We start from the raw sequence: 72,089 nt of genomic DNA on the forward strand, positions 1-72,089 counted from the left end.
GAAATACCAACCCCGGTTTGGTCTCTAATCCTGAATCACACAGTTGGTCTAAACCCTATTTGGCCATCAGTTGGCCTCTCTAATGACAATAAGAATATTTTAAACCATTCAAAATGATCACAGTTTTGCTTAGCTGCCTACGCTTTGCCATGGTTACGTGAAGAAGTATCTTCATGACACACGGTTGGCATTTCTTGCATTTGTTTGTTTGCTCAAGCTCCAGGAGGGCTATCGGTGATATACATCTGAGAGAGGAGGTTTGAGTTTACATCCCACTAGCCCCCAGACTGTTAATTTTAACAATATGAGTAAACTTGCCAGAGTTTCCACATTCAGCGTGTTTGGGGCATGCCAGGGTGGGGGTGGTACAAGGTGGGGGGGCTACAAAACAGCAGATGAAGGTGGTTGCATTGCCATGGGAACCAGACCGCCCGTGGGGAAGGAAGCAGATCTGGTGAGCTGGGGAGGGGGCACAGAAGACACACGTTATTATGTAGCTGTGTTTATTTTTAAAATTTTTATGGCATGGAAATGTCACCGATGCAGACTCTGACTTGGAGAGGACTAGCAGCAACCTTGGTTTAAAGTGTGCAGCTCTGCACTTGCCAGGATTATCCTCACAAAGTTCCTGGCTAGTATGTTTTCCTCTGATACATTTGTATATTAAAGTTGGTGACCTTGTGGATGTACGTTCTTATAACTGACAGCAGTTTCATCCATTGGGCATTTCATTGTCTGGATCCTGCCTGAAAAAGCAAGCAGATGGTTTTGGTTCTTATGAAAATTAAGATCACATCAAAGGCTGAGCATCTTTGGCATCCCCAGCCATCGCTTGTGTCATCTGTGTAGCTCCGAAACCAAAATGCTCTTCTGTCCATCTTTTTTATGACCCTTTCAGTTTCTCGAGCATAGAGATTTGGGATAGGTAAGTTATATGACATCTTCAGTGCATCACAGTGCAATATCTCAGTTGTGACTCAATCAACAATGCTTTCATTGCAATGAAACCTGCTAAGATTAAACTTAACCCCAGTGATTAAGTCATCAATATTATTAATGATTCTAATCAACAATCAGGAAGGCTAAAATTAAATAACAGTTCTAAACTTGCCTTGCATTTGCACTGATTTAGTCCGTTCTCTAAAGGGGAGTTGATGTCTTCTCTCTGGCAGCCATTAAAGATATTGATTGCAAGTGAGTACAAAGCTCATATTTCCTAATGGAAATATGCTGTGGGAAATATTATGAACATTTATTTAAGAAATTATGTAATACGGTAAATGCATTTGGCTTTTTTTTTTTTTGCACCTTTTTTAGACAATGGTGAATCACAGAAAAAGAGCATTTATCATTGAAAGAATATTAACTTAGTTTCCACCCAATTAGATCTTGATGCAAAATAAGATTCAATTAAAATGTACACAAACATAAAAAAATAATATCAAGTCAATAAAGCTTTAAAAAGTGTTCTTGAATTGCAACTTTCTTGCTATGCTCCTAAACCAAAGGAAACATTACATATGATTAGTAAACACACATACTGCGGTTACCATATTTGTCTGTTTTTCAGAATTACAAGATCTTACTGCAGTTTTTAGAGTAAAAAAGAAAAGTAAGTTCTGCTGAACTAATTTTCCAATTAGTTCATAATGTTGTATGAGCTAAGTATTGAAATAATTTCATTGAATGAATATTCTTTACACCTGCTAGTGGAGATACTGCTGCCAAAACCTGAAATACCGCTTCAATAAACTTTCAGTCTACTTAATGACTTCTCGCATTGATCCTGTGGTTTGGCCTATTTTAAGACTTCAGCACAAACATGAACTGCTTAAGACATTAAATGTTAAATTATGTTTTGAGAATTTTAATAAGTTGTAGTAAATTTAGAGCTTAATGTACATTGCTTTGCTTTAAATTTAATTTTATATAGGCTTGTTTTATGAGACTTATAAAAGAACATAAGGTTTTTTAAAATGAATTTATACACCTTTTGGAATGCTGATTTATCTGTTTCTGCACTTCATTATGTCCACAGATTTCAAATAGCACTGGACTGGGCCCTGTGTATTCTCTAAAACAGACTGCAGTGAATATTGTATTAATTATATCTATTTAAATACAAAGAAAGTCCTTGTTAATAGGAGGAAATTATTTTCAAGTTTTCAGTGGGACTAATAAAACCACACTATTGCTTTCCAAGTTACATGGAAGAACTTTTCAGCCAACACAACTCAAAGCCAAGGACCTAGATAAAATTATCTGATTTTACTTGGCATTTGTTTAACTGTTCTGCATATTGCTGAAGGCCATTTATTCTGACAAGAAATGTAAAGTAAACCAATAATAAATCAAAACAGCAGATAGGATACAGTTCTCTCTCCTTTTCTGATACTTTGGCAAGGTAAGGAGTGGTTTGTAGACTACTGAAATTCAAAGGGCTGGTTACAGTGGAAAAATATTTTTTCATTAGGAAAATTCTGTAAATTTCAGCATCTCAATGTGGTATGAAAGTTGTTCTTAATTACATATTTTTATGGTAACTAACTAGTAGCATGTACAGTCTGTTGCATATATTCAGCATTAACTGTTTCTTTTCAAATGAACCTTTTTTTTCCCCTTCTCTAGTTCTATAATACAGTAAAACATTTGGCATCAGGATATATATGTCTGATGCATATGCCTTTTATAATACAGTCCACTTCCTTGCTATAGACAGACCTTAACAATTAAATAGTGGTCAGTTAGTAAAGTTGCTTTTATAAACCCTGAAGCTTATTGGTTAACTGCACTGGATTATGAACACTTTAGATCGATGAGAATTAAATTTTTATTTACTAATTCAGATTTTTTTTTATTTACTGATTACCTCTTGTTCCTCTGCTTTCCTTTAGAAAAATAAAACTGTTTATTAAATGACTGGAATAACATTTAGAAGTTGACTTTGTTTCAGAAGAGGTGGGCAGAGATGTGTCAATGTTGGATCACTCCCTCCAGCCCTCTTCTGAAATAACAAGGGGTTTGTTACCTGTTGACCATTTGGTGACCACTTCATAGGAGGCAAAACAGGAAAGTCCTCTGCTGCACTTGATCGCACTCCCAGTTTTAAACAGAATGTAGTCCACCAGCTGACAAAAAATTTACAGGCTTTGACAATATAAATGGCTTTGTTACAGCTGAATATATCTACAGAAGCTTCAGTGAAGTTTTCTCCTTTAGATCAGCAGAGAAGTTAGCCTATGATTTACAGAAATTCTAATTTTTAAAAGTGTCAGTACTTCCATTTATAAATTTAATTGTAAAAATAATTTGGTAGACTGAAATAATGTGAAAAATATTTGTCACATGCTTTTTACTGCCTCGGATTTTTATAAGTAATCCCTCTTTACCAGGATGGCTGTGTGATTGAGTACAGGATAATTTATCGGTTTCACAGTATTTTTTTCAAAAAAACAACTTCTGTATCAAATTAGAAACTATGGAGGAAAATGTATGCCATAGCTTTCACAACCGCTTAAAAATCATCAGAATTTTTAACCTGGTAATGAGATACTGTAATATTTAAAAGCCACAGAGGAAGGATTAACACTGGTGGAATAGTTCAAACACGTTAGAAATTTTGTAATGTGAAAAGTCACCCCAATCTCTAAGCAGAGCAAAACAGCAACTTTATTTAAAATGCAAGACTAAAGAGAATTCTTTAAAATATATTGATAAAGTAAATCTCCACAGGAGCTTTGACTCCTGTGTGTGCATTGTAATGATGTTCGGGTTTTTTTTGTGCCAAAAAAAGAGAAATGCACAGTAGTGTAATATGGTTTTTGAATGTTGGAAAAAATAGAAAAATGAAGTAGTATTTAGCCGAATATAGAATAATAGACTCTACACATGTTAATTGACAATATCATGTCAATTTTTATATTGTTCCATTCTTTTGACACTTTTTCTTCACTAAGCAAATAATACGTTTTTACCTCAGCTATGTTATCTATTTTCATTTGCAGTAAATCATGTAGTCATCTAAATAATTTTAAAATTAAATCATTTTGGTTTAAAATTGCTGGTAAATAGTGGAAAAAAAGCTCCAGGAAAACATTTTCTTTCTAAACAGCCTGTTCTGTTAATATGTTGTTTTCATCATATCTTTCCATTTGTTTTTAATTACTAAGTACATTTCCCTGAAAAATATGATCTTTTGTGGGTTAAGGGTTCCTCTGCTCCTCCTGCTTCTTTCTTTCAAGCAGACATACTTCACTGTTTCTGGCAACCAGATTATCTTTAAAGCATCTCATGGTAGTGTTGCAAACAGTGAATACTGACTTCAAGTGAGAAACAAGCAAGCTTTTAAGCAACACAAAACCTGGATCAAATCTTGAGGTGGTGTAAACTGATATAGTTCTGACTTGAGCCAGACTTTCAGTTTTCCACTATCTGAGGATCTTATCTGCCTATATATCCTCATGCAAATATCTTCAGTAACTATCAAGAGAGGTGAAAACTGAAATTACGTAGTGGCAGAGCCTCTGTAAATAATAAAATTTCAAGCCTGCCATACAGCATTCCTTTGGCTTTTGTGGTTGACTTTGTACATATAATATAAGTATAATGAGTGTATGAGATGGGTTTCAATGAGAGCAATATCTGTATTGCATGAATTAACAGTAATTGTATCAGGGCTGGATGAAGTCTTGATCTAAATGGGAATGCTGCTTAGCTGCACAGTTGTGACCACATCATATGTGAGGGGAAAGTGTATTTTACTCAACGGTGCTAGTGAGGTTGGAAGGGAGAATTAAAGCATCTTCATTCATCTATAAGTAATATTTTCCACATAACTTTATTCATGGTTTATCTTCTATTTCAGACTTTAAGACGGCGATGTTGCAGACCAAGCTTTCTCCCAAAACTGAAAAAAAAGCAGCAAAAAATATTCTCCCCCAAATCTTTCTTTTGAATGTATTCCTTCCTTAGGAATTGTGTTAATTATGTGCTAATGTAGCCATAATTTTTCAGTACAAAATGTTAAACGGCATTAGGCAATGTTAGGCAGCTGGCTTCCCCAGCTCGTTTCCACTGCTGTGGCACAGATCTTGTCCCTGTCTTCCAAGCTGTGCTGGCACAACTGTTTGTGGGACAATCCTGTGAACTAGATTGGGGTGCTGTCTGCATTAAAATAATGCAAAAGGTACGATTTGAAACTGTCACCTCACCAGATAGTACCAGTGCCACAGACTGACCATGCTTCACTTAGCAAAATAGTCCTACTAAGGACAATTCAGGTGAGACCAGCCACATCAAGCTGTTTTATTCTTTATCAGCATCTAATGAATTTGTATTAAAAGCTGGCTAGATAGCTGGGAATGTCGGGAAGCCTGTATGCTAATTGCCTTTAAAAATAAATGCATCAGAGCCACTGGGGCATTTCTGTTGTGTTTTTAGATTATTCATATAAATTATGAGGTTATCAAATGCGAATGTGAAATTGTCAGGCATATGCTCAGATATCATCTTCCTAAGCTGTGCAATTACTCAGGATGTCATCTCAGTCTTCAAGCAACCAGAAACTTCTGTTTCTACATAAAACATCATCAAGGTATTAGAAAGCCTTTGGCAATATAACACAATTAAAATACCTCAAGCAGTGAAATCCATTAATATAAAAGAGGCTAAGTTCAAGAGAAATAGTTAGGGCATGTCTACTTGACAGTGACAGCAGCACAGAGCCCTTGCAGATTAAATCACCCTGCTGAGAAGCCATTGTAATGGCTACAGTACAGTGCCTGAGCTGCCACGCTTAAAGCGAATTTGGACATATCTGTGCTACACTTCAGTGGCTACAGGCAGCAACGGTCCTTCTTTTGTGAGTACAAATCATATCAAGGCAAGAATAGTACAACACAATCCAGGTGTTTATGTTACCAGCTTCAAACTCAGCTGTATTAGACTGAGTGTCCTCTTCTACTACTGACTCCCCCTGGTACCGTGGCTGAGTCCCTAAGCACACCTGGATGGACACACACAGTTTGAGCAGCTTGGATGTGAGCCGCCTCTGTTTGGGAAGTCAATGAAGCTGTGGTTATTATGGGGCCAAACCTGCTCTAATACATTCTGCAGGACCAATAAAACGAAAGAAACTTTCCCCCAACTCACAATTAACCATATTCGTTGAGATCAAGAATTCTCTGTCAACATGCTGAGTTACGAAAACAAATTATACAGGCTGCTTCGTAGCATTTATACATTACTTTTATAGTAAACCTATAGAGATAATGAAGTTTTCATCTTTTGAGCATGAAAAGGATGAGATACGCTGCACTGTAGTGAAACAGCTTTACTTGTAGATGCTTTGCTAAGCTATCTTCATAGATGATTCTTGAAAACAATAGTTAAATGTTCAGAATGGTATCCAGACAATTAAAATTCACATACAAAAATTATGTACTGGAAACTTTCACTTCACTGTTACTGCATTTACACTACGTAGAGTTTACATTACACACATAAAGAAAACATCTGTATTTTCTAATTATAGAGGCTTTAATAAACACCAGCTTCAAACCATGACTTCCTCTATATCCATAGAAGCACAGAATACACAACTGCAAGACGTTTCCACATGCTACCTTTCTGATGTGTATGGGACGTGGCCCCAAACAAGTAACTCTATGCAGATAAAGGTGGGGTCTGTATACACTTAATTCTTGAACTCTTCTGAAATTGCCAGCTGTGAGGATTTCTGGAATGGTAACATCCCATCATTGGAAAGAGAACAATTTATTTCATGTAAACATGTAAAGAGCTTACAGATGAAAATTGCTCTCAGTTGTTACTTGCATGGCCTGGCCTTGAAAGCATCATCAATTTTCATTTCTTTCTACATCATAACTGAATTACTCATTTCTCAATTAGTGTACCTATTACTCATTTCTCAATTAATGACCTTAAAAAAATGGTGGACCAGATCTTTCACTGCCATCCCACCTCATGAGGCTGTGCTTTTCAAGAGGGCAACATCTCTTGCCATCACAACAGTTATGAAAGAGTAGAGCTCTCAGTGGTGCTGTCCAGATGTATGTTTTACAGTTTTGTCCAGGCAAACTAGAGCTAAATATCCCTGTCTAGTGAAATTGTACCTTCTAACTTAGCATTTTGCCTTTTGTTTTTTCTGCCAGAGGGCCTGTCTGCTGTGGGCAATCAATTTGTTGTTGAAAATGATCAATCTAGCAATAATAATTGTACCTATAAAGCTTCTCCATGTTAGCCTTTGTCATTAACTGAAAAATATGTTTTTATATATAAAAGGTATGAATCTGTGTACCAGGTACTTTAATGAAATCTACATGTAATATGTGCTATAATTCCATTTCAGAAGTTTTTATGATTTGATCAAGTACCTAGTCAGAGTCTCTGGCATGATTTATTAGCTGGTTAATATTCATAACTATAGTTTCCTTTAAGTACTTACAGACTTTCTCATTAATACCTGTACAACCATCACAGTAGCTATTACACACCAGATGACAGTTGCCGAAATCATCTCGCCACCTGTAATGTAGCCTGGCATCCTGCAGGTCTCCACACTCATGGAGCTCTGAGAGCTGCCTCTTCCATCACGATTCCTTGTGCCCCCAACAGAGTTTTCATATCACCAGTCATACTCTGCAAACTGCTTTTTAGTGGTCTCCATACAGGTTTTGGCTCTCTCAAATTTGTCAAGTAATTCCTACCCATCCATTTTCGTTTGAGCTAAATAGAAGCTTTCTATTTGCAAAGTATGAAGACCGACTTGCTAAATAAGCAGTATTATAAATGAATGCTTGAAATAATGTGACAAACAATGATTTGAATGGCTTAAAACTTCTTTCATGATTTGTATGTAATCTATGTGTGAAATTCTAAATCTTTAGCTTCGGTGAAGAAGGTTTCTCACTGTTTGTCCTAAAATAAACTCAAGGAAAAAACCTCAGCTTCCAGCATGTTTCCAGAAATCTGCATTTGTTATGCTCCTACATCTTCTTTATCCTGTACTACTTCTTCACAGAGCCCTTTTCTTGCAGGTTTCCCTTTGAAATCTGGAGAGCAGACCACCTGCAGCAATGGAATTCTCCACTTCCCAACCTGAGCAGGGGCAGGGGTAAGGAGAAAAAAATTCCTGCCAGGTAATCTCTGTTAATTATAACCTCATTAGTAAACATTCTGTCTTTGGATTGACTGAAATCTGTTGCTTTGATTGGAATTTGTTTTAACTCTATAAACGACAATTATTATGATTCTTGGATTTGTGAAAGTGAATAGGAAACTGCCACACATGGTTTAAAGTGTGTCATCTTCATTTTACGCTTGGATAATTTCAGTTTGGTAATAAGACTAATGCTTAGCAAATTCAGCAGAGAGTAGAGTATAGTGGACAGAGCATGAATATTTTGTCATAACATCCTGGAATCTATAGGGAGGGTGATCGTGAGCCCTGAATCACAGTTAGGGGACAGTAACTGTTTGGAAATGTTCTGATGGCCAAACAGGTAATGCATTGCAGGGCAGCATTAAACGTGTTATCAGTAGAGAGCATTAAACACACAAGTATATACAGGACCTATGCTCTAGGAGGCCTCAGACTGGAGGAACGTTTGGTGAAAGTAGCCCCTTCCCAGCGTCTTTTCAGGTGCTCTTCATGCAGGCAGGGAGCAAGCTAGCAGCAGAACTGCTGTGCATATGAAGCAAATCATTGCTTCGGTCATAAGCCAGGCATATTCCAGTAGACCCCTGGAAGTATTACAGGCACTGAGTATATCCACAGTAAATCAGGATTTGCTGTGTCTGCATGGTAGGCGTGGACATATTTCATGAAAGAAGCCACTTAAGGCCCTAAGTGGCCCGGTGTTTGCAAAAGCCAGTCCATAGAGGGCTGTATGTGAGAGGCATTGGTTACTTTATACTTCTTCCCCTATTAAAAGGCAGCTGTGGTGGTGTGTTCCCAAAGGACAGCTGAGTTCTTATGGATTGGAAAAATCAGCTGTGAAATGACTAAGAAAAATTTAGTTGAATTTCCCAAAGCCAAAAATAGAAGCATGCTTATATAGTAAAGATAGACTGAATCCAGGACTTGTTTCTGCTATAGGTAACTAGCAGCAGAGTTGCATTTTGATGAGGAATTCTGTTGTTTGACTTCAACATCCCATTGTGGGGAACCCTTCATTTCTTTAAAGCAATGTTTTCTTATGATTAGGTTATCATTGATTAGGTTATGATTAGCTGTGTCAAAGTACAGCTTGCTGTCTGGCATAAGTCAAGCAAGGTAGACTTTCGCACCCTCTTCCTCACAAACAGGCAACCCATGTCACTGTCATCGGGTAAATAAGGCACACGCACACCACAGTGAGGCAAGATTCCTGAGTTAATCTTGAATCTGCAATTGATGTTCTGGTTGACTTTTTCAGAAGCTTCTTCGCGTTTCTTGGATTCTGTAAAACTGAGAGTGATAACATGTGATAGACTTTGATCTTGAGGATTTAAATGCTATTTGTTCCCCCAAATCCTTTGATATCTTCTTTGTTTTCATGCAGCAAATGTATTAGCTAATTTCTTTAAAACCACAGCCAGCTGACTGGTTATATTCCTGTCAATGTTAGTCACTTGCCTGACTTTTAACATGACTTATTACTCTTATAACTGATCTCCTATTATGTGCCACTTTGCCAGAATTCCTTTCTGAAATTGCCATTAGTGCTTAGGTAACAAAAGCTCAGCAACCTGTACATACTTCACATCACCCAAGAATCTAGCTGTCAGGGTTGTTATTCTTCTTAGCAGCTTTTCTACAGGTAAAACCAGCAACATCTTAGAGGCTTTTATCAATGATTAGCCTATTGTAGAATCTATTTCATGTACCGAGAAATGTGCTGTATACCATTTTGGAGTGGTATTGTGGTTTCATAACATCCTATCAGCATGTAGATACTGCAGTAAGAAGCACCTGATTCTGACTTTGCTCTGACTTTGTGCCGGCATAACTCCATTGCTTCAAATGGACAGAAGTGAAATCAGACTCAGGTCCAGAAGAGTTGCACAGATGAGCTGGTGGACTAAGCAGAAACTTTTGGATTTTGTTGGAAGCTATAAACATTCTTAATTCTGCAGGTAAATTTTAATTCATGTTCCTGGGCTTGTCCATAAATGTATTGCAGTTTTGGTGCTTGTCTTTTGCCTGGCAGTTTTATTGGGTTCCAAGTGTCCTCTTACCCAGCACCAGGAGAGTAATGAGTAGAGCAGTACCAAGCATCACTCATAGTGGGACTCTGCTGCTTTCATGATGTTACTGCTGCTCACGTAGCTTTTCCCAAATTAGCTTTGAACTAGCTGCTTGGGTCCCTCTAAGAAAATAGCTGCAACTGCACAGAAGATAGTGCAGCTGCCAGAGAGGTTTGGTACCTATCCAGCCCATCAGTCTATGCTGAGATCCATGTTGCTGCAGCTACACAACTGTCAGCACCTGACCTACTTAAATTAAAGTCAATTTGGGCAGAGTTCCGCAAGCTGCAGTCAACCCTTTTTGTTCGGGGTAGGTGAAGTCTCAGGTCCAATTATCTATCATTGCTGTGCAAAACACAGTATTATCCATACAGTCATACACTTCTATGCAATTATTTGCATCACTTCCTGTCTATATTACCACTAGTGTAAGTCTTAGTTAATGAGATGATTATACATTGGCAGCTGTTCACAGGTATTAATTTTTTAGAAATATAAAAGTTTGGTTCCCTAAAAAAAGTTTTTTATTGTGTAAAGATTAGTGAAGTCTGATGTAATAAGTTTTTATATACTGTTCCTCCTTTGTGGTGGCTAAGACTGTTTGTATTATCGAATATGGGTGCCCATTTTACGCTTTGTGGAACCTTATAGCCAAGCAAAATTACAATATATAGATCATTCTTAGAAAGTTAGAGTCAAAAAGATGCATCTGAAAGTATTTCCCTGGAACTACTCTGCACACCCAGCTTTAGATCTTTTTTTTCCCTTTTCCTACAGTCACCAGTCATTGCTGGCCCATATCATGGAACTGTGGTACTGTATTTGTGCTGTGCTGTATATCAACTGCTGTTTCTGCACTGGATGTCCTGATAATGACTTCCACAATTATCCTTAATTGGAAGCACTGCCAGTTTAATGAGTTTCCTGTTGACTATGTTGGCCTACCTATCTACTCTCCTCCTTGCAGCTCCAGTGGCCCTGTCCTCGACAGAATGAACAAATAATGCAGCCGTAAGGGTTTTGAAGTGTTGGAGAAGCTCGCCTCTCCTCTGCCGTTGTGAGCGGTAACAGACCCTTGACTGAAGCAGCACAGCGGTACCCACAGCACGACGTGTGTGGCTGAGATTGCTTGCTTGCTTCCATGTTCATCTCTTCGATAGTGTTCACTGTACTCAGCATTCAAGGCATATTAGAGAAAGCAGTAATAGCTTGGGTAGCCAGGTCCTCTTCTTGTACTTGTTGTGGTGATAAGAATTTAAGAAATTGCCTGCTGGCTTGGACTAGCCATGCGTTGTGTCTGTGGCTGGGGCAATCGGAGCGGCTGTTTGGGGAGAACACATGAGCCTGTCTCCACATCCTGCTGTTCATTCCGCTCCTGTTGCCCCAAAGTCAAAATTTTTGGATTAGGGATATCAAGGGAACATTTCTGTCTGTTCCTCTTAGTATCCGTTTATGGACCTGTTGTCCATGAATGTGTGCAGCTGCTTTTTGAACCTATTGATACTCTCTGCTTCCACAAACTCTTATGGCGAGTCTGGAGGGGAAAAATTCAGCTTAAAATACCATGGTTATACAAAGACAAGCAAGCTTTTTGAATGTTTTATGAAAGGTAATTTTCTACCATTAATATAATCTGTCAATACTTTAACTTTTTACTGTAGCGGATAGCTGCACAAACCATGAAATCAGCAAAGCAGAATGATACTTTTACCTATGTCATAAGACACTGAAACACAAGAAAGGCAGTGGTGGGTCAGATAAAGATACGGCCAGTTGTGGGTTTCTTCCAGTCTCCTCTTTCCAACACTGGCCTTGGTGCTTAAGGAGATCATAAGCAGAGGAAATACCTATAATATTACTTTCCCAGCACTTTTCCGAAGCTTCCAGTGATGTGCAACTCAAAGACATCCTGATCCAAAAGTGATAGTCTTTGGGTTTAATAGCAGCTTGCTGGATTTTTCTTTCATGAAAATATCTAGTTGCTTTTTGAATCCCTACAGTCTGGGCGTCCAAAACACTTTGTGACAGCCTGTTCCCTCCAGAGGAATTCTGAAGCTCTAGTATTTGCATTGAGTTGTTGTGAGCACCTTATGCGTGTATGGGAAATTGTACAGATAAACCCATGATTATTTTGAATAGAAAATTCAAAGTGTGTTTATGAGCTGTGAACAGAAAGAGGGAATGATTTGTTTTGATTTATTCATTTGAATTTTTTAGTAATGCTATTGACATGACATGCATGGACCTCCTGCCTGATTCCTGACTATAATAATAACGAAACACAAACAGAAGTAAGTATGGTGTATGGTTCCAAGCATATATGCAAGTTATGTCAGTTATACAGCTATAGGCATACACAGCTTTATATATGTGGAATCAAAAGTCTTTTTTATAGGCACAGCAGCTTGTTTGGGCAGATCCGAAGGTAGAACAGTGGATTAAACTTCTAAACACAACAGTCCTGGTTCTGCCAGACCCTTGAGAATATGCTGCATTTTAAACGAAGGTTCCTTCCTGCTGCAGCCTATATTAGTGCTTATGCAAGAAAGCCAGGCTTGAGCCTTCAGCCCCAGCGCTGAACTGGAGCCTGTCAACAAAGCTGGGATGGTGGAGGAGTGTGAGGAAGGTTTGTAAACAGCTGAAGTGGAGCCTTCTGGGTTTAATGTGTTCCATAACCAGTTCAAACAGGGCAGTGACTGAAAACCCCAGATGTCAGAGTTACACAACAGCTCCTTCAGAAAAGCAGCTTTAAGTTTTCAGTGGGCTTTATAATAAAGAGCATGCATGAAATGTTCACCCACAGATAGTGAAGTGTTTGCTTTGCTAGCGGTACTCACCCACCATCAGCTCTCAGCTCATCCTTTCATAGGGGGAGAGATGGATCTAATATTCTTCTTCATCCCTAATGCATGTTTTTACATTACCCTTATGTTATTGTGTGTGGGTTGTGTATAGCAGACTTAATGCAGCAATTTGCAGACCTGCATCAATTTAGTGCCTTTTTTTGTTCTTAAAGAAATGCTGTATTGAGTGCAAAGTTTGAGGCTTTTTTCCACCTGGGCTAAGGTTGAAGACTTTGAATGAAAGGAGGGTTTATTTTGAAACTAACAGAAGTTTGGTATTTCTATTCATACCTGTAGCTTCGTATCCCAGCAGCGTTCAATTGCATCTGATCTATTTCTGCCACCTACCATAGGATGTGATAAGCTGCATCCTATAAGCACCCATTTCTCCCCTCCTCTGAAGGGAGTCAAGACTCTAAGCTCAAACATCAACTCTTGTACCGAAGCTGTTTCAAGAATCTCACACCAGGTAACTTGGTTCTAAATTTTCAACATTTCTAAAATTCTCCTATGAAGTGCTGCAAATTTAGTGTTTCTAGTGGACAGTGAGGTCAGGATTCTTCCACATGGCACTTGTATTTAGCAGGATATTCTTCTTCTCTACCATGTTATGGGGCTATAACAGCACTGCTACTTATTTTACTGTCTTGCAATGACTGAATTTAAAACCTCCAGTCTTTTTAAATACAAGGTTGTTTTGATCCTGAGGAATGATTTAAAAGGACCAACACTGATCTATGTATTCTTATTTTCATTAAGACTAATGCTTTGGTTTGGTTAAGAATCTAAACCACAGTGAACACTATCATTAACATGGACTCACATAGTCTCTGTCATCAGGCTGTAGCTCTGCCATTCCTTCAAATCCAAGCTGCTATCTCCTCAAATCTCACAGTGCTGGGCCTGCTTAAAAGTGGAGTTCTGAATGCTGTAGGACAAAGATCTTCACCTGATATGCATTGCAAGGCTCAATGTGCCTCTGCTGCATCATAAATTCTCTCATTATCATGTACAAGACCCTTCAGCTTTGATGCTTCCCGTCTGCTTAGACCACCTTCAGACTGCCTGGAAGGTTTTGGCACAGTCAGGACTTAGCTGAGCACTGTCTGACGTCTTTTGCTTTGTATGTCTCACTGGCTTTTCCCTCTCTCTCTTTGACTCTTTCTGTCATTTATCATCAGTACGCTGATCTGTACCTATGTGTGCTAATGACTTTACCCCAGTGTTTTCATGTGACTATAGTAAAAAAACAAAAGTTAGTCAGGGTGTCACACCTCTCCTTCTCACACCTCAGTATTTCCCTTACCTACCTCTGCCTCACTAAAATAAATACTAATGACAACCTCTAAAAAACCTATCCACCAGTAAAAAACTTCTGCTGGGAACTGTCTGTAATTGCTGACTGATCTCTACTGGAGCACTATAAGAGGATTTTAATAGGGTTTTTTTTTCTATCAAGGCTTGGTCAGTAAGGCTTGACACAATATTTTTATTAATGAGGTGTCTGATTGTTCCATGGACTGTTTTTCATATTGTACTCACTGAACAGTGTAATATTCTAAAAAATGAGAGGACACATTGGATGCTGATTTGAATTTATTATAAATCAGCCATCAGTAGTCATATCGTCTTACCTTATTTTGCCAGAGAACATGAAAAATATAACAGAAATACAAGTTCTATTTCTGCAAGTGTGAGGAAACACTTCATTAAATGACAATTTCCCCTTCTGTATTTGATCAGCTGTACAACGCACTGCTTTCTCTTAAACGCCCCGGACTCAGGGAAGTAAGAGCAGAAGAATCAAACAGCTGTCCCTAGCTAGCAACAAAACTTGATGTGACAGAACATGAGAAAAACAACTAGCTGGGGACTGTTTCTGCAGTGTTCAAGCAAGTAAGGTGCTCGCAGTAATTCCTTTAGAGGCTTTCTGCACACAGGGTCTTGAACCCCTTTGTTAGTGTGTGTTGGTGTGAGGTTATTGTATGTGGTTCTCCACAGATTACTGGGTCCTACTCCACGCCCATGCATCAGAAGAAGCAACGTACCAGGGTGAAACCTACCCTGCAGACTTCATGGCACAAAGTCAGAATGACCCTCTGTAGCTTTACATTTTTAATATATGGAAGGGCTTCCATGTATTATGGGGTCAAAATCTTCTGCTGCTGCATCATCAACACAGTACTACCCATTGAACTGGATATGTCACTCACTTGGGGACTGAATTTGGGCTTGAATTGACTCTGTCAGTCATCTGGGGATGATGCAGGGGTTGGGAACAGTTAGTTGCAGGGCATGTGATGCACTTCCGTGTGTCTATTGTCTCACAGAACAAAATCAACATTTTGTCCTAGCGGAGATGAAAAGGTATTAATCAGTATTTAGCACAGCCCAAAATTTGAGCCTGGCTGAGGGGTACCTAAGCTATCCTGGCTGCTAATAGGCAAACCACAAACTCTTTATCTATTTTCAACAAATTTTAGTTATTCCATCATCTCTGTTTCCTACTTCAAATTGGAGCTAATATACCATGGGTACTAATTTGAAAGCAAGCTCATTTTTCTTCATAGGAAGACCAATCTTTTTTCTGTATAGGATTCTCTTCAGTGTTCTTGATGCGGGAGTGTGAAATGGTTTTTTTAAACAGGCGGGTTTAGCTCAGCACTGTAGTATACTGGCGGCTGCTGCTTTAGCCAGGTGGCCAGGACCCTCTTCTCTGGAGGAGACTTATGACAGCAGATAATGCTGGTGAAAGCCTGAAAGGATTGAGGAACATGATGAATTGCCCATTCTGCTCCCTTCCATATTATGCCTTTTTCCCTGGACTCTTTTGCGGGGGGGAAAGGCTGTAGTGTAGGAAGGAATAGGCTAATTCATCACATTTTTTTCAACACCTTCTGTTGACAAGGTCCAGAGGGTCCCTACTTGAAAACTAACAAGATATTCTTGCTCTAACTGAACTGGCAGAATTTCTTTGCCAGAGTAGAGATGCTTGTAGGGTCTAATTCATTTTTGGACAGTGAGTGCCTCTTCACACTGGGGCAACGCAAATGTTCCCACCTGTTTTGAGCCCATAGTCCTATACTGATTGTATCCCCTTCCATCTCCCTTTGAAATGGGAGGACCCTACACCAGAGCAGATAAATTGAGTTTGTTACTATTACTTAGCTTTCTAGCGACTACATGATTTATTATGACCTTTCTCGCATAGTTTTTTCTCTTTCAGAGAGAGCAGCTTAATATAACTGCAGGAATGACTGGATTGTGGTAAGGCGCACGTAGAGCTTGCACCGAAGGGTATCTTGAAAATGTTGACTTTTCCAAGAGCTCCTAAAGGTAGTGAGGGCTTACTTGAAGATGTAAAAAGTGGGCTGGGAGTCTGGTCTAAGCTATTGCAGAAATTGGTCACTGCATACATCTGCCTGGTCTCTAGCTGACAAGGTTTTCTTCAGCCTTAGTTGAACATATAGCTTAAAACCGTCTGGTAGGGTGACACCACAGAACTCAGCATGATCTACTGTCTGAATATTTATATCGGGTGAAGGTGTTGGGAGAGAAATGGGGACAGAAAAGCAAGTTTTGCAACTCCCGATGAACATCATCTTGTTGCAGTGAGGCTGTTGGTGGTGCCCAGTGTAACTAATACAAAAAGCAACTTGGGTGTGTTCACACAAGCTGTCATTAACACCTTTGGATTCCAGTTGTGTATCTTAAGTGTGGTAGCTAGTGTGTTTTGCTCTGATTGTTTTCAGACTTGGAGACTTCATAAGATGATGTCACATATGCCAGCAACAGGAGCTGTTTTTCAGTGTCTGGGCTCATCCCCTGGACAGATTCAAGCTGACACTCCAATGGGAAAAAAGCTCTATAAGTTATGGCTATTTTTCCAAAGCAGCTGATCATCCAAGAAAATAACATGAAATATTATTACTACTAACTATCCCTCCAATCTGGGGTTTATTCAGTGCTCTTAGAATTCAAAGTATAGTCTCCTTTTGACTCCAAATAATGTAATTCTTGTCTTTTGTAATAATTTTCTAATAAGCTACAGTCTCATTCAGTTAGCATGGTAAACAGTCCTATTTTGTGAACTCTGTTTTATTTTGAAGGTTCAACTTTCATCTAAATTATGAGAAATACATGAAAATAGCATCCTCTACTTATCAGCATGTAGATTTTTTTCCATAATTCATGTGAAATAAAAATAGAAGTAAGGTGAACGATGTGACAGAGTTAATGTAGTGCATAACTCTGGAGGCATCGCTGTCTGGCAGAACAAATCCTAATGAAATCATCATTCAGAGGAAACCTTGCTTCAAGTTACAGAATGAATATGAAAATGATAGATTAATATGCTTAAAAGAGAAGTAGATAAATAGACAGAAGGCATGATTGAATAAAATTCAGCTAACTTGGGTAGTTAGCATTTCATTTTGTACTTATAAATCCATGTTATAGATGCCTAGCAGAGACTTGGTATTTTCCCATGGCTTTCCATCAGTAAGCCATCACTGTGGATTTCTCTGCTGTCCCCCTGATGGATATCATATCACTGACTGTCCTGTGGCAACTACTCCCCAGCAATTTGGCACATCCATATTACTCACTTTTAATCAGATATAAGATATTTTCTTCAGCACGTGCTCTCATCCTCAGTAGGCTTTCTTTAAACTTACATGAATGTTACTAAGAACTGATTTAAGCCCAGTGTGGTAATAAAGGTATCCCCATTAAAAAAAAAAAAAAGGTAATTTTCTTGCAGTGTAGAATAAAACTTACTCACAGTTTTGATACTTTAAAGGACTGTTTTATCATCACATTTGATGGTTTTTTTTTCAGGAAGTTAAACGTATTTCACTTGAAGTGGCTTTATCTACCTATGTCCAAGAAGGCACAGCCTCATTCTTTAAGTCTGGCTCCTCCTGCAATTCAGGCTGTCCCATCAAGACTGAAATCAGACAATTTTCAGGGGTTTCCTGTTGTTGTTCAGAGAGGGATACTTTACTAGCTTCTCTTTCTGTGATGCTTGTAGTTCCTGTGCTCCCAGAAGAACGCAGGTTTGACTTAGGAGACTGCTGGTGTGGTGTCTGAGGAGTCTGTATCAATTACTGCACAGCTCTACTAAACTCCATGGGTTAGGGTCACCATCTGAATTTCTTCTCCCATGATGAGCAACTTCCTCTCACCAAGCACGGAAAGGCATCATTCAGTATGACTCTGGACTACAGTCAGGAGCAGTATTTTTATTTCCCTTGAGGAACAGTGGTGATATTACCCAGTTAAAATAGTCCAGGTTTTGATTTTTCATTTGAGAAACAAAATTATTCATGGCTCGCCTGAGTTATGAAAGATTTACTTTGAAGAACAATACAAAACTGCTGATGCAATTAAAATGAAAATATTATTCAGAGGTAAGGCTATAGGAAGAACAAGGATATATAAAAGCAATTTAATTTCACGGGTTTTGGAAGCATTGCCCTTCATCTATTTAAGATCTATTTTTATTAAAATTTTGCAGCCTGGAGGTTAATTCATTTTTTAATGTATGTTTGTCTTTCAGAAGCTTATTGATTTAAGCACCTGTTTGTATGGCAGCGATCTAGAAATATTAATTTACATGCACTCTATCTGCATTTCCTCTGCAAGCTACACAAATGGCTTTTTATGAAAGCTTCTTTCACTTGGTCGCTTTTTTGGAAAACTATGCTAAATGCAGATTGGTCCGCTAATGAATTGTTCCATGATCCTTAGGATAATGAAGTTTGTTTATGCAGGTCTGTGCCCTATGTCCTTTACCTTTCCCACTAGGCTCTTTCTGGTTCCCTCCCATGTAATACCCTCAGATCGCTTGCTCCACTGTGCTCTTCCTTCCCCCCCTTGTCCCTCAAAACCAACAGGTCTCACTGCGGGCCTTACCTTCCTTCTCCGGCTTGCTGGCTGAACCAGGGGCAGAAATACCCGCGGGCTGACTGGCTGGCTAGCACCAGCCTGCCTTGCTAGAAACAATAACTTCTCAAGTAAGTAGTGCTCTGTAGTGTTAATTAACAAGGTATTCATCTAATTCATACACAGTGGTAGCTCATACTGCGAGCCAAATCTTTGATTGACAAAGTCTTGTGTACTCTGGCTAAGCCAAGCACTTGGTTGATTTAAACCAGAACCTAATCCTTAAAGTGGAAGTAGTAGTTGTGTAAGAAACTGCTGGGTGATCTCATAAACTGAATTTATCATGTCTCTGATCCTGCAGTTTTCTACAGGTTACTATACTAATTCATTCTTACTTCAAGCCTGCCCTGCATTTCCATGCTGCTGCTGCAAAATGCCTCTTTCAGAGGTTCAGTATGTTCCAGGATTTCTTGGAGAAATCCATTGATGAGTTTAGTTCTGTTTTTGAAGCCAGGTGGCATTCAGATCCAGAAGAAGCTAGGCTTATTTTGCAGGTTATTCAAATATATTCAAAAGGGGCTGTTATAGCTCAAGTCTTAGTTTTAAAAAATGTATGGTTTCAAGCAGAGCCATGTGTTTACATGTGTTTACCAAAGTGCCTGAATGTATCATGCCAAATATGAGCCTAAAACAGTAAGAAAAGGAAATTTGTTTCTTCCAGTTTTGCCAAAACTTGTTATTCTTGTTGCAAACCACACAATATTTGCTGGGTTTACATATCTATTCTTTGAGTCATGTGAGTATTATTTCTTACATTCCTTACCTTCCATTTAAAATGCAAACCAAATTTTGTTCTCACAATTACTCCAAGCATTCCAAACCAAATAAAACCCAAGCCAGGCTAAAACTAGAATGAACCCAAAAGCTCAGAAGCCCAAAGTCTAACAAGAAATCCAGATGGGCTCATACTTAAAGTCAATTTTTTTAAAGTTGATTTTAAGTTATGATTTTAGGGGCACACTGACTCATGAGTTTTGATTGCAAGAGACCAACAATAGCACCTTATTATCATGGGGTTATTAAAATGAAGAAAATAACTAACAGTTCCTATCTCGTGGGCAACCTTCAAGAAACAGTCACAGTCAATGCTTGTGTTTGCTAAGATAATGGCAATGTGGGAATGGACATATTAGGTCATCAGTGGAGATGATTATATTCAGCTATCGCTACTCAAGTCCCTGTTAAGTGTTAAACAGAAAAGAAAGCACACGCTATGGAGTTGTTAAATTGAGTCTGCCCGGAGCCCCGCACAGACCCAAACCTTTCAACTTCTTGAAAGTTACGTCCATCTAGTGGACACAACTCGATATTACAGCAGCAAAAACCGACGGCTTCATAAACGGTACATTGTCTAGATTGTATAAACACTTTTTTTTTTTTAAAGGAGATAGGTTTATTTGCAAATTCTTGAAGCTGCGAGAGATGTTCCCTGATGGAGTGCGTTCCTCAATAAGCCCATTATTCTTGATGGAGATATGTTCTCACTTTGTTTTCAGATTCTTACCTACATCCTACATCAGAAATAGTGTGGCCAGCAGGAGCAGGGAGGTGATCGTGCCCCTGTACTCGGCACTGGTGAGGCCGCACCTTGAATACTGTGTTCAGTTTTGGGCCCCTCACTACAAGAAGGACATAGAGGTGTTGGAGCGTGTCCAGAGGAGGGCAACGAAGCTGGTGAAGGGCCTGGAGCACAAGTCTTATGAGGAGCGGCTGAGGGAACTGGGGTTGTTTAGCCTGGAGAAGAGGAGGCTGAGGGGAGACCTCATCGCGCTCTACAACTACCTGAAAGGAGGTTGTAGTGAGGTGGGTGTTGGTCTCTTCTGCCAAGTAACCAGCGACAGGACGAGAGGCAATGGCCTCAAGTTGCGCCAAGGGAGGTTTAGATTGAACATTAGGAAAAATTTCTTTACTGAAAGAGTGGTCAGGCCTTGGAACAGGCTGCCCAGGGAAGTGGTGGAGTCACCATCCCTGGAGGTATTTAAAAGACGTGTAGATGAGGCGCTTAGGGACATGGTGTAGTGGGCATGGTGTGTTGGATTGACGGTTGGACACGATGATCTTAGAGGTCTTTTCCAACCTGTATGATTCTATGATTCTATGATTCTATGATCCTGATGAGGCTGCTGGCGTTTTCTTCAAGTTCAAAATCTGGACTTTGGCTGGTTCCCTGCTGATAAATTTAGCACCAGAGAATAAGTGGAAATTTTGGAGAAGAATGATTGATTACTGTCTGAGAGATGTAAACTATATAAATGAATTAAAGGCGCAGTTCTGCAATCCCTCTCCATTTGCTTCAGGAGACATTACACCAGGAAGACTCCTGAGAGACTTAAATGAATCCTCTTGCTTGTGTGCACTATATTTTGCTGCCTAGGAGATGTACAACTGGCATATGTAATAGCACAGTGTACCTGAACTGTGTTTAAAAATAGGAATCCTGTGAAACAGAAAGGTAAAACCTTGAATTAGTGTGATTAACAAACAGGTTTTCATATCAATTTTATTTATGAAGAATAATTGAAAGTATCCCAAGTCCCTCTTGGGACTACTGTAACCCATGGAAGTAATCTTAGGTCAGAGAACAAGAAACAAATCACAAAACCCTTTTGAAAATGCCATGTGATTTGAGACCATCTAATCAAAATTATTCAAAAGTAAAGTGTTTTGCAGCACCAAACCAGTGTTGGACTGCCAGAAATGGGAATCCTGCTGCATTTCACATCTTCCCCTCATGTCAATGTGGAAGGCTAGCACTGTTGCTGCCTATATGCTGCAGTATCTACACTCCCTGGAGCCTCTCTTTACCTGTGCTGCCTGTAACTGATAGATCCATGTCTCTGAATCCTAGTTAACACAGTGATCATCTACTTCGGTCGCTTAACAGAAGGGCCGTGACCACTGTGCAACTGGAAACTGGTTGCAAGTCTTGCTTTGATGGCCTCTGAGCACTGAGTGTCCTGCTGTGCATGCTCTTTTTCTCCTTCAAGTACCCATATCAGGCTAATTAATTATCCAGTGAGCTGTGTTGCCCCTAATGCTTTGCAGAATGGGTAGGGCAGCGTTCCCGACCATTAATTTCTCTTAAAATTTGATGTTCGCAATTTGACAAGACATTTTCTTCTTGTGATATGTTTTGTGTGCTTGTTACAGCAAAGAAGTTCCACTGAAATGGAATACCTCTAGCAAAAAGCTTCAAGGTTTCCAGCTCAGCAATTCTGTATGAAAAACACTTACACATTCTCAACAAGTTTTAATTCTAACAGCCTTTTAAGGCTGCCCTAAACAGAGAAAGTCAACGAAACCCTACTCAAGCTGTCATTTGGACAATTCAAAAGCATAATAAATAGTGAGAAAATTGGTAAGTGACGTGTTGGTGTGTGTTGGTGCCTAACTATATATGCAATGGCTTAACTTTCTGATTTGACTAACTTAAAATTCACTATGTGCACTCAGCTTTCTTTTTTTGAGAGGGAAAGCCATGAATGAATGTAACAACTTTAGTCTCTTTCGCACATCAAAAAGGTTAGTTATTGCTGTTAATACTAGCATTCATAGAACACCAATTCTATTCCTTGCATATAGCAATAGAAAAAACTACTATAATACCTGAGCACCTTCCAGCTGTGCACGCTAATGTTTACATTCTCTTCAGAGAGGTGGAGGTGTGAAGGGAAAGAGTTGGTTCAATTCTGGAATAGCTATACATGTCGCTGTGTATGTTTTAGAGAAAGCAATTCCTTATATCTGATGGAAGCAATATTGACATTTGCAAGGACTCCAGGGGAGGCTGTTCCCTTTTTATCTGCAGAATGTTCTGTCTTCTATAGAGATTTGCGTCACCTTTGCTCTAGAGCTCTGGAAGCTCTACCCTCATGCTGGGGAGGCAGAAACCTCATGCCAAACAAGCTTTGTTTCCAGCTAGTTTTCAGTATGGAGTATTAAGCAGTCTTTCCAATGTCCTGGAGTGATCTCCAGGCACTGACCATGACAGCAAGTGAAACATCGATCAGAACTACTCCTGGCCCTTAAGACCTGTTTTGATATTGTTTTGCTATATAGATGCTATTCAGAACAAGGGGAATATCTCTGCCAAGGTTAAATATTCTGAGAAAAGAGCAATTCCCTTTAGAAATATTGCAATATGCCTAAGGGACATTTTTTTCTTACACAGCATTAATTTTAAAACTAATCAAATCTCCCAGGAGTGCAATGTCACATGAAGTGATTTAAAGTGTCAGAAGACGAACAGAAAATTTAACGCTACCATTTCATCTTTGCCATTTTTCTCCTTTATGCCCAAACTTTACAAAATGCAATAATGCATGCAAGAGATCTGGCAGTCTGATGTCTGCCCATCCTGAGGCACAATGGAGGAAAGCAAGAATAGAGCAGCTGCCTGATTTCTGAACCTTAAAACGCCTTGTTTTTATAGGCTCTTACATAAGCCTTTTTTCTTCTGACTCTGTATTTATCAAGTCAAGGGTCTGTCTCGTTGTTCCATTAGTGCACTACCTGAATTCACAGCAAACTAATGAAAGATGGCAATAAATCTTATTAGATGTTGTATGTGGAACATAGCTCAGTCCCAAACGCTCTCCCGAGAGAGCTCTGTCCCTCTCAAGCAGATATCAATGAGAGTAAGACTATATGTGGCAAAAGAGAACAACTAACGTTTTCAAAATGGTGGTATCTAAATGGCATGGCGCAAATGCCATTCTTTGGGAAAGCGAGATTTTTCAAATGAGCTGTGTATAAAACCACTGATGGGATGTGCGAGTAGAATGGACAAAGTGCTCCCCCCTCATTCCTGTCCCTCTCATCCTTGCTCCTGGCAGGACTCTTAAGTGGGGCAAGGCTACAGGGGCTGCCTCCCTGCTTTCAGACACCGCAGCTGATGAGCTTCAAACATTAGTCTGACCTCGGTCAAACTCATGTAAAGGATTAATTTTCACACTTTGGTCTGAAGGAAGAAGATGCAGGGTTTTAAAAAGCATGTTTCTTGCCTTGCCATGGGTGAGGTACCTGGCTCATTTGTCCCTCATAATTTGCAGCTCTGAGTGTTTCTGAGAGCGTTAGGACTGCCCCTCTGCTGTATGGCTTCCCATCGTGTAACTGTGACATGTCTTTGAGCAGGCCTGTTTGTTTGCCACATTACAATTTATAATTAGGCTGACTTTATTTATAATCCATTCGGGAGATACAGGTAGGCTTTCAGATGCTTCTGTCCACCAGACAAATGTTCATCGCGGCTGAAACTTCTCAGGTTTCTCCTGGGTCTCAACTGACTCAGCGCTGGGGCCGACACGAGCCTCCTCAGCACTGTCAGGAATGAAGTGGTTTTTGGCACATGCAGAAGCTGAATGCTAGGCACCTGGAGAACTTTAAAATTGAAATAGGTACCTACTTATGTTTAAGAGCCTTCAGAGTTGGGCAGCAGCTGAGCAGAGGTTTTTAGTATCACTGTTTGTAATTGCAGCTAAATTCTGCCTAGCTGCTTGCTTATATACCTCCATACCTTTTTGGGATCTGGCCCTAAGGATTTTTTTGACTTTCTTATGCATTAAATAATAAAGAACAGGCAATTAAGAAGTCGTACTTAACTGGGTTAGCCTCTCGAAGAGAGCTACAAATCAGCCTCATTTCCTCCTCCGGAGAATCGTTAGATCATTTGTTACAAGGGCGAAGGGAGCCTCTGCAGCATTTCATGGCAGAAGCGCGTAGGGCTGCTCTATGGGGCGCTCTGTTCAGTTGTTTACAAATCGTGTGCGCTCAATTGAGCATCCCAGTTGGATGTTTAGTTTGAAAAGCGATATGTCAGTTGCCATTTAATTAGGACTCTGCAGCCCACCTTTCTCAGATGCTGCTGCTTATTAAAGCGTTCCCTGACTGGGAATATGCAGATGCTGTTGGTGGAAGAAATAGTTGCCTTTAGGCAGAGTGAAAGGACTTCGCCACCTCTAACTTGGAGTTATGGCAGCAGACTTGGACCCCAGGGGTTAGGTGTAAGGACAGAGGAGACAAACAGGCTTCTATTCTCCTTCCAAGGAAACTGCTGTCAGCGAGGGGTGTTGCTGTGCTCCCTGGCCCAGGAGAGGAAATGTTTCTCCATCGCTGCCTGTGTATCCTGCTCGCGTTGCTTCTTGGGGTTTCTCTGCAAGAATTCCAAGAACAGGTGAGCAACTTCTCTTTGCTGCTTGCTTGTTTGGGCTGGGATGTGGGGGCAATAGCAATCAAAACGTTGGTGTTTAATACCTCTGAGAGAGGCCTGCAAAGAATAAGCTGCTTACAGTAAAAAAGCGTGGCATATTCTCCAGTGGTGCAGCCTTCTCTTATTTGGAAGGCAATTAGGACTTCTTCACAAAATTAAAGGCTTCAGGACTGCATTTCTCCAAAGAGACTCCCCAGTATCTCTACTGAAATTGTAAAGATACCTCTGAAATAAACTGTAGCGTGCCATTCAAGTGCCCTGGCTTAGTATTAGTGTTGTTAACTACTTCCTGTCTCTCAAGTTTATTGCTGCAAGCTTAAAATAAACCCCCAAACCCTGAAACCCTCACCGAAACTGACAGTGCTCATGGGAACTGTGGTGCTGATACACTTGGAGAATTAAGTTGTTTATTCATGCTGAGCTATAGTAGCTATGCCAGTCCTCTTAGCCCATCTGGTTTGTTTGCCTCAAATGTACCTTGCCGAGGTGTCAATTCTCTGTCTCTGACATAAGAAAGGTGAGTTTAGAAAAAAGCATTTAATTTTTTTTTTTTTTTAGAAAAGCAAACATTAATGAAATAAAACACCAAGTACTGTTGTGTTGGACCCACCTCCTCCAGAAAACTGAAACGCATTATATGATGTTGTATGTACTTTTAAGACAGAAGCACAATATGTCTTCTAGATGCTAAGGTTAATGCATGTGAGTTTATAGGGGTAAGGACTGTTTAATGGGTGAGAAAATTCCATTATGGGGGAAAGAAATGGAGCTTAATCTTCATCTCTCTTATCCCTGACTTTGGGAATATTATCTCTGTTCAGTAGTTTGCTTTAGCTTTGCTGCAAGCAAAAGCCATTCTACTGTATTTCCCCCATCCTCTGGCTTTCTGGGAAGTGAAGACTCATCCCTGTGAGCAATATATTTCCTCTTTAAGTTGCTTTTGCCAGACAGTTTCATGGTGCTAGTTTTGCTCACTTAAAGACCTCCTTTTTTCATTAAGGCAATCACATCTTGTAGCATAGAGATGCCCATGGAGTAGGGAAGAATCATGTCAATGAATCTTGCTCCCTACAGGAGACTAAGCAAGCTGCATGACTTAAGCCCATGCCTGAATGGCAAAACTTCTGGCCATGATCTTGAGCTGATTAGGCCCACCGCCTCTGTATCTCCAACTCTAAAAGATATAGTGGTGATAGCTCGCATAGTCATTGTGGAAATGAGTGCATTTATATATAAATATTTTACACATTTTACTATACAACATATTAATTCACTAAGAATTAACTACTTACTTTCCCACTCATACAGACTATTCTGGTTTTGTGATGGGAAAGGAATGATGCCATAGACAACTGAGAAGAGCTGGTTAAGTGTTATTGATAGCTGCATTTTATTTACCAAGAGATTGGTAATACTCCAGAAGTATTTTTCTAGCCATTTCCTTCACCATACACACATGTTCGTTTGATGAGCAAAGAAAAGCTAACGAAAAGCCTATGATAATGAGATCACAAGAGCAATATGAAAAGAAACTGGGAAATGCTGACAGTCCTGATTATTATAATAATCTAGTATAGGAGCAAATTACATTATTAGTCTAATATACACTCTTGGCAAAAGGAGTAAAAAAAAAAAAACCCAAGCAATTGTTAAATTGTTAAAGGCATTTATGAAACTGTTGCAGGAGCAAAACAACTTTTCACCTGCATTTAACATATGTATTTAGAGTTGGTGTGTGGTATTAAAAGCATGGCAGTATTTCTTGTAGTAAATGCTTTCTATCATTTAAGCCAAAGAAAGCATTTGCATTACCCCATTTCTGCAAACAAGAGTGTTTATCAAATGCTCCTATAGTCACTAATCATACCCAATAAAACATAAGAAGTGTTACTAGCTGAATTATTATAGAAACCACTTATTTTAAGCAGAGGGAAAGGAGGAGGAAGTACACTGAGTGCAGCTCAACTGGATGCAGTACTGCAATTACTTTGTTTCATGAGGAGTTATCCGGAGTAGCCTACCTGGGGAAGATGGATTTGCTATGGCTGGTGACAAAACTGTACAAGTGTGATAGAGGTCTGAGGGTGAAGCAGGAGTGTAAAATCTTTCCTGTTCTCCTGCAGATTGCAATATCTGAATGCAAGACTTGGGGGTGGGGGGGCGGGAACAGGGAGAATGTTAGCTAAGCCAGCAGGGATGGTTGTAGAAAATCTAGGCATTGTTTGGGTGTGGGGAAGTCAGATTGTAAGATTGTTTTTTTTTCAAACTATGAATTAATCCAAGAGAAAACTGATCATTATTTTACTGAGTTAGTGTCGTGGTTTAACCCCGGCCAGCAACTAAGCCCCACGCAGCTGCTCGCTCACTCGCCCCCAGTGGGATGGGGGAGAGAATCAGAAGGGTAAAAGTGAGAAAACTTGTGCGTTGAGATAAAGACAGTTTAACAGGTAAAGCAAAAGCCGCTCGCGCAAGCAAAGCAAAACAAGGGATTCATTCGCTGCTTCCCATGGGCAGGCAGGTGTTCAGCCATCTCCAGGAAAGCAGGGCTCCATCACACGTAATGGTGGCTTGGGAAGACAAACGCCATCACTCCAAAGGTCCCCCCCTTCCTTCTTCTTCCCCCAGCTTTATATGCTGAGCATGACATCATATGGTATGGGATATCCCTTTGGTCAGCTGGGGTCAGCTGTCCTGGCTGTGTCCCCTCCCTTCTTTTTGTGCACCCCCAGCCTGCTCGCTGGTGGGGTGGTGCGAGGAGCAGAAAAGGCCTTGACTCTCTGTAAGCACTGCTCAGCAATAATGAAAACATCCCTGATTTATCAATGCTATTTTCAGCACAAACCGAAAACACAGCCCCACACTAGCTACTATGAAGAAAATTAACTCTATCCCAGCCAAAACCAGCACAGTTAGTCCTACCTTGGACTGGTGTCTCTGTCCTATTAACCTTATATACACACATGTCTGTGCTGACATGAGGGGAAGCAAAGGTAAGCAAGGAGATGGCATTTTTTTTTTTTATAGCAATTATGGCTTAAGTGTCATCAAAAGCCTTAGCCCTACCTTAGGGCTTGTTGGACTAGATCAAAACCTTTGCAGTTAACTGATGCAAACATGCTGTGCTATAAACTCACTTTGCTGGTTCAGATTTGTTCTAGATGTGCTGCTGGGCTAATGTTTTGCTATGGGCTTCATGCCAGACCAGCCATTGTCAGCTTGCCCCCAGCTGCATAAAACTGGCAGACACTCTATATCATATTCTGGCTAATTCATCAAAAAAGTGTTCGTATGCATGCCATTCAGCAGTTACAGGTGGTGTATCAAAGACTGGAGGACCACTGTAATATTCTGTGAGCGGCTATGCTGATGACAACAGGACTAATTGCAGAGCAAAGTGTCAGTGTTCATGAACTGGTCACTGGTCCCCAGTCTGCGGAACAATAAAACCATATTCTCCCAGGCTTTTCAGTTGCGAGGAGCTGCTGGGCTTCATCCTCGCTCACTCCATATTCACCACTTTTGCTGCAGCCCCAGAGTTTGGCAGGGGGAGCAGGGAGTGAGTCTATGCTCAATGGGCAGCCCGTCAGGGACCAAAGCAACCTTCAGGATAACTGGGAACAGTGTTGAAGCTACCCTGTGTCGGGCCAGCTACTGAACCAGCTGCAAGTTTGAAGGAGCACCCCAATGTGCTTTTTTCCTATGAGGAGGAGGATGGAAGAGAAAGGCATCATCCGGCATCTGAAGGTTTCGATCAGTTTTCTGCTTCTCCTTTACAGTTACTCCCCAGCTGCTTTGCACTTCCCTCACAGATGCAACAGGGCCCCAAAATTTAACTGCTGAGATGGAAACATGTTTAATAATATATTATGAAAAAGACATGGTGAAGAATTCCAATATAGTTGGAGGGTTTTAGTGCCAGATTGTGCCCTGGGATTCCAATGCATATCTTCCATTAAAGCCATTAAAAATGTTTGCGTTTCAAGGAAGAATTTGGACTTTTGACACAATTCCCTCTTTTTCTTTGGAAGCCAAACATTTTCTGTGGTAACAGAAAATATTATAACAAGAATAAATATAATGCATTTAGGCATTAAAATGAATAACAGTCCTTGATCTATTTGCTGAAGATTACAGGCATGAGATGTGAAAGCTGTTAGTGGCTTGAAGAAAGATATTTGCTGTAATCGGCACTGCAGCTTTGCTTATATTACAAAATATGAAAGAGATGACTAGAGAGGTGTCCAGATCCTCGCATCGTATGGAGAGGTTGCTATGCATCTCACGATTGTAACTTTGGCCACTGGTTTGCTGTATTTCATTGCCTTTTGAATCAAGCGATCCTAAAATCTCAGGGTAACGTACTTGCCACACACGAGCTGCTGCCTCCCATTCCAGAGGGGCTGAAACTTCGGTGGCGAGTGTGTAATTGCTATATTTATAAGCGAAATGTTAAGCCTGTTTCCTGTACTCCCAAGGTGCTGTATGAATGAAAATGGCATTGAATGAACAGAACAACTTCTTTTTTCCCAAACGCCCAACCCTTCCATTTCCATATTGTTTCAAACTGGAGCAATATAAGTATGTATAGAGAGAAACTTTGTCCTCAGGAAAGGAAATAACTCTCATCCTTCTCTCCCCCCCTAAATGTTTGGGGCAGTCTAAGTATGTTTCCATTCCTTTTCTTTAGGAATGAAAGGGCGTGCCTGCCTGCCTCCGTCTTGTGCATCTTCCCTGGGGAGTGGGGAGACCCTGAGCTCAACCCAGTAGTTTTGGAGCTCTCCGTTGCCTCCTGTGCTTCTGGGAATTGCGCTGTATCAGCTGGAAGTGTAGATCACGGTGATGATGGCACTGCAGCTTTACCAGAACGTGCTGAGCAGCCCTTGAGTCCTTAGGTCAAGCTAAACTCCCTAGCTGGGCTACCCAGCATCGTGTAAGTTGGTGTGAAACCTTTAGAAATCTGTGTGGCAAATTCCATCAGAAACCGAACTTGCTTTAGAGGGTGTTTGTCAACACTGAGTCGTCTCCGCAAAAATGCTGTTTCATCAAAAATGACTTTTTTTTTTTTGTCCATCTCATCAGAGAATTCCCAGCCAGTTGCAAACAAACATTATTTTTACCCTTCCTATTCCTTTATATATAAGGCATAGATAACGCCTGGTGTTTATTTCCTTGGGATACAGTGCGTATCTTCAGATTTGGTCTCCTCTTTTAGGAAAAACTAACATGTTACATTTTTGGCTGTGGAGTGGACTGTAACAGCAAAGCCAAGGGGCTTTGCCTGTAAATACTAGCCACAGCTAGCTAGGGTGTGGTTTCCAATGATTTAAATACTTATAGTATGCCAGCAGAGGGTGAAACAAGGAGGGGGGGGAATAAAGGAGAGGACTTGTTTGTTTTAATTTCTGTGGAACTGCTAACTCTGTAGAGTTGTCTCCTCAAAGAAATATTTGGAAATAATTGCATAGTGGTGAGAAGGGAGCGGGGGGACCCTTACTTCTTGTTGTTATTGTTCAACAAGTTTGAAAGGCTTGCGACTGCTTTCCAGCATTTATTCAGACCTCTACACAAATTCTCTGATCTGTGGAAGTGGCGAGCACCCCCAACTCCAACGAGAAAAGCTCATCTCAAAACAGACAAACAAATGAATTCTTGAAGAGCCTGTGCAGAGACTGCTTCACCACGTCGGTTTCATCCTGGCTGCTCTTTCTTGCCATTCTTTTACTCTGACTCTAATTGCCACTGAAAATTTACCATTTGCTGCTGTTCTTGGGCACCTAGCACTTGAAGCTACTGTTGTGAAATAGCATGGAGGCAGAAAGCGGAGATCCTCTCTCTTCCTTTTTTGTAAATTCCTACTCCTTGTGAAATCCCCAAATTCACAACTTTCCATGCTTCTGAAAAGAATGACCCTTTATGTATTCCGAGGTCTTGTTACGCTGCTAAAAATGGAAATTTGATGCTGCTCCTTGTGGGGTGGAGGGGAAAGAGTTGAGAAAGGTGGCAGTTTCACCCCAACCGTCTCATGATGCTTGAATGCTGGGAGTAGAAAGTAACATCTGAAAATGCAGCCACTTACCACTCTTTTATATAAATTCCAGATTACAGGCCAAACTCACTGTTGACATAAGCGGATGCAAATCTAATGAAGTCACTGCAGTTACTTCTACTTATGCCAGAGGTGAATTTGTCCCTATTTTTGGAACACGCTAGTTTTGTGCTACAACATTGGCACATTCTATCATGTCAAAATCCTTTTCAGCAATGGCTGTGTGCCACTGGCTGACTGACATGGTGCATCATGTCAAACATCTGCCTGATAATGGTCCCGTTCTGCTTTTTGACATGATGTATCATGCCACTGTATCGTGCTCGAAGGCATCCAATAGGAATTATGGCACGATCTGGTAATAAAGAATGTGCGCAAATTGAATATCGGAGCATTTTGGCACCCTGTGGAAAACAGTGATATCCATGTTAGCGCATCTATAAATCTCTTGCAAGTGCCTCATGTACTTGGGTGTAAAATGATCACTAATGTACTCCCACCTCAATGTATTGCATTAGCATAGTAGATGATAAATCATTTTCTATTTTGTTCTGGTTCTGCTTTGAGGACTGATAGTGGATTTTCTCCTAAAAACAATCAATTGGTATTGAAAGAACTTGTTCTTGTTCGTGATTTTACAGACTTGTTTTGTTACCATTTATTAAGCATAGGAGGGTGTTGTTTTGGGGTTTTTTTTTTTGATAAACTAGCATCGGGCCTTATTGCCATTGCATCTGAAAGCGTTTTACCTCAGACAGAATGGTGCTAAACAACATCTTCCCTAAAACAGGAAACATGTTTCACAATCCTCTACGGCAAGCAGCACAGCTTCCCTGAGAGGATCTGCGAGGGTGGATAGCAGCCAGTCGTCCAAATGTGAGGAGGCCGGGTGCCAGGAGACGGAGCGGCCGGAGGAATGCCTGAAGGCAGCCCGGCCGCACGCTCGCGGTAAAAACCTCCAGGTCGGGATCAGGCGCGTGTCCAGGAACAGCGCACTTCGGAAGGTGGTACTTGTTATTGCCGATCAACGGCCTCCGGCTCCTGCAAACTTTGCTGTCGGGATAATGTTCTGCCTTAGGCTTGTTGTTGCAGTAGGAAACGAGGGGAAGGAGATTTCTGAAATTAATAGGGCCCAGATCGACCACAGATTTGTAGATAGCAATCAGCACTTGGATTTTCTGTTTCCCTGAAGAAACCGCTCAGAAGCCCATACATTTGGTACAGCAAAGTGTATGCTGTATGTGTATTGTACCCTTGCGGAAACTTCTGAGTGGCTGCAAAGGTTAACGCTTAAGATTGAATCCCTTTGGGTAGATATACAGAATGCAACAGGAACAAATTACCAGAGTGCTATTAAAAAAGTATATAGCTACCTTAAAATCTGTATGCCCAAAACTTAAAAAAAAAAAAAAAAATTAAACATGCCTGCAGGAAATTGGACCTTTTTTCAAAGTATTGCAGTTGAATGTTTCAGAGAAATGCTTTCTGTAAACAGGGAATCCTACTGGGGTCAGACAGAGCTATTTTAACCTTGTGTATTCATCTAACTGTTCTGGCCAAGGAGATGTGTGTGTGTTTGTGTGCGTATATATATACAGAGAGAAGAGAGAGTATAAATTTAGAATTTTTGATTGAGGGCTTCGATTTTTGGCCACTATTAAATGTAGGTGAACTTCAAAACACATTTTTTTAAAAAGAAACTTGAAATAATCTTGGGCCAAACGAGAAGAAAACAGGCGCAAACAAGTGCAGTCATTCCCAGGCTCATAAGCTGGGATAATGCTAACAAGCCACAGGCATAGGCTTTTCCATGTCAGGAATGGTATCGAAAGCCTTCAAGTGCGGGACTGCAGTAGGGCGGCTCGCGGGCAGAAATGCGCGTACAGAGGTAGGCCGTGAATATATTTGAGTAGGACTGGAGCCATTACAACCAGATGCTGGTTTTCCGCATATTTTTCAAGTAGAGCAGTGCACTTAATTGATTTTTTTTTTTTTAAAAACATTGTGGACCAAATGTGGGAAGGGAAGAGAGGCTTCCTGGGCTAGCTGAAAACGCATCCAACCTGCCACCTCCTATGGGACAAGTGGGTTCTTCCTTCCTCCCAGATGAATTTCCAGGATGAATCCCTGCCGAGGTGAAGCGTGGCTGATGCAGGTGACACTTGACTATGGGGAGTCCACGCTGCTTAAGCGTGGCCGAGCTTCTCACGGACCGAAACCCGGCACGGAGGCGCTTCCCTCTCCCAGCCAGAAGCGACGGGGACTCGCACCGAAAGCGAATAAACAAACACTGACGGGGACAAACCTGCCTCAAAGCGCGGGGCGGCCGCGGGACCCCCGCCGCGGGAGGGGATGGGGGCCGCCGCTGCGCGCCCGCGGAGCCGCCGCGCGGGGCTACGAGGGGGGCGGGCGGGGCGCGGTCCCCGCCCCCGCGGCCGCGCCGCCGCCGCCGCTGCCGCCGCCGCCGCCGGGGCGCCCCGCGCTGCAGCCGCCGCCGCGCTATAAGTGCGGGCGCGGGGCGCGGCGGCCGCCGAAGATGCGCTGGCAGCCGGGGCTGCGCGGCGCCCCGCCGCGGCCGCCCTGCGCGGAGGAGGAGGAGAAGGAGGAGAAGAAGAAGGAGGAAGAAGAAGAAGAAGAAGAAGAAGAAGAAGGGGGAGGCGGTGGCGCGGGGCGGCCGCGGCCGCGGCCATGAGCTGCTCGGACGTGGCCATGCAGCAGCCCGGCCCGGCGGCGTGCGGGGCGCCCCGATATCTGCCCGGCGCCGCGGCCGCGCCCGCGGCGGGCTGCCCGCAGGTGAGCCGCGGGGAGGGAAGGGTTGCGCGGGGTAGCGCGCAAGTCGTGGCAGTGGGGCGGACTGGGGGGTGGGGGGGCTTTTTGGGGAGGCCCCCCCTCAGCGGGCTGCACAGCGCATCGCTGGCTGGCCGGGGCGGAGACCTCCGCCCCGGCCAGCCAGCGATGCGCTGTGCAGCCCCCGGCCTGATTTGGAGATGCGGGGAGCTGGTGAGGGTGCCCCAGAGCAGCGGAGCCTGGTAAGACCTATTTTTAAAAGCAACATGATTTTCCCCCAAATTCTTGTGTTCGGAGGGTGGGTGTTGGCTTGCTCGGCTGGAGCGGGGAAGGGGGAGAAAGTTATTTCTTGCCGCCTTCCCCCCCCCCGCCCCCGCGCTCTGCCGTCGCTCCTTACTTGACGAGCCTCCCCGCTCGCCCGCTTTGCTGGCACAGAGCTGCGCCTTTGCCGTCCGCTGGTGCGGTGCCGTCCGCTGGTGCGGTGCGGTCCGCGGGCGCGCACACGGGCGGAACCTCCGCCGGCGGGAGGGGACCCGCGCTGCTCCCCGCGGACGGGGCGCGCCGCGCCGCTCATCCCGGCTCTCCTGGAAGATCGGCTCCGGCGAGTTTCCAGCTGAATTTGGTGATCAGATGTGGGGTTTTTTTTAAAAAAAAAAAAAAAGAATCAGGAAATTCTTATCAGGCTGACAGCATTTTTAGACTATGCAGTGCGTGGGTGAAGTGGGACTAATATTGACTTGGCCCTAATGTAGTCATCTGAGAATACATTTTTTGGTTGTTGCTGCATTCCATAAGGTTTTATCATTATTATCCATGAAGATTGTTTTCTCCGTACATGGGAAGTGACCCCTAATATCAACTTGCCTGGGAGACATGAATATGGGCTAAAACATTAAAATTCCTATCGCGTGTTATTGGTTTTTTTCTTTATTGTTGGGAGAGAGAGCGCGTTTGCAGAAATGATACCCCAGCGGACTTTTCCAGGTTGCTCACGTTGTTTGCTGCAAACGTGGGCTCTGGAAAAATTGTGAGTTTTGTCTGTTGCAGCGTGCCTTCATTATTATTTCTTCTCTAATCTAGGTCGCACCTTGCAGAACCTTCCATCTATACAGTAATTTTACTTATGAACTTTGGATTTGAGTAACTGGAGCTCCAGTTGTTAGCCTGCATGATTTGGAGGGAAAATAAATAAATAATCTCGAATAACTTGACTCTTTGACTAAGAGACCTAGAAGTAGAAAACTGCAATTGAAACTTTGGTGAACTTTTTGGCATTTAACTGTGTAGGTGATTGGCTGTATTTCTTTTCCAGATCTGGAGTGTAGAACACATAAGATGTGAAAATCTATTAAACGATCATTAGCAGCTGTGTCACACTCAAGTGCAATTGCTTTTTATTTTTAACCAGAATCACGAAGTTTCTACATCAGCTGAAAGCAGCACCATGTATGAAATGTCCCAGAGGCACCCTAATGAATGCCAAAGTTTCTTGAAATTTCATTTTAAATAAACTGAGTTCTTGTGGGTTATGCTATTTAAGAAAAGTGGAGGTAGATATGCAAGGCAAGAAACATAGATAGCTCTGTTGAGCCAGTACAGCTCATTAGTCGTGACCAGCACAATATATCCCATTTCCACCAAAAAAACATTCTAAACCTTGCTATCTTACAGGTTATTGACAATTTGTTTTGGTTAATGCTGCTTGCGCCAATTTTCCTGAAATATTTGGAGCTGAAGGGTCTTCACAAACTACTCAGATGTCAGACAGGAAAACCGAGCTGTCGTTGCTGAACTAAGAATGTTGCACCCTCTAATTCTAGCAGCTGTGAACTTTAGAGCAATTTGTGTATTTTCTCTGAATCCAATGCTTTTTAAATTAAAAAAAAGTAAACCTAGAATGAACTCCTCATTCATCTGTAGTCGTAGTGGAAAGATTAATTGTTCGGGTAACGTATGACATTTTGCAAGTCTCTGTTTCTTCGGAATTGTCCTGTCAGGGACATTTAATCAACTGGTAAAGAGCATAAGAAAGAAGGACGAAGAATCTGTTGCCAGGTTTTTGTTTCTTCTTACACATGTGTTCAACATGTAAAACGTTCCTGCGCTCTTCGTGAGGATGATGACCATTTTAAAGAATGTTCTTCTTTGCCGGAATTAAAACTGTGGTTTAAAAATAACAGCAAGGGAAGATGAATTAGTGGGATATCTTAAAAATAAAGCTGCTTATTGGAGCTGATAAAGCGGAGCTCACCCATAAAATATCCGAGGACTCCATTGAAGCATTTTTCTGTGTTGTTGCACTACTCTGGTGTCTTTCAGTACCCGGTAAAATGGTTTGTTTTCTGAGAGAGAAAGCTCCTCCGTGCTGTGCTCCTGTTGGCTTTCCTTTCCTTCTCAGTGCGAGGAGGTGTAGGTGTGTTATTCTAACTAAAGCTCGTGCATCTTCGTAGGTATTTGTAATAAATCCGTCACAAACATGTAATCGTTTATGCCAGCTTTCGGTATCAGTTTTGTATCCTTTAAAGAGCAAAGCGAGCTCCTTAGCTGTGGAGCTGCCGTTGCAGATGTATAGGCTCTGGGCTGCAGCGTCTCTGGAGAGGTAACCTCATCCTGTTTCTATAGGTCGCATGCTGCATACGTGGGTCAGGAGAAGTGTCTCCAACAAACAGCTGGCATTGTGTCACTGCTCTGCAGTGAAAGGGGTTTGAATGGTCGTCTCCTTTTTTTTCTTTTTTTTTTTTAAATAACAGATCTTGGGTTGCTTTTAAATGATGGACTAGCATGCACCCGGGTTGTGCAGAAGTGACATACTACTTTTTTTTTAGGGGATGGTCCATAATGCCCTTCTAAAGTTACCCCACTCTGAAGTTATTCCCACATTTCTGATTCTGTAGTTTTCACTCCCTTAAAATCAGCGCAGAACTGATTTTTGCCTCGCACAGAAATGCAGAATTTCTGGAAACTTAGCTTTCACCAATCTATAGCCAAGAAAGGACTTGCTGGCAAATTAATTTAGATGGGATTTTTTTTTAAAGCGCTTAATGGACTGAAGCCTGAATTCCTACAGAATGTTAATGGCAGTGGAGGCTTAGCACCTTAGATCTTTGAGATTGCTGAAGTCCAGGGTGTTTGCTGGAGGGAAGTAAGTGGAGTAAGGATATATACATGCTCACAGGGTGCCAGAAGGAACTGATGAAAATGGGATGTGACCCTAATTCTACAGATAAATAGGGGTTTCCATATTCCTTTGCCAAAAGACAGAGCGAGTGTGTGCCGGTGTTACAGTAAGAACGCGTTCCTGTGCGTGGTAAGAAGCCGTACCTGCACAAGTGTAAAGCCCCGCCGAATGACAAAATTAAAATGCTCTTCATCGTATGCTTTCCTGAGGGGCTGTGCAGCTGTAGTTGTAAGCTTTGGCTTTCCTATGGGTTGGGTGAGGAATGGGTGTAACAGAGCTGCTCATTTGAAGAGACTCTGGAAACACATAACCAGTGAAGAATCCCATTGTATTCTTCGCGCACAAGAAACGCCGTGAAGAAGAAACAGTTTGCCATGCCCCGTCACTCTAGGTATAGCAAGCTGCAGAGCTGAGGCTGAGGTAGGGTTCACCCTGGCTCACTAACCAGCTGAGCTTAAGACCTTTGAAATGGGAAATTACAGTAAATGGTAGTTTTGGAATTTCTCCATGGTATGTAGATGTAGAGAGCTAAGCCAACACCATCCTTGCTAAATCAAGTCTTGCATAAAGAGTTGTGATATGCTCAAGTCAGACTTTCTGCTGGCAGTGCTGTAGACAGACTTTTTCCAGATAAGGGCTTGTCTCCATTAGCAAATTAGGTCACTAACTCAACTCTTCCTTCCAAGCTAACAACATTGCAGACAAGGACAAGTCATGCTTAACGTTGTCTCAGCCGGCTGTAGCTAAACCCTAATTCACGTACTGTAACTTAGTTTTCCAGTAAAGTTCTTTGTATCACACGCTTACAACTTTGAGGACGGGCTTATTATACTGCTTATACTGTGTGGCGGTCCGCAGTGTATCACACAGCAGATGACAGCAGAAGATAGCTTCACATTTAGTTTTTGTAGTTCAGATGCTTTCGCAAGGCTTGTTCTGAAGCCTGGTGGTTGCCCTGCTGCTGACTTCATTGGAAACTGAATCAGACCTATATAACTCACCTTTAAAGGCTACAGAATTACAGGATATAAAACCCGGATTAAGTCTTGCCCTGTGTGGGGGCTTTTGTTGTTTTGTTTTGTTTTGTTTAATCCCACGAGACACTGCTGATTTGAAAAAGTTGGCTTGCTTTACTTTGTTGCTCTGATTGGGACCAAATTCTATTTGATCTTCCTCTATCTACATAAAAATAGAGCTTTAGACTTCGATGGTACACCTCTGTTTAGGTGTACAGCAAAAGATGTATAAATTCATTCTTTTTCCTCCGCTTCCCTCCACCACCAGAGCACAGTGGGAGCTCCAGGCTCTACTGCTGCAAATCCAGTGGCTCACCTGGAAGCAAGCATGTGGCTTTGCTCTCGGCTTGCTCATTTGCGAGGGTGGAAGTTAGCATTTCATGTTTGCAGGGCATGCCGTAAATACCGCCCAGCATTCCACGCTCTGATTGCTTGAAATTGTCTTCTTCCTTGAATACTTTCTGTGTTATCAATAGGAGCCTGCTTGGCAGACAGCTCCACAAATGGAGGACTGTCCATGATTTGCCTGGAGTTTGTTGCTGAAATTCCTTCTCAGAAGCTTATGTCAAATGACAGCCTTTTTCTCAGGGTAGGGTCATATAGCGTTTCCTCAGTGTAGTTGTTCTTTATTTTTGGTTCCTGTTCTTTCTCTCATAATGGAAAATCTGTAACAGGTGGCCACAGGCACACCAGACTTTCATGCTTGGGAACATAAAGGACCATATGCTGTATGATGGCATGTATGGAGATAATAAGTTGTAGGAATAGGCAACCAGCTTATATGTAAAATAAGAGCTGGCCTGAATTTTCTATTCGAGCTTGGCTAAACTAAAACTTTCTCCGTTCTCAGCTGTGCTTGGTTGTTTTTCTGTTTTGCTGCCTACTAGCTGGTTTCAGCTGGAAGTGAATTTTTTTCAGTTTGCGAAGAGGAATGTTCTGACATTTTTACCAGACACTCTGGGTGAGATCCGGGACCCTTGAAGTCAGTTGGACTTTTGCCATTGGCTTTAATGTGGCCAGAATTTCACTGCATGAGAACTGTTTTGCTTGGTTCTGGATAGGGTATGTCAGAAAATAACAGGCATCTTCAAGAGGGGTTTTTTTTTTGTGAGATTTTGGACCACGTGCTTTCTTGGTCTAAAAGTGGTCATTCTTCCTCTAGAAGACATGGATGACGCTTATCCAGCATAAACCTTCTCTTTAATATTGCCGTATTAGTGGTGATTGGCTATTGACCTTTAGCTTCCTTTTGTTAGACAACTTGCAGTAAGAGTTTAAATTCTCTTTGGAAGAGCCTGTTTGTGAATATATGAAATAACAAAAATAATGTTGGTTTAAGCTGAATTCAGCCCATGCTGTGCAGCATTATTGACCCAGAGGTTGTACCATTCATCGTTCAGCCACGAACTTGGGTCTATTATCTAAGCTGGCATCAGGTGCTATAGACATTGGATTTCCCTGTTTCCCAGTACGCTAAACTGACTTCTAATTCTGTAGTCTGGGTCTTGGCCAAGATGAGATTTTGTGTATTTGTTTTGTTTTTCAGAGGCTGCTTAATCTCAGTCTCTAGTTTTTAAGGAAGAGAGAGATGGAATTCATGAATATATGAAAGTTCAGGAGATCTGAACATAGGGAAGAAATAACATTGTATTTGGTCAGAAAATACTCTTTGTAAAGATCTTACAGATACTGTTGGCTGCTTAAATATATGCCAGAGCTGTTTGTATGAAAAAAGTACAAGTGACACTGGGCTAGCCCAGATTAGTTATCAGAAGCCTAACCTTTTTTGTTTGTTTGTTTTGTTTTATCCACACACCCCCCGCCCCGACGGTGGGACAAATTCATCTAGCAGTTGATGATCTTGCATACTTTTCCACTCACACAGGTGCAGTCAGAAATGCTATGAGAAGATTACTGTTAAGGTCAGAACAAGTAAGACAGAATTTGTGTGCAGGCAGGGTATTTTAAGGGAATTGGGAGAAAAAACATTATTAAAGGATGTATACAATGGAAAGGATGTATATACATTGCATACGAGGAAAACTTCTTGAGTCACTTTATCTCACTGTACTCTATTATTTAGGGTCCTGTAGTTACAGGCTGATAATTTCTTCCTGAAATACAAATTGAGTAGATCTGTATCTGATCACAGGCTTGATGCAGTTTTGAAAAATCTTTTAATTTAGAACTCTCATCCTTCGCAAAAAACTCACCACAAAACACAACTTTTCACTGTAAATAACTTCAGTCCATACACAAGGTCTTGTACTTGTCCACGAATACTACCATCTTTTTTTTTTTTTTACATTAAAAAAAAAGTAGTCAGATTTGATGTTTTGAAAACCAACAAGTGCTCAAAATATCTTGTAATGACTGCCCATGGACTGGAGGGGAGGGAAGAGAGTTGAAATGGAAAATGAATTAGATTCTTAAGCTGTGGAAGGGGGAACATTCCTGCACAGAGAAGCGACTCTGGAGATAAGTTTTAATTTCCTGAGCTCCAGTCTCTATATAGGAACATTGAAAGACTTCCTTCCTGATAACCAAGTCAAGCCAGGGGCTATATTAAACGATGTGTTTCTGTATATAATTGCGTGCTTGTATATGTATTTGCATACTCACATATAAATACAAATAATGTACCTGTAATGATAGAAGTCAACTTTTAAATGTGTTCAAGGTCTGGCATATTCACTGCGCCTGAGATGTCGTAATACGTCAATATCTATTTAGACTTCTATAAAGGATCTCTTTCATACTTTGTCTCTACGTAAAAACCAAAACCCAACCAAAAACAAAAATGAAAAAACACCCTCCTCAACCACTTGTCTTGCATTTTTAAGAGGATCTGGGTTATGGCGCACCTTTAAGAACGATCAAGTGACTGAGGTAGATGTCTTACAGATTTCTAATGCATATATCTCCCTGTATATGCAATATTGTTATGACCATTTCTGTCTTACTAAAGTCTCATTCTTCCGTGATTACTTAGGCAAAACCATGAAGCTCACTATGAGTGATATCTTAGTAAGCATTTCAGGAGCAAATATTAGGAAACTTTTTCTTTGTTTGTTTACAGAAGGCACAAAGCATTTACAAAAAAAGTATAGGTCACCCCCAATTCTGCATTTACAAAAATTAGTATCAGTGTCTCAGCTATGTTTCCTTTTAGCAATTAGTTTCTAGTAAAAGTATTTTAATTTGCTGTTTCCGACTTTGGTTCTTTGGTTTTTTAAAGTGAATCCCACAGTTTTTCTTTATATATTATAGGATTTTGGGATAAAACCGTGTGTCTAACTAAATAATATTGTGCTAAGCAGAGCCATGGTATAACTTGCTTTGTGAAGCACAGATTTACTTGAATTCCAGACCATTGTCTAGATATCCCAAACTGTAAAATAAAATTACTTACATCCCTCATTGGCGTTTGTGTAACAGCATCAGAATTAAAGGTGTTACTGAGCTGTTCTATGTTTATCAGTTAATCTACTCTAATGTCAGATACATTGCTTAATTTCTGTGAGCTTTTAGTATTATAGGTTTTAGTTCCACTTGTCAATAGCTCTTTCTTACAACTGATTTTTTTAATAATCATTCATAATTAAAAATTAGCCCCAGAATATCTATTTTGTGTCACAATGAGAGAATATGTATGGGCTTATATGATTTTAGAAAGCACCGAATGTAAATATATTGGTGGTATACAAGATCGGAAAACAACTTTCAGTTATTTCTAAATCGGATAAGCCTATTTATTGTATAAATGGAACTTTATAGACTGTGTAGTTGTTTAACTTTTTCTTTAGGGAGACTTTGGAAAAAGGGAAAAAAGCCGTAAACTTAAAGAGATTCTGATGGTGCTAAAGTGTTGCCAAGCAAACCATAAAAGATAAGTCAAACTGTAATTCTATAGAAAAGCGATGAAATACTTCTACATACGTGCTGTAGTTGTTTTTGGGTTCCTGAAGCTGCTTGTGTGTAAAGTCAGCTGTGGAAATGGCTAGCTAGCGAAAAGCTATGATTCCTGCAGCTTGACTGTTGTGGGGAGATTTTTTTTTCTGTGAAAACAGTTGTAAAGTGGAACATCTGAAAAATATGTTCCATGCAAAATGGATCTTCACACACATTTATTTTGACATTTAGGTTTGATTTGAGAGAGAGAGAAGATTCTGAAATAGCCATTCACAGATGGCTTGTGTGGGTTTTATTTTTTTTATATGCTTCCCCGTGTTTTTGGTTTGGGGTGGATTTTTTTGCATGTGTTTGCAGACTTGTCAATCCCCCTCTTCCCCCCGATCGCATGTTTAATTTTTTATGACTTGAATTTTTGCCCTTTTTTCCAGAAGCTGATGTTTAAAAAATAAGAAAAAAAAAAAAGGAAAAGGAGCACAAACCTCCCACCCCAACCCCAAAACAACAAAAACCCACCCCAAATCAACTAACCAAAAAAAACCCCTCAACCCCCGCCCCCCCCAAACCCTCCTCACCACCCAAAGGTATAGCTTCCTATGATAAAACTTTTCTTGGCAGTGAGTGAGAATTTATGTATTTGCAGACTTTGATAATAGAGTGGAAAATATTTCAGGAAGCACCACATTCTCCCATCTGGATGCGGGGAGCCCAGAGGGCCGCGTGCTCTCGACTCGGGGAGCGTGGCCGGCAAAACCTGGTGCATGTTCAGCTAGAGGGGTGAAACGCAGACTTTGTGTATCTGGCCACCCTTCCGCAGGGCGGGACTCGACCTCTGTAGCCTTTGCTGGTGGGAATATCCTTTCCAGGTGGGAGTCGAGAGTGAATTGTTAGAGCCTGTCTGTTTTCTTTTGAAGGTACTGAGTGAAAGCCGTTGCCGTTAAATTGTGGTTGTGAAACGTGCCTGAGAAGCAGGTCCATCTGTGTGTGAGGAATAAAAACTCTAAGTGGCGCTGGTAATCTCTTCTTCGTGAAATGTCGGTGCGAAATGTCCCTGTATTCCTACTATAAATATGAAATAAATATTCGATGTATTCAATTATTTTTCTTTAAGGAAACCAGATGTTGAGCTTGCACTGAATGCCATCAGTGATACATCTCTTATTTGTTTTGTTTTTAATCCCAGAAGAAGTTAGCTGTATACAGCAAGATGCAGGAGTCTCTGGAAGTGACCCTTCCCAGCAAGCAAGAGGAGGATGAGAAAGACCAGCCTGCCGAGATGGAGTACCTTAATTCTCGCTGCGTCCTTTTCACTTACTTCCAGGGAGACATTGGTTCGGTAGTGGATGAACACTTCTCAAGAGCTTTGAGCCAAGCCAGTAGCTTCAATCCAGAAACTGCCCTTACCAAGAGCAAGGCAGGGCTAAGTCCTCTGTGGAGAGGTAAGAGGAGCAGTAACTTTCTCTGTGGTGTGGCTTACTCGGTCTGTGTCGCGGTAACGCATATTTGCATTGCAGCTGAAATTTTGCTCCTCTGTGGAGGTGGAAAAATGCCCCTCAAATTTGAAAGAACCAAGTTGCTTCTTGGGGTTGAGTGATCTGAAGTGTTAAAGGGAGAAAGAGGCCCCAATGGCGTGGAAGAAGCAGGCATCTCCTTCTCTTGCCGTAGCCCGCGGCTCCGCCGAGGCCTGCAAAGAGCGGGGCAGAGCTCACGTGGCTTCACAAACGTCTGCTGCAAGGTTGGAGGCTTATGTTTAAGCTCCAAGTGTGAAACTTGGCCTGTGAGGCAAGAGCAAAGCTGTTTGGGATGCTGGCCTTGGACGTGAGGAGACCCATGCAGCCTTCTCGGGTGACTCTGCCAGGTGATTAAGATTTGTCTACGGCTGCTTTCCAGGTAGGGGGGATCCAGCACAGGCTGGAGCAGGCTTGGGAGCAAGCGCTGGCCCACGTGGCTGTGTGGTGTGGTGCCTTGCAGCCTGCCCACGGGCAGAGCTCACGGGAGAGATGCATCCATCGCTACTGGCTTCCCATGTGTAAAATGGGGACGGTGTTACTCTGCTTCCGAGCAGGGAGTAGACACGTGGTAGGTGCTGCGAGGCATATGCATACTGCCATAACACTTGTATCCTGTAATACATAAAAGCACGATCAACGTAACAAAGATCGGATCTTAACAGATAAACTAGGTAGAGCTTACGGGTAAGATTTCAAAATTGGTGGCTGGAGAAAGCGTGCTGGTAAGACGCTATTTCCATTTTGTTGAATGTGGCAGTCTGGGTAGTTTTTCAGATCCACAGCTGCATTATTTCTGATCATGTCCTTATGTGGACTGGCAAAGGGCCGCGAACTAAGCGTTGTGAGTAATGGCCTTGCATCGGGTTGAGTGAGAGAGATACCGTGAGGATCCTTGTAGGAGTAGTGGTGTTCGTAATCAGCGATGTTGAGGTGAGAGTGTGTTGATGAAAGTCACAGATAATAAAGAGAGACAGGATTTTTGGAAACCGCTGTGAAGAGAAAAATAGCACAGAAGGGCTTGCTTTCCAGAAGGATGATGACAAATCCGAGGAAGTTTAAGCAAAGGTCAGCACAAGTGGCTAGGGAGCTAGAGGAATTTATGGCTTGAGCCGAGACCATTAATGTTAATGGGAAATTTTCTGTCGACTCGACTGAGAGCAGGATTGAACCTATGCTTACTAAAAAGGAGACTGGAGCATTTATAAATGGCCCAGACAGGCTATAAATGTTTTAGAGATGGGATCAAGGCAGTCCCCAGGGACCCCATGCCTACAGCAAGCCCTCTGTACTGAGCTTGGAGAAATACCATGGGTGGGGTTGTGTGTCTTCTCTTTGGCCTCAGACATACCCTACTGGTTTTCCCTGGCTCCCGCCATGGTTGCGCAGCTCTCCCCAGAGGGCTCTGCAGAGGACAGGGTGGCCTGGCATGAGGGTTCTTCAGCCATGCTGCCTCCTGACCCAGCGTGCCCCTTGCCATCGGCAGGGAATGGAGGTCTGCGTGTCCTGAAAGTCTTCTGGGAATAAAGTAAGGGGATATGCCCTCTGCCGTCACTGCACCTGCTGAAGTGGTATGAAGAGCCCCAGGAAGGCTGCTGGGAAGGACTCTTGGTTCTGCACTGTGGACGCTGAGAAAGCTGAGGGTATTTGCTTCTCCAGAGAAGAGAAGCTAACAGGAGTTTTATCAAGCCTAAATGAGTCTCTGAAACATGCCTGCTTGGAAAAAGTGGGGAAGGAGTGATGCTAACACCTTGGTCTTCTGGTTCACGTACAGTTGTCAAAGATGCTCAGTTACAGCAAATGGATGTGAATTTGTATCCCCATTCCCTAAAGAAGTTAAAATATCATTAGCTTGAAGATCTTTTATAAATAACCTTCACGGGTAGTCAGAATTTTTGTCAATAAATTACTCAAAGATAAATTTAAAAAAAAAAACAAACGCTTTTGCATTTGCAATAGCTGTTTTGGAAGGTACAGATTTAAATGGGAAGTGTGTGGGCATGAACTGGCTTCTCAGCTCACTGCGATATTTCTCCTTTATATGAAAAGAGGGATTAGTAATGTTTTCTGCTTTTTTTTTTCATCTTGTCGTGGGGTTTTTTACTGTCCTGATGGAAGAGCAAACTGTAATTTCATCATTAAGGTGATATTGTGGGTTTTTTTGTTTCTAGGAGGGATTTTGCTTATGTATAGAAAATAGAACCTGTGTCCTGAAAAGAACAAGTTTTCGTCTTTTGTGTGTTTAAAATACTGATCAGTTTAGGATAAAATTAACTTCAAAACTGACTTTTTGTAAAATAAAAAAAAAAAAAAAAAAAGTCTGGTAACATGGACTTTGAATATTCAGTTGTAGGTGTAGCTACCTGAAATCTTTTGCAGGAGCTAGTGAAACTAATGATACCTTGAAAGTAATGTTACCTTAATGATATTTTTATCAACATGTTTTTCCTAGCTGAAAGTGTTGGGGTTTTTTCTTTCTTGGGTTTTGGTTTTGTTTTTTTTTCCTCTTGCCTTAACTGAGAAGTAGTGTTGCACTACAGAAAATTCCATACATTGTCTTCTTTACAGCGTGTGCGCTTTGGCATATTTTCAGTGCATGTTGGCCAGCCACCATGAACATTTGCATTAGTCGCCACTTTGTGGTATCTGAGGTGTTGCCATCTCCCTGCCTCCCTGTACTTAGGATAGGAAATTGTGGTAACTGTAGTATCTTTCCTGGCAGACAATTTTTGTCAAATGCCTCCTTCCCTGCTCCTGAAATCCCGTGGAAGCTACTCAGATTTTTTTTTTTTCTTTCTCAAGGACAGTGCTGAAATAGCTGTTTCTCCTTTGCCATGTCCCATAGAGGCCAGGTATCTGACATGATGGTATCTGTAAAGATAACTGGTTGTGCTCGCTGTTTTAAAGGTGGGAGGGAGAGGAGACCCTTCGAACACCGTGGAAATGTATGTTGGTTGGGGTTTGTGGTTCAACACAGAGATAGTGCTTGTTGATGGGGTTGCTGCGCGCTTAATATTTAGTAGCATCCTCTGTGAGCACTCAGGATGAAGTTCTCCTGCATGTTCATGTAACCTGGATGGACCCTGTATCTCCAGGGGTATGGCTTGATCTTGACCAGTGAGGTTGGTCTGTGCAGTTGCACTCAGTGTCTCGGCGGGGGCTGGTCCATGACAGTTTCTGACAGTGGTAATGGCTTTGTGAAATGTGCACAGATTTGAAAAAAGGAGGTGACCAAACATGTTTTCTGTGGCCTAGACCTTCTGCATGATTGGTAAAGCCCAGCTGGTATGCAATCTGGGATGAATTCATATTGGCAAATCCAGTGGTTTAAAGTGCTCTCTCCTGGTATTAAAGTTGTCCTGCAGATACTTTGTGGTTTTCTGTGCTTTTTTGAAGTGAGGTGGTTTGGATTTAGGGCTTTTCCATGCAGATAACAGCCAGATAGTTTCCAAAAACTCTCGATTACAGAGATTAATTTTCCAGAATACTGGCAATGCATTGTCAAGCTGTGCTCCTCTGTTAAGCACTGAGGAAAACAACAGACTGGACATGAAGAAGTTTGGTTTTGCTTTTTTTTGTCAGCCCTGCTGCCAACACTGTAAGCCATGTGCACTCTCCATCTCAGCCTAATCCCTTGTAACAAGGAACAATTTACAAACAAGGAACAATACCAATTTCGGAGGAGTGTTGAGGCTTCTGTTGTATGCTTGAAGCTCTCTCCAGTCTTCTAGCATGAATTACAATAGAAATACGTTGCTAAAAAAAGAAGCAACCTTTTGAAGAAAGCCATGTTGGAGTACCATCTGCTAGATAAGCTTGCAGCCTCTGAAGCGGTTTGGCACAAAGGGAAGTTCTCTATGTTTGTCCATAGTACATTTGTAAAGTTTATTTCCAATATCAGAAGTTAATCAGGCTCAATAACTTGCCTAAATCAAAGCCAATTGATGTGTGGAAAAAAATTCTGTGATTTTAATGGCTTTTAAAACAGATACAGTCCTAGTGATGCAGTCAGAAAACACTTTCAAAGTTTTTGTTTCCAAAATATTTTTGTGTAAGCAAAGTTGAGAGGCAGGAGTGTTTGAAGAATCTGTTCATTCTCAATGGTGTCTTCACCCAAGTCTCATTCCAGTTGCTTGTTAAACAAAGCAAAACAAAAGGTCATTTAAAAAAAATAATATAAATATTTTTGTAAATGTTATATGAGGAACAGAGGATTCCTCGCCTCGTCAAGTATTAAACTTGGCTTTATTTCTCCATAGGCTATTTTTATGACTGTTCTTTCATCAGAGGTAAAGTCCTGTATTTTTATGTTTCCATCTTTGACCAAAAAAACCCCTATTTGAGCTGAGACATATTGCATGAAGCAGTACCTTCAAACATGACCTGGCAAGAGGATTGTGAGACTGGAGATGCCAATACTTTCCTACACATCAAAAACACTAACCACTCCTTCAAAAGAGGAATTTTTAGAATGTGATTTCATAATGTAGAGGTATTGGAATCCATTTAAATATAAGTTGAGCCCTAGCTGTAAGATGCAGCGAGTCTTTTATTTCTGACAAAAACTTCTTTCAGTTACATAGATGTTTCTGCTTGTCTGATCCTATTGGGTACAGGGCAGCGTGATATATTCTGTAAGGGACTAACATAAGATGCGTTAGCTATGATCTTTATCCCATCAAAACATGCAATTAGTTTGAGAAGATCTGGTATTCTTCCTTTAGCCAAATGTCTCATATTCTGCAGCGTGACCTGGTTCTCTGTCCTCAGAAGCATTTACAGCCACAACAGCTGCCTTTCTAAATGGTGTGTTCTGGTCCGGTCAGAAGTTAGCCTCTGCTCATGATTCCTTACCAAGATCCTGAGGGAGCTGTGACTCTTCAGCCTGGAGAAGAGAAGTCTTTTCGGGGCGATCTTATCAATATGTGTAAATAACTGATAGGAGAAGGGTGAGCCAGGGTCTCCTCAGCAGTGCTTGCTGACAGGACAAGAGGCAATAGGCACGAATTAGAAAACAGGAAATTCCATCTGAACACAAGAAAACACTTCTTTTTTTCTTTTTTTTCTTTTTTTTTTTTTCTTTTTTTTTAAATTGTTGAGGGTGGCTAAACAGTGTTACAGGTTGCCCAGAGAGGTTGTGGAGTTTGGATCTCAGTCAAAATCTGGCTGGACACAGTCCTGGACAACCTGCTCCACATGACCCCCCTTGAGCAGGGGGGTTGGACTAGACAATCTCAAGAGGTCCCCTCCTACCTCAACTGTCCTGTGATTCTGTAATTGCTGAGGAAGCTTGAATTCAGTGTTACAAATTTCAGAGAGTAGAAAATCATTGTAGGGTTTTTGTCGTTAAATTTGTTGTTCAGCTTCAGTCATACTTCATTTCTCTCCTCTCTACCAGAAAGCTCAACAATTTCAAGCCAAAGGAGCAGTTTCCCAACTTCATTTTGGACCAGCTCTTATCAGCCTCCCCCTCCACCATGCTTAAGTGGAGTACACCCTGATTTCCCTGTTACTGCACCAGGCACCTTCCCAACACCAGACCCCAGCAGCTGGCCAGGACACGGCCTTCATCAGACTGCCCCACCTCCTCCCCCTGCTGCATCTGAATCCTGGCATTATCCTTTAGCGTCTCAGGTGAGCCCTTCGTATGCACACATGCATGACGTGTACATGCATCGCCATCACCCTCATCCACACATGCACCATCACCATCCCAGCTCGCACCGCGACCCCCGGTACGGGTCCCTGCTGATGCCTTCAGTCCGCGCAGCCAGGATTCCTGCTCCCCAGTGTGACGTGACAAAGACAGATCCCGCTGCTGTCACCAGCGCTACCTCAGCATGGGCTGGAGCCTTTCACGGAACGGTGGACATTGTGCCAAGTTTTGGGTTTGACACAGGTAAGATGGTTCGATTGTGTCTGTGACTTGTTTCAGCAGGAAGAATTTGAGCAAAGTGGGCTCCCTGCAGCTGAAGCAGGGCTTGTTCTCAGAGCCTTCTCCAAATGTATTTCCAGGTGGGAATCCCTCCTGAAATTGCTGTCAGGGCAGACGAGCTGTGAAACATCCAGCTCTCGCTGCCTTTTGCTGAGACCTTTGTCTGCCTTGGTCCCATTCAAGCCAAATGAGTTGTGACATGATATGCGTTTTTTGGTTTAAATCTTGTGGGAAATGGTTAATTAAACTTCCATGTGGAAGCTTCCAGCTTGTTCAGCTAGTTCATATGTGCATTCACCAAAATATAGCTCCAATGAGGACTGAACTAATAACTTGTCAGTACACAAGGACTGCATCTTACTCATCTAAATTGGAACAGATCAGCATTTCCTTCCTGTGTAGTATCCAGGTGTCACATATAGAGAGTAGAGATGCTGGTTGAGCTCTGCTCGCCATCAAACTAAACGTCTTTCTGTACGGTCTAGGCAGAGGTCTGTGAATTAGATTCATTTTACTGCAGGGTCTGTAGCCATAGGGCAGCCTCCATAAGCTACATCTGCATCTGCGAGCTTTGACTGGCAGGCTCTCATCTCAGTGTTAGGAGCAGTCTAGCAGCCCTCACCGTTCATAGTTGCTGGCGATCAGGTGATGGGGGACTAACAGTTTCCAGCACATCCATCCTGGAGCTCATCTGCACTGTTGAAGTCTCCTCTTTCTGCTTGGTATTTATCTGACCAGCAGCAATCCTTGCAGATTAGTACTTCTTAAACACATTGTGTTATTTATTAAGGAAATACTAAGTTTGCATCTCTCTTCGTTTTTCCTTAAGGTATCTGTTTGTCTGCCTTCTTGATAGCTCTAGCTAACTGATTCAATGTGTGAGAAGCACTTCCTTGCTTTGATCAGTGTTCAGGGGAACAAAGGACTGGTGGAGAAAAAAATGCTCTTTCTTAAATATGAAATAATATGAACCCAAAACCCAGTTATAACTGAGCTAACCTAACACAAATCTCTCTTCCCTTAATAGCAACTGGGAACCAATAATCTCTTCTAAATGCCATGCCATTTGCTGCCTCAAGAAATTAAGAAAAAGCGTAACAGCATTCTTAACACTGGACAATTTTGTATCTATTAATAACATTTGCAGCCATACCAATGATACAAGAGGAATTACATTTTGTGCTTTTGGGTATAAAATGATAATCTGACAAGACTGGGATCTCAAGTTTTGCCTTTCTGACAAATTCCATAATGGGAGTGAGCTGCCTTCTCTGAAGCATGACCAAATTGTCACTGCCACCGGTAGAAGGGACGAGCCCCCTGGTCTGACAGTAGCCCCACCAGCCCAGCTCCAGAGCGCTGGTATTTGACTTACCTTTTGGGGATGGAGGCGAGGACTGCGTAAGGAATTGTTAGTCAGGAGGAACCGCTACCTGGCTTAGGTAGGAGTCCAGCCTAGGCTGTGAGTTGTTTCAGTGCTGGGCAAGTTGGTTTCCTTACTGCTGCTTTCTTGGTAGTAGTACGTATAATGAACCAGGTGCTTTTTCTCTTTTCTGTAGGAACACAGTACCTCAAAAAGGACTATGGGTCCTAGCACTGCCTTACAGGACTAATAGCCTTTGCTGTTGCTGCCTGCTCCCTGTGAAAATCCCTATGGAGGGGTACAGTTGGATGCTAATTTTATCAGGATCCTCATTTGGCAGTGCCTAACAGTGGCTTGCGTGTCTTGTAGTTGTCTACGCAGCGTGGGAGGCAGTGGAGAAGGTCTGAACTGTTAATTTCTGGCCTGTGCCTGATGTGTGGGTTTTAGTCCACGAGTTCGTGTGGGGGAAAAGAAAAAGGGGAAATGTGTGACTAGTTTGCAGGAACAGAGGATCTCAGCAGAGCAATGTCTCACTTGTTTGTGACTATTCAAAATGGCCATGCACTGAAACACAACAGCAAAACCTTATCAGGCAGCCCCAGTTTGGCACGTAAGGCCTTGGAAACAAGGGAGCAAGCAACGAAACACGGCGGGTAGTGGTAGCCTGTGACATTACGATTATTTGCTCCCTTGCCCTGCACACTCATCTATCCTGTGCTCTCCAAGCAGAGGCTTGCTGGGAAGGCAGGAAGACTCTGAGCTCCCTTTTCAGCCTTGCCTGCAGCTTGTATATTTGAGACAGATGCTTTGGTGACCGCATTCAAGGCGTGATCATGGTGAAAAGAGGGAGCTTAATTGCTCCAGTGTTTTGCATGCATCGCAAAGGGTGTCATCCCAGGGAAGGTGTGTTGTGCTGCCAGGGAGAGGAGGGGGCTGCTGAAGCACCACACTGAGTCGCATCCAGCACCCACCAGCACAGGTGAAGCTTTTCTTGCTCTCTGTCCACTCCAGGGGAGGATTATACTGGATAAGTCTCCACATCACACAGAATTTCATCACATTTAATTCTAATGTGAGACAGCGGTCTCAACAGAGAGGCTAAAAACTGAAGGGCCTGGAAGAATGTACTGGTTTTCTGCAGCACAGAAGTAGGGTAAGGCCATAGTGGCAAGAGAACTTCAGTTCTGGAAGGCTTTGCTCATACGTCCCTGGAGAATAAAAGACATCAACCTGTGGAGCTGTCAATATATCAGATTCCATGACCTTTAGATGATTTATATAAAAAAGCTCGTTTGCTATATACCTAGACATTGCTTTTCAGAGCCCTTTGGATAAGAAAATGATTCCCTGCCCCTTACTGTGGGTCACATTTCTTGTGCTACTGTCACATGCGATTATAGAAACATTTGCAAAATTCCTCACGCTGAATTATGTGGAATGATAGTGTTGGGATCAGGGCAGGCTGGCTGTAATCTTACCCTCTTCCAGCTACATTGTTGCATCTCTGCCATGCTAAGCCAAATATTCGCTCTCATGAATGGGTGATGCTGAATCACTTCAGAGGTTAAGAGGGGGTTCCCCTTGCATGCACGGTACAGTTTGGGAATTTATGTTTCAGAACAGATTGCGTGGGACATAAGCGTATCACCGTTCATAGAGCTAACAAACTATTGATCTGTCTTGCACATCTGTTTGAACTTACACGGTCCTGTTTTAGAGGATGAAGAGGGATTTAGCTACCTGATTCCCATTAAAAGTGGCTTAATCCTCACATTGTATGCTGCAAATTAACCCTTTTGGAAGCTTCTTTATTAGTACAAGTGGGATTAAAGAAAATGCTAGTCTACATCAAAAATCTATTAAAACCTGTTAAGTTTGTGGCTGCTGGTATGCAGTGTGTTTCCAAAGCTGAAGTGTCCAAGCTATAATGCTCAATATAAAAGTATGTTTTATATCAAGCATTGATATAAACACATTGATATAAGCACAACATGTTTGTGCTTTAGATCGCAATTCCCTGCCCCGCCAATGTCAAGCAAAGCCCCTAACAGCATTGACTGCAGTTCACGGCGTACATACAGAGAGCATTGCTGTAACCGTAATCCCACTGTGTCGGGGCTAAATCTTCATGTTTACGTTAAAAATGCACAAGCCGAGTTAAGCACTTAAGACCAGGCAGGCGCGGGGAGGGGAATTGCTGTCTTGCAGTGGAGCTGATGGTTACGACCATCAGTGTTTCCCTCGGGAGCAGGGCGGGAGGCTGCCCTGCGTACCGGGCACTTCAGGTGGTCAGTCGGATCTGGCTGCGCTGGCAGCTGCCAGGTCTGCGGGCAGCCCCATGGGGAGGAGAGCAGAGCAACTTGCCCTGCTACTGCAGAGCCTAGGAGGATATCCCGTCCTGCTGTTGGACAGATGTGCTGGAGGAGGCTTCCTGTAGCCCCAGCACACTAGAAGCAGAGCAGGATTTTGGCATATCTGAGGGCTGTAAGTCTAGTTTAAAATTGAGGTGCACATCGTTTATCATGCAACGTTATGCACATTGAAGTGCATAACTTTAAATTAGGTGAATTAATTGACATCCTCTAGTCCTGGCTAACTATGGAAAGTCCACTTTTGGAAATGCCTGTACGTCAGCGTGTCACGTTGAATACGGAATTTGAGTGGTCAGTCTACTGCCTTCTGTAGAGTTGTCTCTGTTCCCACACACCCCACGAGTTTGTCACAACTCATTAAGTTTGTTTAGATGTTCCCACAGAACCTGCATTCTGCTTGTGTGGCAATTAGCTATAATGTTGGTATCCCAGAAAAGGGGAGTTGTGCTGGTGTGGCAATACTGACTCCTGCAACGCAAGCGAGGATGTCTCTGCTAAGAGGAAAATGTTCTTGCAGCAGGCTGCAAGTGTAAGCTTTCGGTTAGTTAGCAGGGTTGCACTTGGATGACATACTAGGACTGCAGATAGCCTTGCCATGAAGGAGATGGGAATATAATGAGGAAAAGGCATGGAGAGTGTTCTACATTCAGTTCTGTAACTAAGGCAACTTTGGCTTTTGGATTGTTTTCTGTGGCTTTTTAGACTTAATAGCTATACCTCAAACCTCCTTGTTACAGTTATTTCTATGTGTTGCAAAGACACCTAACTAGGAGGGTGTCTGTTCAGCTGGTTATTCCCTTTCTACTAGTTGCTACCAGGTGGACATCCTCTTAAACAGGTGTGTGTGTGTGTCTTTTTTTTTTTAAGCTGCTAAGAGCCATATAACCTGTTTTTCTTCTCATCAGCTTCTGTTGCCTCTGGTGGCCTTTAGTGCTCCACTGGTGAGCTTAAATGACTTCCTTACACTCTGAAAGGTTTCTGCTGTCTGACTCCCTCTTTTTTTGTTGTTGTTGTCTTTGTTTAAAAGAATTGTAAACAGCAGGGGAAAAATAACACAAAATTGTCATCACTAACTTTGAGGGAGCTTTGAAGACAACTAATAGCAGTTTATGGTGACTTGCCTGTGAATGATGCTGCCAGGAAAACAAGTAACTCTTAAGCAACAAGGAGGCATCCTCATTGAGTAAAGAGCCTCTGAACATGTTTTTATAGGCATGCTTTAGTTGAGGGATATCCCAGTTTTTTCCAATCTAAAGAAATAGGTGCAAGGGCATGTGAAATGGAGCAGAAAGCCACTGGACAGGGTTTGGCATGCTATACCTGTGTGCTCTGCTTTCCCTGTCTGTTCACTGCTGGACACACAAGTGTTTGGACACTGCTTGGGAATCCTCACATGGATAGAGCCAAATGCTGTCATCTTTTATGTGACTGTTAATTGCTTTGTAGCTCAACTCTGAAATGATTGTTGGTCGTCATTCAAGGTTTAACTGTTCGTACTCCTAAAACGAGGTGGTGGTCAGATTTGAACCCATCATGCCTATTAGGCTTTCTGAAAACGTATCGGTCTTCCTTTGGTTTCACTATGTGACCAGATATGGAAATGAGAGGTCCATGCTTAGCACACGGATCTGTCAATTTTCACAGGTTAACGATCAAATGAACATGGAGCTTCAATGGTTGCAACACCATTGAGGTCTTGGAGTTGCACCTACTTACGTTAGTGGTGAAATTTGCCCTAAATTCTTAGCAGATCAGGTAGTTGATGTATCGGTCTTGGTACGCTATGTAGCAGGGCAATACGTAGTATGACACAGAGCGGAGCATTGTTGTCTATGTCGCAGTGATTTATAGTGGGAAGTGCACCTTCATTTCATGAGATGTGATTTGCTTGGCTCAAAACGTCAAGGGGCAGGTTTTAAATCAGCGAGTCCGAAGTGCCTTACTGCCTCTTCAAATATGTGCCTGCACCTCTCTCCTTTCTGCTTTCCCTATAAACGAGCAAGAATGTATCTTCTTTGGGAAGTTTCATCCTCACCTCCCCCTCTATTGTCTGGATTTTAGGTATACGCCCTGTTGGGTGTAAATCCAGCGAAGATTGAATCCCTCTGGAGCAGAGAAATCCCAGATTATAACACAGGTTCCAAGTCTATAATGCTAAAGCCACAACATAGCACCACATTTATTAGATAGTCCTCACTTTTTATAAAGGAAAATGTTAGAGGAACTCATAACAAATGCAAGCTGAAAATCATTAATTTTTCCCATGTGGAAGCACTAGCTGTTCTTGGCTAAAAATCTGACACTCTGTAGGTGAAATTATTTGGGTTTTTTACTTGCTGCAGGAATGTTTTCCCTTTCTCCGCTGTAAGGTGAAATGCCATAGAAACTGTGAGATCCTAAGGCCTTTTCTAAAAGAGGTAGGGTCTGTGGCTGGCCCCTATCAGGAAAAATTACTCTGTTGCATACTGGATTGTCTATGCAGACCTTGCTGGAGGATTTTATCACGCCATGCCGTGCTCCAAATGAGGCCAAAACAAGGAAGCGCACACAGGATTTTATCAGAATTCCTGAACTGCTTGAGCCGGTCTAAAACTTAAGTTTTAGGTTTAAGCGTATCCCACATAAACTGTAAACTGGGAGCAATAGCAATGTTACTAACAAGTCCGCTAGGCTGGTAAGTTTTGGGCTTTTTTTTCTTTTTTTTTTAAATCAAAAATGTTTATCCTTACCTCAGTTGCTTGGGGAGGGGGAGGAGAAAGCTGTATCAAATTTTAAATTTTTTTTTTTCTTTTCTGAAATGTAGGTCTACAGCATCAGGACAAGAGCAAGGAAACTTCTTGGTTCTGAAGTTCAGCTACATTAAGACCAGCTAGAGCTGGAGTAAGCGCAGCTGGGCGGGCGATATAAGAGCTCTTGACTCCTTCTGCATGGGGCAAAGGACACACATGAAGATGAAGAGCCAGCCATTCTGGTTTTGCTATTGAGCCTTCTGTTTGTAAGGCCGTTTATGGGTCCCACAATGTTGGAAAAAAACAAAAACCTAACTTTTCTTTCTTTCCTCATCTGAGCCTGCTGCAGCTGGGCAACCTAACTCCTTTCTGCTCCTTTAACAGTGTTTTGTTTTGTTCAGCTTGATATTTTTATGAACAGTCTCAGTTGTCAGGAAGAAGACTCTCCCTTGTCTACAGTGCGCCTCCTTTCAGGAATACAGTATTTTGTAGCTCTTTGTGCATCTATTTTTGTAGAAATACAGAAAGTTTGGGTAAGGATTGATGGGCTATTTTAGGATGACATATTTTTTTAAAAAAAATTGTAAAATTGTTAAGTTCTGTTTAAAGAACTTGCTCTCAGAGAAGCACTGGCAAAAAATGTATAAAATGCTATTTTTAGATGTCTGTGATGTGTTTGTGCATTTTGGTTTTTTTGTTTTGTTACCTCAAATGTCTATCTTTCCTTTCTTTTTAAAGAGCTAAACCTTCATTGTTTCCACATTACTAGATTTTGATGTTTTTGTCCTTTTGTTCTAGCTTAAGCAAGTATAATTCGCACCTAAAGTTTCAGCCAAATATTTTTCCTGCTGGTGTTAGATTGTAGTAAGGGTGTTTTTATTTTCTTGCTTCTAAAGGTGGCTTTGTGCTGTGCTGATTGTCAGAAACCTGCAAACACCTTTAGCACGGAGCAAAGCCCGGGGTTACAGGAACTGCATTTCCAACCCATCCATTCTTTCAAATGGACCAAATACTCTTACGGATTTAAATCAGGCATGAGTTTGGGCCTCATCCATGATCCATTGAAGCTGTTGAACAGTCTCCTATGGGTTATGTTTCAGGCCCTCATAGTGCTCATAAATATCAGTATATTCTTACTTTAACTCACGAGGCAGGACTTTCAGCTAAGCCGTTTCAAGGATGGCAACTTATAACATCAATATTCAGGAAAGAAATGTCAGTTTTATAAAAATGTGTGACTTGTGGAAACAAAATGTTTTCAACTAGCCTGATCTGTCTGTTGAGCACCTCAAGGAAAGCCCTGAAACTTTCAACTCCTATTGACTTCAAAATCTTTTTTTCTAACCTAAGATTTGCTGTGGGCCTTACGAGACCCAGCTGCAGCTCTTGAATTTCGTAAGAAGTTGCATGTGCTCAGTGTGCACAAATTCAGGCTTGGCTGCTGTCTGGGTAAGAATCTGACCTTGGAAACGACGTGGCCACATCTAGCCACAGCACGCTGCAGAGTGTTCGGGAAACCCCATTTCTGGCCTGGGCCTTGGGTCTGACTTGCATAATAAGGATTTTAGTTGAAGCGAAGGTGAGCACGATGCAATCCTGAATAAGGGCTGCCAGATTACCCTTGACAGCCCCAGTACTGCGGTGGGCTAGAGCTGGGTCAGCCCCCATGCCCAACCCTAGTGACTCCAGTGAGTGTCAGCATGTGCTTAGGTGGGGCTGAGAGCAGGGTCGGGGCATGGGTTGCCAGATCCTAGCTATTGCTTGGAGATGTTGCCTTTCTGCTCTGTGCACCCAGTGTCCCTCTGTAATATTTTCCAAGGCTCTTATAACCTATTATATTTCTGTCACCACTGTTTTCAGACATCCTTGTCTGAATGACAAACCAGGTGAATGGAAACCAAGACATAAACACGTGGCTGAGATAAAAAACAGTTTAATTTTAAGGCAACGAGCATTGTACATGTAGGTTTGTCAGGTGGAGACCACATGGATCTGCGTGTGAAAGGGGAGGGGGAGTGTTGGGATGTGCATGCCACTCCGAGGTTCAGGCCTACCTCCCTGTGCTGCTGCTTCTCTCCAGGCTTTTTGAACTTGCTCCTGTGAGGTGTTGAGTGTTCTCCATTGCCACGTGAGAGGACTTGACATGCCTGGCACTGGAGGCATTAGGATTATGTCACAATTTGGCAAGACCCGTAAGTGTGTGCCTTGCTGATTTGAAGTTTGAGACAGCGTAAAAGTGCTGCATGGACTGTGCTTAAATATTACTTTAAAATAGTAGGGTTGTAGTTTCTGTGTTGGGATGCTGAATTAAAAGTGGTGGTGGGGTTTTCCTCATCTTTATAGCCCATCAGCATTTCTTTCTCGTAATAAATTTCACTCTCGCGACAGTTCTGTATATTATTGCTGCTTTGGTGGAGCTAGCTCCTCAATTCGTCAATGAATTTGTAATGCAATGGGAAAACTATATGGGAGGTAACATAGTATTAGCTGCCATGGTTCACTTTCTTACCGGGACAGTATAGTTCAGGAAATATCTCAAGAGTAAGAGTTCTGACTTAGGAATTCTGACAGTATTAGAAATACTGGGAGGAAAAAAAAATTCAAGCTTCTTTTTTTTTTTTTTTTTTTTAATTTTTTCTGGCAAAGCTGGAAGGCAAAGAGGCAATGTATCCTCTTTGAACTTCAGGGCTGGAGAGTTTGGGTGGCGGGGGGAGCAAAAGAAAAGGCAACATTTGTTTTTGAGGTGTAGTGCATTTGACTCCCTGAAATAATTTAAAGTCTAGCAAGAGCAGTCAGTTCATTGCCTTCCTCTTTGCAAGTTCAGATGATGAGGGACCTCCTTCTGTTCCCTATAGATGTCAAAGCAGAAAGGGACAGGAAAAAACAGGCCCACAGTTTGCACTGGAATCCCTTTCTGGATTCTTTTATTGAGTTGATGGGTAATGGGGATGAGTATGTGGTGAAGCTGTTGCCTCTTCCACCTCAAGGACTACTGTTACGTGCCCAGTTTCCACTGCTGAACCTGTGAGTGTGCTGAAGGAACTTCTGTTGCTCTGCAGGCTCTGGGAGACAGGTGCCAATAAAAACCTGCCAAAGTCTACAGCCATTCATGCACCAGTCAATCAACTTTGAAAGTCAAATTAATTAATTTTTTTTTCCTCAGTCACTAACCATCCCCTGTACTAACAAGCGAGTTGAAAGTAAAAGCACAAGTGCATAGCAGTAGCCCTACTTCTATACTCTACAATTTGAAGGATGGGAAAGAAAAAATCCTTCCCTGTGACAAACTTTTAAGTTAAATTCAGCAGATTTACCTCTCTCTCTCTCTCTCTCTCTCTCTCTCTCTCTCACATATACACGCACACTTACACGCACGCACAAATGTGCTTATGAGAAGCAGATGCTGTGATGGTTTTCTTCCTGAAAGAGGAGGGGAGCGCTTGCTCGCAACGTTGCAGTTACAAAGAACTGATGGCAGTGAGAAAGAAACAGAAATGTTAAGACCGCTCATGTTTCCACAGATAGGAAAAAAAGGGCCTTAAAATCAGGTCACAGACAAATTATGTGTCTTAACGCATTACTAAAGGAATTGTTTCATTCTTTTTGTGTGTGGTGAGTTCTGATGCTGTCCCAAGAAAGTGGATGATTCATTTTGTGAGGACTTATAAAACATGATGTACTCTGTCACTATTTCTGGGAGAACATAGGGAAATTATTGTTTTATTTCAAGAAAATCTACATACCAAACTCTTTAAAGTTGTCCAGGATTTGATTTTATTCCTATAATGTTGAGAAATCTGCTGTCAATTTTTGTGTCTTCATTTGAAGACTGGGAGGGTTCAAGCTGTCCGCCAGTTTTTGAAAAGCAGATACCAGTTTGTTTCAACTGGGCATTTCCATCCCAACAAGATGATGGAATAGTGCAGCTACTGACCGCCCAGCAGATTTGATTTCTGGAGAGCTGAATAAGCTACAATTGGCAATAGTAAAATGCACTTTGTTCTGATTCCTCTCCTCACCAGACACACAAATTCAGTTATCAGTTTATCTGATACCTCTTTCATAGTGTGAAGATCTTCAGTGAATGGCAGTTTTCTCTCAATCGTCTGCTTCTGCCTCAAAACATCCTTTCGAGGATGAATCTCTCATCACGGCTTTCAGAGAGAGCAGAGGTTGCAGGAGGGGAGTGTCACATTTCCCCCCACCTGCACTTAGGATCAGCTTGCCTGTACCCAGCCTTTCTGCTTCCAGGCTATTGTGTCTTGCTCTCCTCCCACAATTCTTTATGTGTATGTATATATTTATACACATATATATACACGTGTAGCTATACCTGGTTCTTTCCATTCCACCCTCATGCTTCAAATGCACGTCCTTTGGAAGTGAGGTGAATGACATCACTAGATCTCATCTGAGACTGAGAAAATGTAAGCATTTTATTGCATTCGCTGTAACCTCAGGAGTGAATGGAATTTTTCCATACTTGTAAAAAACCAAAACCAAACAACAACAACAAAAACACAACAAAAAAAACCCTTTCAAACCCCCTGATTTGTTGTATCTGTAAAGATGACCATGGAGTCAGCAGAATTATGTAGAGAGGTGCAATATATTGCCTTTCAGCAGACAAGCGTATCTTTTTGAATATGATTCTATTCATTAATTTCAGGTACAAGCTTTTTCTCCATATCAATGGACCAGCAACATATATTTCTTATAAATGATTTAGAAATACATCTATTTTTTAAACTGACTTCTTGGCTTTAATATGTCAGCCTTTGAGCTTTTAAAGGGTATTTGGATGATAAATATTGTTTGTGTGTGGATTTTTAAAAAAAGTTGATGCATGTTGTTTGGAACTGAAATCTCATGTAAAGCAGGAAGGTATTTAAAAATAAATACTGCTTTTACGTGTTAGCCCTATGGGCACAATCTGACAGTTGTGATGCAGGAAGATGTCCCTTTAAAGACTAAGGGACTCTTGCCTGAGCAAGATCAAAATCCAGTCCTGTGACAGAAGAGGCAGGAGCAATCTTCTTGCAAAGGTTGAGCTGGTAGAGCTGTGAGCAGAGATGATCCTCTCCAGCATTGTATGTAGATGGTTGGGCAGCCACTGCTCAGCATATTAAAATTAGGCTGTGTTGGCAGGTTTATACTTGCCCCATCTTACGGGGTGAACTGGTTGCCAAGGGGAATTAGGGATGTCCCTGAAAACCTGTGTTTTAGCTGCCCTTGGTCCGCACGGTGCCCATGACCCTCTCCCTGTTCTTGCTCTGCGGTCTCCATGGCACCACGGTGGGACCTGTGAAAGCTGGGCTGGAATTCCCTGTGAAATGCAGGATGTTTTTAACTCCCCGTAAAGATAGTTTAGGGATGGGGGTAATTAAAACATCACAGTTATGTCATGCACCTGCTCAAAGGCTCAAGCCTTCTAGATGGATCAGCTGTGCATCACTGATGATGGCCATTTGCGCATAGGAGCCCAAATACTGCTTCTTCCCCTCGGTGTCTTTGGAAGTCTTCGATGTTATTGAGATCATTGGGACCAGCCTTGAATGCCTAAATTGGCAGTCCAGTGTTGGCTGGCACAGCGCGGTGGCCTGGGGTCTGGTCCAGCATTGGTGGACATCAATTGGAATCAGCATTGATTCCGGTGAGCTTGGGCTCAGGTAACTAGTACCTATAGACAACCGATATTTATAGCAGTTGAGGTTTACAGTAATCTAGTAAAGTATCTGCAGAACTATGCTGCACTTTCCCTGCTAGCTGTTTGTAGCTGTTGTTTAAAACCATCAGTCAAATCAGGGTCCCTCTCCTCCCCTGACCTCTTTTCCAACCCTGCTTCCCTCAAAACTCCATTGAACTTTTTTGTCCCTCTCATCAAAACTGATGGGGGGCTTTGTATAAAGAGAAGTGTCACTGTTTTAATTACTGAATAAATAATTTAATGTGAATTTTATTGTTATATTTTTTATGTAGCATTTTCGGTTTGGTCTGTATTTCTCAACAATTAGCTAATGCTTTCTTTTTATTCTTATGCAACTGAAGAACTCATAAATCTCTTTGTAAATTACAGCATCCTGAGTTTCTAATTTTTTTCATGAGATTAATTTTTGGAGCCAAGGGTTTGTCTTCTGTTGAAAACGCTGTAAAACAAGTGTTCTAAACTGGTTCTGTACTAAAATTGGATGGAGTGAAAGCCTAGCATCAGAGGGATTTCAAAGAGGGCTCTCGTGAAGGCACTAGCTTTCCATTTCAGATAGTGACAATTGCTTCTGCTACAATGTACAATGTCATCTTTTTTTTTTTTTTAAAAACATCTTTTTAAGTTGCGTTAACACTAGAGGCTATTTTACAATCGGACCTAGTAGAATCACTACCTGACACTTCTTAGTGTAAGACCCTTTTTAATTTTATCATTTTCTGGCAGTTTTGACAGTCATCAAGTAGAGACTTTCCATGCAAGTTATTTATCTCAAATTGACTTTTTTTGGCAAAGTTCAGTGTTTCCCACTAAGGAGGTAATTTTGCACTTGCTAATATTATTTTACAACTGTTTAATTAAGAAATGTTTGCATGTTTATGTTCTGGCTCGAGGGCTGAAGGTTTGGTGTTTTGGTCACAGATACATCATTTACTGTTCCAACGGAGTGTGGGGGGGGAAAACCTCCAAACTTTGGCCAAGCACTGAGCTTTTGAAAAATTGCCACTTGCACGCAATCAGCAGGGAGCTGTTTAGAGTTCAGTTGCAAAATCCTGTGAAGATCCTGACCATATGGGATGTACTCTCTTTCAGAGCATCAGGAGATGAGCAGGATTTTCCCCATATGTCCTGCTGCAGGCCCTGTTACCAGGACCAGACAGCAAGCAGGGCACTTTTTCTCTGCGCAAAATCACCGTGTTGTTCTTTCTTAGGCCATGAGGAAGAGATGGAGAGAGCTGCCAGCCAGAAACTGAAGGATAGGGAGGCCAGGAAAGGAGGAGACTGGATTCAAAAGCTTCCTGTAGGAGAGAATGGGGTTGGGAGCTACCGGGAGGGAAGCAGTCTCCATGGACAGTGGGGATGAAGATGGGATGCAGACCACTGAAAAATAAGCAAATAATGCCTAACGATCGCTTGGCTAATACATGAAAGACATAGAGGGGGATGTGACAGCCATCAAAAAGTAACGTGAGGACCTAGAAATTTGGTATAAACTAAGTGTCAAGGAAAACTTCGGATAAACATTGCAGGAAATTTATTTCTTTGAAGTGAGCTGTGTATGCTGCACTTCAGTCTGTGAGAAAAGATTTGGGAGCCCTATTGCTTTAAGACAATCACAATTACCCTCAGCGAAGCAATTGTACTTGAGGAAGCAAGAGTGCTTTAAGCTAGGGGATGAGCTAGCTGAAGTGCTTTTTCTTCTCCCTGTAACTTCTGCTCTCACCAGAGAAGGGCTCCAGCTGTGCTGCCCCACACCTGGGTTTCCGGGTGCTCATGGGGGTTATTTCTACATTCTCTCATCGCATCAAGAAATGAGAGCAGGGGAAGGGAGTAAGCTCAGGAGTAAGCAATATTTTGTGACCGATTTTATTCGTGACGATCCACGTCCTCCGTTAATGTAAATCGGTGTCACTCAGTCGGCTTTAGTGACCTTCATGTCCATGGAGAATCTCATCGGTTACATCCGGATAAATCTGGCTTCGGGTGTTATCAGCTGGAATCTGGGTCCCAGCCTGGTGCATGGGGGATGTGCTTCCCTCGGAGCCAGGATCCAGCCGGGTGACCTCAGCGGTGCTCAGCCTGCCTGGCACAGGGGAAATGCCACGGAAAATGTGAGGAGCGGGGCTGGCATCCTCCGTGCTGGCGAGGGAGGCGAGCATGGCTGGAGGCCAGCTGCTGGGGCCGCGGCTGGGGCTGACTGGCTGGGCCCGGTGGGACAGGGGTGCCATCAGCCCTTCATGGAGACCCGAGGCGTGGTGGGGCCGGTCATCCCGGCAGGACCTCGGATTCCGAGGGGTTATGCTGCCTGCATGACGTGGGAGGCCGGGTGGGGACCAAGACATCTGGTGAGAATTCCTCACGGCTGAGCTGTGCATTGGGCTGGGATGCCGATTAATTTAGCTGATTTCTTTTTTGGGGTTGTTGGGAGGAGGAGGGGGGCTGGATGCCGCAGCCTTCCAGTAATTGTCTCTCCTTCAGAATATCACTTTTGCTTTCTTTGAAGACAAGTGAGAAATGATATTTAAAAAAAAAACCAAAACAACAAACCAACACCAGGAACTACACCCATGTCTTTGCCTTGACAATAAATGTACATCTGCAATGGTTTATCACTATGGGAAAATGAGCGGGTAATAAAGTTTTGATGTTGGCCGTTGCATGTACAGAGGTATCATAGGCTTTGAAAATGATTTGTTATGTGAATGCCCATAGTAGCACCAAGGTTCAAAGGGAGGTGGTTTGTTTTTCATGCCCATTTAGTTATGAATAACACCAGCTCTAATTTCCTCCTCCCACCAGCAAGCAGAGTCTCCTACACTGGATGCCAAATATAGCAACAAAGATTTCTATATCTGGCCAAAACCAAAAAATCTGTTCCCTTTTAAGAATAACACTCTATTCTTTTCTGATGGAGGTGGATAAAGAGAAAATTCAACTTTAAGGAAGCCAGTTTCTCAGTGGGAAATTCCCTAGTCTCTCTCAAATGCCCAGTGTAAAAGGTGCGAACTTTTTTTTGGCATCTGCGTAGAAGCCAATGGGGAGACTTCTGTAGAGCCCCATCAGTAAAGCAGTTTTGGGGTGGCAGTCTGGATAAATCTTCCCCACTCGCTGGTGTGCTTTTTCTGCCCTGCTTTGTTTGTCTTCTGAGCAACAGAGCCAACGCTGAATGGGAACTCCATAAGTTGCACAACTACCCCTGTTTTTAGTTCACCCTTTGCTTTCCGGTTTGCTTTTGTGGCAAAGTTAATTCCTTGGCTCTGAGGGACAGACCCCTGCTCCAACCAGCCAGTAGGCTCGACGAGGCAGCGTGGAGCAGCAGCATCACCCCACGCTCCCTTCCTCGTTGGTTTTCTCATCAGGGGAGTATGCGGGAAGCCAGCCCGATGCTCTTTCCCATGGCCAGACTTTCAAGTTGTGCGGTGCCCACACAGGGTGACCAGGGACAGTGGGGCTGCCCGGTTCCCTGCCTGGCTGGTTGGGCTGGAAGGGAAGGGATGTCTTACAAGTAAAAACCAGAAATGTTCATGGCAAAATGCTTCCTAGGGTAATCATTTGACCTTTTCTGAATTGGAGCTAATGCCACTTGAAGATGAGCATATACATGGGTGTCACTCTACCTGTTTTTAAGCTGGAATGTGCTTTTAGGAGGAGGCAACACCCCCCACCCCTCCACCTCTTTCTGGTCTTGAGCAGTTTCTTTGACTTCTCTACACCATCTGAGGAAAGCTATTCAGCCTTTCCTTCGAAGGATTTATTCCCATTCCAACCCACCCCCACCACCCACCCGCAAGCAACTGGTATCTGTGACATGTGAGCAAAAAAATGCCTTTCTCTAATGTACCAGCTGTCCTTGTTTCAGAAGTGTTGCCTCATTCATTTTCAGACCGTTTGGCTGAAGGCCTTTGCTGTAAGGTGAATACTTCAGGATTATAGAGTTAGCTCTTCCTCCTTTGGAAACCTGGGATGTTTTTTTTTGACTTCAGTAGAAGCAGCCTTGGACCCCTGATGCATTTTAAAACCAATGCAGGGAAGTGTCATCCAGTGAATATGTTTGCACTGGATCTGTTCTGCCAGACATGTTACTGATGGAGTTTTAAATAAACACAGGGATGTTTGGAAATATTTTGTGTATGTAAATATGTAAAATATGCAAAACAAAGCTAACAGCTGTGGGGTGTACTCGTTGCTCACGTGAGGAGGTTTTGTGTAATGGTTTTTTTCCATCATCCCCTTGTTTTTTAAGCATCTGTGTCTGTTCCAAGATAATCACTCCTCTCTGATTCCCACTGGACAAAGAGGGAGGAGGCTGGATGGGCCTATGTGATGCCCTAAAGTCTGCCTCAACTTCTGTGAAGAACCTCCTGCTATATGGTGAAACCTGCTTTCCACGGAGCGCAGGAGCACATGCCCTGAGGGCAGCACACAGCAATCGCTTTTCATTAGAGGTGGGATGGCGCCTGGGTCTGATCGAACTTGGCCTTTCAAGAACGGTAATGCAAGACACAACATGTAGCACACAGTGTTCGCGGCTGTCCTCGGGTGCTTCGTAACTAGCCTGACAAAAGCATTAGTCACTGGTGCATGAGTCTTCATTTCCTGAATTGAATGTGTTGCTTAGGAAAGGGCAACAGTTTTGCAGTCTCAAGTCCTTTATTTAGCCAGGGAGAGCCGAAGCCTACGTACGCATGTGATCCTACTGAAAACGTTGGGAGAACTGCAGTAAGAAGAAAAGAAAGTCACCCAGAACAAGCTCAGTCCATAGCACTACGAGGCTTTTCACATTTTTTTTTTTTTAATTAAACAGTGTGCTGCTTTTTAGACATCCTTTCAGAGCGGGTAATTCACCCTCTATGCACAATAAGTCTCTGCACCGCTTCTGAATTCTGCAGGATATTTTGTGGGACTCAGCCACCGGTTGTTTTTAATGATTTTTTTCCACCCTTATCCTTGCTCTTGTTTTCCAGTTCCACTGCTTTAAGGGCAGTCTTCCAAACTCCTGGCTGTCTGGCAATGCGGATGTCCAGGGACACGCACAGCGACTCCGTGTCACACAGTTAGCATCTGTGTGCATGGCGAGTTTCACCTGTCCATAAGCCATGACGCTTGGACTCGTGGATGTCAGAAGGTGCAATAAAATACAAGCTCCATTTGTTTGTTTGGTGGTTTCAGTCACAGCAAATGGAATTGCTTGGCAGGAACAACAGCCCTGGGTAAAGGGCAAAGGGGAAGTGGAGCATCGTTCAGCAGGAGACATTCTGGCTCCCTCGGAAAAAGCCGCATTTACTCTGGCAAGGGAAATAGCTTAAGTGCATCCTATAGAGACCTGCTGCTGCTTATTCTCCTTGCTCCCAGTTAGCCTAGCTGGCCTTTTTGCCGGCCTGTCAATGACATTTCTGTGTGAATAAGCTTGAGGGGATCTTTATGGGTTCTAGTTCTGTTAGGAACCTCGTCCCCATCTTACCTGTGTTCTAATGCAAAAAACCAACACTGTGGGGACAGAACACTGGCAATCTATAGCATTTTACAATGCCTTAATGCTATATTCTCCTAGTTTGAAAAGTGACAAGTTCCTTAACTCTTGTTTCCTCAGCTCTTGTCCCACTGGACATCTTCTACTGATGGCGTATATTCTAGCAGTAGTTTCCCCTTGCAGCGACTGGAAATTGCTACCAGCCTGGGTGATGCAGTAAAGTCTTGAAGGCCACTGTTAAAGCCCATGACTTGAAAAAAATTTACTGTTTTGTGGCTCATATGTGGCCTGGTTAATTTTCTGTTGTTTTCTGTAATGGAGAAATAGTTGCTTTTTGTATGAAAGTAGATACCAAAAGACCAGAACACCCTACTTGTGCAGAGAGCCCCAGACATGGGTAAGCCAAGCAGAGACTGAGACAGAAAAAACTCAAGAACAGGGCACTGAACTTCTCACTTTCCCCCTCACTGCAATGTCTGCATGTTGTCCTGAAGAGACCAGCACAACAAGAGATGCCATTTCACTCTTCACTCCCATATCCCGAGGCAGAAAGTAATTTATTTTTGTTGCTTCGTATGTATGATACTTTGCAGCATGTGCTGGTCTCATCAAACGTGTGGACAGCAAGTACTGAAACCAGTTGGCTAGTGATTTACCTGCAATAGCTGATGTTCTCTATGAACAAACTCATCATTCACAATGTGCACTTGCAGAGCAGCATTTGCAATGCAGGAGGTTGGTAACAAGCAGGGAATGACATCAATTTTTTTTATTCAGATTTGAAACATAGAGAAGCTTAGAGGAACACTGAAACTAAGATCCTCAAGCTTCAAATCTGCCCCTTCAGAAATTATTCCCTTCTAATCTTTTGGATTGTATTTCAGTGATTCTTAACAGAGGCTCTCCTTAGTAAAGGAGAAGAAGTAGCTGTCATCCATGACAGACATTGCTGGTTATTTCTCATGTAGTTGTTTGCTGATTTGAAGAGGTCTGAGAGGAAGTATAGAGAACCCAGATCAACTGGTAAAACCTCCAGTTCTCCCATGCACAGTTTAATTCATAGTTGCAAGGACTCTTCTGCAAATCTCAAACCTGTTATTTTCTTTATATGAAATCAGCAGTCATTATAATTTCATCTCAGCTGGAATATTATTTTTCCCTTTTTTTTTTTTTCCTTCTCCTTTTGATGGGTCAGATTTAAACCATCTGCAGGCAGATGGAAAGGAAAAGTGGAATTATTGTTTTCACCAAAAAATTTTGCAGCTGTCAGGGTGTGTTTGACACAAGCCTGATGGCTGAAAACAAAGACAGGACACATTGTCCCTGCTGGATATCAGAGAGCATAAGAACTCTTCATGGCCAGCTCTTATTTGGAGAACTTGGGGCTAAATGAGGTAAACAGGATCATTACTTAGCCATACTCAAGGGCTTTTCAGAGAGAATTCTTCACTGAATTATGTACTGCTTTTCCTGGGCCTCCATGAGACCCTGTTGGTTTCGGCACGAGGGGGGTGACTCTCTAAGTGATAGTCACAATATATCATATAGATCACTGCTTTGTGACTGACCTAACACGTGGCAGTGGCTGCAGCCAACACTTCCAGTACCTGTCATGATGCATTGCTTTTGTAATTCAGTTTAATTTATGGCCCCGTCATTAACAACTGCAGCCAATGAAAAGGGGCTTAAAGCAGAGCTTTCGAGGAGGGACACAAGGAGCTATGACTCAAACCCTCCCAGCATGGACTAGAAGATTACTTCACCACTTCGTGTCCGAACACTAGTGGCTCCTTGGTGATAACAACACTACTTCTTTTGAAAGCAGGCCTTTCCGCAGGAGCTTAGTCTGTGTGAAAGCCAGATCCACCACTGGGAACTCGTGCATCTTGCTGCTGGTGTTCTTGTTGTTAGGGTTTGTTCCTTCTGCTTGCACCAAGCTAGGCATCTTCAAGAAACATAAATGAGTTTCCAAAATGGATTAAACCACAAATCTTCTTACGCACTTGTAGGTGGCTTTGCCTGTAGAAGTGTGAAGTTTACAACTGCAAGACCTTCCTGATAGAATTTTTTTTCCATTTAATGGCAGATTTTGCTGTGGTTTTGTGTGGTTTGGGTTGTTTTTTTTTAACTACTTCAGTATTAACATCAGCAATGTGGGCTAAGACAGTTAACAATAAAATTTTTGTCCTTTTCATCATGAGTTTTGAGAGTGATAATCCTATGAAGTCATTGGGAGGTGTATTTTTCTGCTCTGAAGTGACAACCATGTTTCATTTCCATCTCCCAGGGCTGACACTGTCATGTTGGTATTTATTCATGTTGTGTTTTTTCCCCCAAACAATTTGTCCATATACATCTGTAGACAGAATGTGCTTGAGCTATGCTAAAACTAAGAGAATAAGACATTCATGAACTGTGAGCTATTATCTATCATTAAGTCATCTGAACCCTTGCAGTGCACCAGTTTTGAGTCGCACTCTTGTTATTCTGTGGTTACTGAATGTGTTGTACAACAGCTCAAACGGAAAGCAATTCTGGAAATAGTTCATCAGATAGCTGGTCTTCTGGAATAGCTCAGAAGACCCAGCTTCACACCGATCTTGTAGCAAGGTAAGATGGGACCATGCTGCTGCAGTTGTTATAATTTGGCTAGTCTGTGAGGAAAGGAAAGCCTTGAGGATGTTTCTGTTCTTTTATTTTACCCGTTCAGGAAGCCAGAATCCTAACTTCAAATAGAAAATCAGGAAATCAGAGATCTATTGGCAATATCATCACAGGGAGCCCAGAAGAGGTAGATCGCATAGACTAGAGGCCAAATGCTATTCATGTCGCTCTCATTAATCCAGCAAATATAAACCCGTTGGAAAGAGTAATGAGATTTAGCATTAAGTGCATCAAAACTGATTTTCACAAAGGGAATATTTTCTTCTACCTCTGTGCTTGATATACAGTGCTTGGACATGTGCTATTTACAGCCTTAGCAGGAGGATGTAAGGGGCCATGTCCCCGACTCTGTGCTTTGCATAGTTATTTACACCTGCACAAAGTGGGTGTGAAATGTTCCCCCTCAGCACTGGTTACGCTCATTCTCACCCACTTAACACTGATGTCAAGGAGCACAGAAGTGGCCAAACAGCAGAAAACCATCCCCAGCATCCAGCTGTCCCCGGCTCAACCAGACTCCTCAGGACAAGCCGTGCCATTGCCGCGGGTCGGATCTCCACCACCTCCCACAGCGAGCACTGTGAGAGCGAGGGGAAGGAGTCGCGTCCAGCCAACCCGCCTCGGCTCCCCTGGCAGCCGTGCTGCTGCAGGAGATCTGGTGTCTGCGTTGTTTTCTTTGAAGGTCTGGAAAAAGAAGCCAATATTCACTTGTACATTTATTCCTTTGCTGCCCATTGCTATCTTTGTAAATGGAAAAGAGAGAGGATGCGAAATGCTCTCAAGGAGCTGAGGCTGTCCTGGTCTCTCAGAGCCATTCATTTTCATGTGGTTTTCTGCTGTCTGTAGGTTTAAGAGATTAATTCCCATATGGCAGATCCAGTTGCAAGTGCCTCACTGTGATCTCTGAGCAGGTGCAATCCCTATCTCTCCTTGAGGGGAGGAGGATAACAGGCTCAAATAACGAGGGAACCTGAAATAAACTAAGAAAGAAAGTGGCATAAGAGATGCGAACTCACTGAGCTCTGAACTGCTCTGATCTTAAGGAGAGAAAAACCTGAGGCCACCCAAAAGCAGTTAGTAGAGAAAGCACTGTGAGATACAAATGCAACTTGTGGCTGCTACAAACAGTGCTCAGCCTCTGCCTCTGAGGAAAAAGACACAGATTTACACAACCCCTGCAAACAGCCAGATGTAGAGGTGTGCAGTTCTGTCAGCGGTGCAGCTCTTAGCTCCTTAGCAGTATATGTTTACCTCCATACTGCTACCCTAGCCATGGTCTCTAAAAGTTCAAATGGGAACGAAAAACCAGTTTTCAGATTATGTTTTTTCCCCTCTGCCTACAAGCTGACTTACTAGGGGGAAGCAGTCTATGACAATTTCCCAAAAGTTCCGCAAAACAATTCCTCCACTTTGTTCTTTCTGTCCTATTATGGACGTGTTTTAATACCAAGACGTTATCCAAAAGCAGTACCACCATTGATTCTGGCTGTTTTGTGCGCATCAGGGTCCTGTAACAGGTGTTGCCTTTCGCAGTACACAGCTGAACGTGGTCTGACTTCTTAGCAGCAGTGATAATAATGTCTGGAGGGGGGAAACATTGATTAGAAAACAGAGTGTGATGGATGCTGCTCTGTTTTTACAGGTGTTGGCTTACTGAATGGGCATCATTAAAGGAAACTTCACTTCCAGGATGGTGATGAACATTATACTTTGTGATCAGTATATTCCAATATAGAGCAAAGTAGCTTGATTAACTAGTTAAAGGTCAGGGTAATAGCATAAAAATTCACAGCTGAGCTGAGCACACTGCTGGCCAAGCTGAAGGAAGTGATGAGAGATTGAGAGATTTTGTTGTATTTCATCAGAGCATTGCTGACAAAGATGAAAACTCAGGTAGGCTATCATCTATTTTTCACCAGTAAAATTGCCTTCTCTGTTTTTTGTAGGGACTGATCAGGAGCACTGAAATCAGCTAAGCAAATGATACAGATCTGAGTGGATCTTATATTTTCTGTGATTCTATTCCTGAAGTCAAGGAAGTTACTTGGTTTCTCAATAACTATCCTACAACTGTTCACTTAGTAAAACTTTAAAAAGCTGGCTGAGATTCTTACGTAGGAGGAAGCTTAGAGTCATAGCGTGATACTGCTATCAGTGTGT

The 72,089-nt window shown here is 42.3% G+C and overlaps 1 protein-coding gene across 2 annotated transcripts; it reads left to right on the forward strand.

Annotated features, from left to right (window-relative positions):
• Positions 1-33,765: 33,765 nt before the first annotated feature.
• VGLL3 (vestigial like family member 3) lies at positions 33,766-57,291 on the forward strand. 2 transcript variants are annotated; one of them, XM_075173504.1, is made up of 4 exons: positions 33,766-34,084; positions 43,371-43,623; positions 49,091-49,591; positions 56,166-57,291. In XM_075173504.1, the coding sequence occupies exons 1-4, from the start codon at positions 33,980-33,982 to the stop codon at positions 56,207-56,209; spliced, it is 903 nt and encodes a 300-aa protein (XP_075029605.1). In that variant the 5' UTR covers positions 33,766-33,979; the 3' UTR covers positions 56,210-57,291. The 2 variants fall into 2 exon arrangements, with proteins under 2 accessions (XP_075029605.1, XP_075029520.1); XM_075173419.1 differs by having other exon boundaries at positions 33,815-34,084; positions 43,368-43,623.
• Positions 57,292-72,089: the final 14,798 nt, after the last annotated feature.

Source organism: Calonectris borealis, chromosome 1 (genome assembly GCF_964195595.1).
Source record: "Calonectris borealis chromosome 1, bCalBor7.hap1.2, whole genome shotgun sequence".
NCBI classification, from domain to species: Eukaryota; Metazoa; Chordata; class Aves; order Procellariiformes; family Procellariidae; genus Calonectris; species Calonectris borealis.

Coding starts and splice junctions, on each gene's coding strand:
- VGLL3 (XM_075173419.1), top strand. CDS start 33,980: ATGAGCTGCTCGGACGTGGCCATGCAGCAGCCCGGCCCGGCGGCGTGC. Junction 34,085..43,367: donor CCGCGGCGGGCTGCCCGCAG/GTGAGCCGCGGG, acceptor TTTTAATCCCAG/AAGAAGTTAGCTGTATACAG. Junction 49,592..56,165: donor AAGTTTTGGGTTTGACACAG/GTAAGATGGTTC, acceptor TCTGAAATGTAG/GTCTACAGCATCAGGACAAG.